Below are 70,199 nucleotides of genomic sequence, written 5' to 3'. Positions count from 1 at the left end.
TATATTATATATATATATATATATATATTTCTCCGCCGAAATCACTTTTAAACCCATTTCCACTTTTTTTCCCTTCTCTTCCTCTTACTTTTTTTTTCACGTTTTTTTTACGTTTTTCTCCTTTTCGCCTCTTTTCTGGGCGTATTATTCTTCTTTTTCTTCTTTTTTTTCGTCTAATGCATACCCCATCAGTGCAGCAATGCTTATTCAATACCGCCAGCAGATGGAGACACTGGGGGATAATTTTCTAAGGATTTATACTGATTTTTCCTGTCTGAATTTGTCGCACAGAAAGTTGCAGGCCAAATATGTGTGACATTTCTGCGACTTTAGCTTCTAGAGCATTTTTACAACATTATACATAGGTGCTGAATACATAAAAAGCGACTGTTCAGCGACAGACAAGTCGCATCGGCTGAAAGTAGGCCAGAATGTCAGTCCATGTTGGAGCAGGTTTAGATACAGTCTAAAGCATAGATCTCAAAGTCTGTGCACAGAATTTAGCAAGGGCCTCGCACCTTCTGATGCATCAGGTAGGTGCACAATAGCATAGCCTAACCCTCTGTACTTTGGTCTATATTGATGCGGGACATAGACAGCCAGCTGATGACCAATCCATTAGTGCAATGGATGGCTGGAAGCATTTGTCTTTGCCTTTGCAATACCACAGAAGCAATGCATGGTCAATGTACAGCAATGACACACCTGTGTGAACAGCCAGGAGACCCCCCCCCCCCCATGTTATGTTACATAGTTACATAGTTAGTACGGTCGAAAAAAGACATATGTCCATCAAGTTCAACCAGGGAATTAAGGGGTAGGGGTGTGGCGCGATATTGGGGAAGGGATGAGATTTTATATTTCTTCATAAGCATTAATCTTATTTTGTCAATTAGGAACATTCAGCACCCACCCGCTATCAAGGCAGCTGCCTATCATGTCATGCCCTACCTGCACAGGTGTGCTGGCTACTCAAATGATCCAATTAAGGAGGCCATTTAGTCAGCAGCAGCAGAAGTCCTGTGCCTGGACGCTCCAACAGCGGCCAGACACAAGCAGAAGCAGCAGAAGCAGCAGCAGCAGCACCACCTTTTGTTTTTTGGCTGCAGCAGCAAGGCCCACAGGGCTGGCTAGCTGGCTAGCCAGCAAGCAGGTAGCAATGAAAGTAGGAATCTTTCTTTTTAACCCTGTAAGGGGGTGGTGCACTGTACCCGAAGATACTGCCATATCGGGTCAATGCATAGGGCGACGGAAGCAAGCTTCGAAATCGGCCCCCGTTCTCAAAAATCCATTTAATATATGGTCCCCAGATAGGGGACGTATCAGATATTAAACTGATAAGAACAGATACTACACTTGATCTTAGCCAAAAGGCCGAGAAGCGATAACCGTGAAAGGGGCGGGCCCAACAAGGTCCCCTTCATGGGCACTATCACTGCTTGCTGTCAGGGAGGCTGCCAGACAATTTTCCATGCACACTCTGGGCTGGGGGGCAGTCAACCACCAGTACACACAGCAGAACCTAAACCCATACCATTATTGCTAAGCAGCAAGACAGGGGCCCATTGCACTCCCACGGGGCCTTTTTAAATGCAATCCATAACCCGGATTTGCCAGGAACCCTTCTTACTCCTCCTACTTGCATGTGACACTGGGCTTAGGATCTGCATAGGAAACACACACACAAGCACACACCTACCTTTGTTGCCTGCAGATGCCTCCTTGGCTGTCCCCAAACGGTATCAAACCAACACCCACGGGAAGCTGTAAGCATAGAGGACATGCCTGCACCCCATTGGACTTACCTGTGTGGGTTAAATCCGGGTTATTTGACAACCTATGGCGGTGATGGTTCTGCTCAGGCAGAGCAGTGCTGATGCTCCTCATAAAGCTGTCGCTGCTGTGAAGGTTCTAGGTGACATCACAAATCCCTATGGTTACATACACAACAAAGCTGGGTTGTTGTTGTTTACACTCTGCAAGGCCTGTGGAAGTCAGTGACATCATAGCACTGTAGTTCTGAGGGTTCTAGATGGATGCAACAATCTCCTGTTGCTTCTATGAAGGCCGTAATAGACGACATCACCAAACAGCTCCATAGTCACATACACAGCAAAGGAGAGATGTTGTTTACACCTAGTGATGTCAGTGGTATTGAGTGACATCACAGCACAGTGCTAAGGCTCCTGGGCCTGGACACAGCAGCGGCTGCAATATCTCAACGGAGAATACGTTTATATATATGTGTGTGTGTGCGCGTATATATATATATATATATATATATATATATATATATATATATATTTCTCCGCCGAAATCACTTTTAAACCCATTTCCACCTTTTTTTCCCTTCTCTTCCTCTTACTTTTTTTTCACGTTTTTTTACGTTTTTCTCCTTTTCGCCTCTTTTCTGGGCGTATTATTCTTCTTTTTCTTCTTTTTTTTCGTCTAATGCATACCCCATCAGTGCAGCAATGCTTATTCAATACCGCCAGCAGATGGAGACACTGGGGGATAATTTTCTAAGGATTTATACTGATTTTTCCTGTCTGAATTTGTCGCACAGAAAGTTGCAGGCCAAATATGTGTGACATTTCTGCGACTTTAGCTTCTAGAGCATTTTTACAACATTATACATAGGTGCTGAATACATAAAAAGCGACTGTTCAGCGACAGACAAGTCGCATCGGCTGAAAGTAGGCCAGAATGTCAGTCCATGTTGGAGCAGGTTTAGATACAGTCTAAAGTATAGATCTCAAAGTCTGTGCACAGAATTTAGCAAGGGCCTCGCACCTTCTGATGCATCAGGTAGGTGCACAATAGCATAGCCTAACCCTCTGTACTTTGGTCTATATTGATGCGGGACATAGACAGCCAGCTGATGACCAATCCATTAGTGCAATGGATGGCTGGAAGCATTTGTCTTTGCCTTTGCAATACCACAGAAGCAATGCATGGTCAATGTACAGCAATGACACACCTGTGTGAACAGCCAGGAGACCCCCCCCCCCCCCATGTTATGTTACATAGTTACATAGTTAGTACGGTCGAAAAAAGACATATGTCCATCAAGTTCAACCAGGGAATTAAGGGGTAGGGGTGTGGCGCGATATTGGGGAAGGGATGAGATTTTATATTTCTTCATAAGCATTAATCTTATTTTGTCAATTAGGAACATTCAGCACCCACCCGCTATCAAGGCAGCTGCCTATCATGTCATGCCCTACCTGCACAGGTGTGCTGGCTACTCAAATGATCCAATTAAGGAGGCCATTTAGTCAGCAGCAGCAGAAGTCCTGTGCCTGGACGCTCCAACAGCGGCCAGACACAAGCAGAAGCAGCAGAAGCAGCAGCAGCAGCACCACCTTTTGTTTTTTGGCTGCAGCAGCAAGGCCCACAGGGCTGGCTAGCTGGCTAGCCAGCAAGCAGGTAGCAATGAAAGTAGGAATCTTTCTTTTTAACCCTGTAAGGGGGTGGTGCACTGTACCCGAAGATACTGCCATATCGGGTCAATGCATAGGGCGACGGAAGCAAGCTTCGAAATCGGCCCCCTTTCTCAAAAATCCATTTAATATATGGTCCCCAGATAGGGGACGTATCAGATATTAAACTGATAAGAACAGATACTACACTTGATCTTAGCCAAAAGGCCGAGAAGCGATAACCGTGAAAGGGGCGGGCCCAACAAGGTCCCCTTCATGGGCACTATCACTGCTTGCTGTCAGGGAGGCTGCCAGACAATTTTCCATGCACACTCTGGGCTGGGGGGCAGTCAACCACCAGTACACACAGCAGAACCTAAACCCATACCATTATTGCTAAGCAGCAAGACAGGGGCCCATTGCACTCCCAAGGGGCCTTTTTAAATGCAATCCATAACCCGGATTTGCCAGGAACCCTTCTTACTCCTCCTACTTGCATGTGACACTGGGCTTAGGATCTGCATAGGAAACACACACACAAGCACACACCTACCTTTGTTGCCTGCAGATGCCTCCTTGGCTGTCCCCAAACGGTATCAAACCAACACCCACGGGAAGCTGTAAGCATAGAGGACATGCCTGCACCCCATTGGACTTACCTGTGTGGGTTAAATCCGGGTTATTTGACAACCTATGGCGGTGATGGTTCTGCTCAGGCAGAGCAGTGCTGATGCTCCTCATAAAGCTGTCGCTGCTGTGAAGGTTCTAGGTGACATCACAAATCCCTATGGTTACATACACAACAAAGCTGGGTTGTTGTTGTTTACACTCTGCAAGGCCTGTGGAAGTCAGTGACATCATAGCACTGTAGTTCTGAGGGTTCTAGATGGATGCAACAATCTCCTGTTGCTTCTATGAAGGCCATAATAGACGACATCACCAAACAGCTCCATAGTCACATACACAGCAAAGGAGAGATGTTGTTTACACCTAGTGATGTCAGTGGTATTGAGTGACATCACAGCACAGTGCTAAGGCTCCTGGGCCTGGACACAGCAGCGGCTGCAATATCTCAACGGAGAATACGTTTATATATATGTGTGTGTGTGCGCGTATATATATATATATATATATATATATATATATATATATATATATATATATTTCTCCGCCGAAATCACTTTTAAACCCATTTCCACCTTTTTTTCCCTTCTCTTCCTCTTACTTTTTTTTCACGTTTTTTTTACGTTTTTCTCCTTTTCGCCTCTTTTCTGGGCGTATTATTCTTCTTTTTCTTCTTTTTTTTCGTCTAATGCATACCCCATCAGTGCAGCAATGCTTATTCAATACCGCCAGCAGATGGAGACACTGGGGGATAATTTTCTAAGGATTTATACTGATTTTTCCTGTCTGAATTTGTCGCACAGAAAGTTGCAGGCCAAATATGTGTGACATTTCTGCGACTTTAGCTTCTAGAGCATTTTTACAACATTATACATAGGTGCTGAATACATAAAAAGCGACTGTTCAGCGACAGACAAGTCGCATCGGCTGAAAGTAGGCCAGAATGTCAGTCCATGTTGGAGCAGGTTTAGATACAGTCTAAAGTATAGATCTCAAAGTCTGTGCACAGAATTTAGCAAGGGCCTCGCACCTTCTGATGCATCAGGTAGGTGCACAATAGCATAGCCTAACCCTCTGTACTTTGGTCTATATTGATGCGGGACATAGACAGCCAGCTGATGACCAATCCATTAGTGCAATGGATGGCTGGAAGCATTTGTCTTTGCCTTTGCAATACCACAGAAGCAATGCATGGTCAATGTACAGCAATGACACACCTGTGTGAACAGCCAGGAGACCCCCCCCCCCATGTTATGTTACATAGTTACATAGTTAGTACGGTCGAAAAAAGACATATGTCCATCAAGTTCAACCAGGGAATTAAGGGGTAGGGGTGTGGCGCGATATTGGGGAAGGGATGAGATTTTATATTTCTTCATAAGCATTAATCTTATTTTGTCAATTAGGAACATTCAGCACCCACCCGCTATCAAGGCAGCTGCCTATCATGTCATGCCCTACCTGCACAGGTGTGCTGGCTACTCAAATGATCCAATTAAGGAGGCCATTTAGTCAGCAGCAGCAGAAGTCCTGTGCCTGGACGCTCCAACAGCGGCCAGACACAAGCAGAAGCAGCAGAAGCAGCAGCAGCAGCACCACCTTTTGTTTTTTGGCTGCAGCAGCAAGGCCCACAGGGCTGGCTAGCTGGCTAGCCAGCAAGCAGGTAGCAATGAAAGTAGGAATCTTTCTTTTTAACCCTGTAAGGGGGTGGTGCACTGTACCCGAAGATACTGCCATATCGGGTCAATGCATAGGGCGACGGAAGCAAGCTTCGAAATCGGCCCCCGTTCTCAAAAATCCATTTAATATATGGTCCCCAGATAGGGGACGTATCAGATATTAAACTGATAAGAACAGATACTACACTTGATCTTAGCCAAAAGGCCGAGAAGCGATAACCGTGAAAGGGGCGGGCCCAACAAGGTCCCCTTCATGGGCACTATCACTGCTTGCTGTCAGGGAGGCTGCCAGACAATTTTCCATGCACACTCTGGGCTGGGGGGCAGTCAACCACCAGTACACACAGCAGAACCTAAACCCATACCATTATTGCTAAGCAGCAAGACAGGGGCCCATTGCACTCCCACGGGGCCTTTTTAAATGCAATCCATAACCCGGATTTGCCAGGAACCCTTCTTACTCCTCCTACTTGCATGTGACACTGGGCTTAGGATCTGCATAGGAAACACACACACAAGCACACACCTACCTTTGTTGCCTGCAGATGCCTCCTTGGCTGTCCCCAAACGGTATCAAACCAACACCCACGGGAAGCTGTAAGCATAGAGGACATGCCTGCACCCCATTGGACTTACCTGTGTGGGTTAAATCCGGGTTATTTGACAACCTATGGCGGTGATGGTTCTGCTCAGGCAGAGCAGTGCTGATGCTCCTCATAAAGCTGTCGCTGCTGTGAAGGTTCTAGGTGACATCACAAATCCCTATGGTTACATACACAACAAAGCTGGGTTGTTGTTGTTTACACTCTGCAAGGCCTGTGGAAGTCAGTGACATCATAGCACTGTAGTTCTGAGGGTTCTAGATGGATGCAACAATCTCCTGTTGCTTCTATGAAGGCCATAATAGACGACATCACCAAACAGCTCCATAGTCACATACACAGCAAAGGAGAGATGTTGTTTACACCTAGTGATGTCAGTGGTATTGAGTGACATCACAGCACAGTGCTAAGGCTCCTGGGCCTGGACACAGCAGCGGCTGCAATATCTCAACGGAGAATACGTTTATATATATGTGTGTGTGTGCGCGTATATATATATATATATATATATATATATATATATCTCCGCCGAAATCACTTTTAAACCCATTTCCACCTTTTTTTCCCTTCTCTTCCTCTTACTTTTTTTTCACGTTTTTTTACGTTTTTCTCCTTTTCGCCTCTTTTCTGGGCGTATTATTCTTCTTTTTCTTCTTTTTTTTCGTCTAATGCATACCCCATCAGTGCAGCAATGCTTATTCAATACCGCCAGCAGATGGAGACACTGGGGGATAATTTTCTAAGGATTTATACTGATTTTTCCTGTCTGAATTTGTCGCACAGAAAGTTGCAGGCCAAATATGTGTGACATTTCTGCGACTTTAGCTTCTAGAGCATTTTTACAACATTATACATAGGTGCTGAATACATAAAAAGCGACTGTTCAGCGACAGACAAGTCGCATCGGCTGAAAGTAGGCCAGAATGTCAGTCCATGTTGGAGCAGGTTTAGATACAGTCTAAAGTATAGATCTCAAAGTCTGTGCACAGAATTTAGCAAGGGCCTCGCACCTTCTGATGCATCAGGTAGGTGCACAATAGCATAGCCTAACCCTCTGTACTTTGGTCTATATTGATGCGGGACATAGACAGCCAGCTGATGACCAATCCATTAGTGCAATGGATGGCTGGAAGCATTTGTCTTTGCCTTTGCAATACCACAGAAGCAATGCATGGTCAATGTACAGCAATGACACACCTGTGTGAACAGCCAGGAGACCCCCCCCCCCCCATGTTATGTTACATAGTTACATAGTTAGTACGGTCGAAAAAAGACATATGTCCATCAAGTTCAACCAGGGAATTAAGGGGTAGGGGTGTGGCGCGATATTGGGGAAGGGATGAGATTTTATATTTCTTCATAAGCATTAATCTTATTTTGTCAATTAGGAACATTCAGCACCCACCCGCTATCAAGGCAGCTGCCTATCATGTCATGCCCTACCTGCACAGGTGTGCTGGCTACTCAAATGATCCAATTAAGGAGGCCATTTAGTCAGCAGCAGCAGAAGTCCTGTGCCTGGACGCTCCAACAGCGGCCAGACACAAGCAGAAGCAGCAGAAGCAGCAGAAGCAGCAGCAGCAGCACCACCTTTTGTTTTTTGGCTGCAGCAGCAAGGCCCACAGGGCTGGCTAGCTGGCTAGCCAGCAAGCAGGTAGCAATGAAAGTAGGAATCTTTCTTTTTAACCCTGTAAGGGGGTGGTGCACTGTACCCGAAGATACTGCCATATCGGGTCAATGCATAGGGCGACGGAAGCAAGCTTCGAAATCGGCCCCCGTTCTCAAAAATCCATTTAATATATGGTCCCCAGATAGGGGACGTATCAGATATTAAACTGATAAGAACAGATACTACACTTGATCTTAGCCAAAAGGCCGAGAAGCGATAACCGTGAAAGGGGCGGGCCCAACAAGGTCCCCTTCATGGGCACTATCACTGCTTGCTGTCAGGGAGGCTGCCAGACAATTTTCCATGCACACTCTGGGCTGGGGGGCAGTCAACCACCAGTACACACAGCAGAACCTAAACCCATACCATTATTGCTAAGCAGCAAGACAGGGGCCCATTGCACTCCCACGGGGCCTTTTTAAATGCAATCCATAACCCGGATTTGCCAGGAACCCTTCTTACTCCTCCTACTTGCATGTGACACTGGGCTTAGGATCTGCATAGGAAACACACACACAAGCACACACCTACCTTTGTTGCCTGCAGATGCCTCCTTGGCTGTCCCCAAACGGTATCAAACCAACACCCACGGGAAGCTGTAAGCATAGAGGACATGCCTGCACCCCATTGGACTTACCTGTGTGGGTTAAATCCGGGTTATTTGACAACCTATGGCGGTGATGGTTCTGCTCAGGCAGAGCAGTGCTGATGCTCCTCATAAAGCTGTCGCTGCTGTGAAGGTTCTAGGTGACATCACAAATCCCTATGGTTACATACACAACAAAGCTGGGTTGTTGTTGTTTACACTCTGCAAGGCCTGTGGAAGTCAGTGACATCATAGCACTGTAGTTCTGAGGGTTCTAGATGGATGCAACAATCTCCTGTTGCTTCTATGAAGGCCATAATAGACGACATCACCAAACAGCTCCATAGTCACATACACAGCAAAGGAGAGATGTTGTTTACACCTAGTGATGTCAGTGGTATTGAGTGACATCACAGCACAGTGCTAAGGCTCCTGGGCCTGGACACAGCAGCGGCTGCAATATCTCAACGGAGAATACGTTTATATATATGTGTGTGTGTGCGCGTATATATATATATATATATATATATATATATATATATATATATTTCTCCGCCGAAATCACTTTTAAACCCATTTCCACCTTTTTTTCCCTTCTCTTCCTCTTACTTTTTTTTCACGTTTTTTTACGTTTTTCTCCTTTTCGCCTCTTTTCTGGGCGTATTATTCTTCTTTTTCTTCTTTTTTTTCGTCTAATGCATACCCCATCAGTGCAGCAATGCTTATTCAATACCGCCAGCAGATGGAGACACTGGGGGATAATTTTCTAAGGATTTATACTGATTTTTCCTGTCTGAATTTGTCGCACAGAAAGTTGCAGGCCAAATATGTGTGACATTTCTGCGACTTTAGCTTCTAGAGCATTTTTACAACATTATACATAGGTGCTGAATACATAAAAAGCGACTGTTCAGCGACAGACAAGTCGCATCGGCTGAAAGTAGGCCAGAATGTCAGTCCATGTTGGAGCAGGTTTAGATACAGTCTAAAGTATAGATCTCAAAGTCTGTGCACAGAATTTAGCAAGGGCCTCGCACCTTCTGATGCATCAGGTAGGTGCACAATAGCATAGCCTAACCCTCTGTACTTTGGTCTATATTGATGCGGGACATAGACAGCCAGCTGATGACCAATCCATTAGTGCAATGGATGGCTGGAAGCATTTGTCTTTGCCTTTGCAATACCACAGAAGCAATGCATGGTCAATGTACAGCAATGACACACCTGTGTGAACAGCCAGGAGACCCCCCCCCCCCCCCATGTTATGTTACATAGTTACATAGTTAGTACGGTCGAAAAAAGACATATGTCCATCAAGTTCAACCAGGGAATTAAGGGGTAGGGGTGTGGCGCGATATTGGGGAAGGGATGAGATTTTATATTTCTTCATAAGCATTAATCTTATTTTGTCAATTAGGAACATTCAGCACCCACCCGCTATCAAGGCAGCTGCCTATCATGTCATGCCCTACCTGCACAGGTGTGCTGGCTACTCAAATGATCCAATTAAGGAGGCCATTTAGTCAGCAGCAGCAGAAGTCCTGTGCCTGGACGCTCCAACAGCGGCCAGACACAAGCAGAAGCAGCAGAAGCAGCAGCAGCAGCACCACCTTTTGTTTTTTGGCTGCAGCAGCAAGGCCCACAGGGCTGGCTAGCTGGCTAGCCAGCAAGCAGGTAGCAATGAAAGTAGGAATCTTTCTTTTTAACCCTGTAAGGGGGTGGTGCACTGTACCCGAAGATACTGCCATATCGGGTCAATGCATAGGGCGACGGAAGCAAGCTTCGAAATCGGCCCCCGTTCTCAAAAATCCATTTAATATATGGTCCCCAGATAGGGGACGTATCAGATATTAAACTGATAAGAACAGATACTACACTTGATCTTAGCCAAAAGGCCGAGAAGCGATAACCGTGAAAGGGGCGGGCCCAACAAGGTCCCCTTCATGGGCACTATCACTGCTTGCTGTCAGGGAGGCTGCCAGACAATTTTCCATGCACACTCTGGGCTGGGGGGCAGTCAACCACCAGTACACACAGCAGAACCTAAACCCATACCATTATTGCTAAGCAGCAAGACAGGGGCCCATTGCACTCCCACGGGGCCTTTTTAAATGCAATCCATAACCCGGATTTACCAGGAACCCTTCTTACTCCTCCTACTTGCATGTGACACTGGGCTTAGGATCTGCATAGGAAACACACACACAAGCACACACCTACCTTTGTTGCCTGCAGATGCCTCCTTGGCTGTCCCCAAACGGTATCAAACCAACACCCACGGGAAGCTGTAAGCATAGAGGACATGCCTGCACCCCATTGGACTTACCTGTGTGGGTTAAATCCGGGTTATTTGACAACCTATGGCGGTGATGGTTCTGCTCAGGCAGAGCAGTGCTGATGCTCCTCATAAAGCTGTCGCTGCTGTGAAGGTTCTAGGTGACATCACAAATCCCTATGGTTACATACACAACAAAGCTGGGTTGTTGTTGTTTACACTCTGCAAGGCCTGTGGAAGTCAGTGACATCATAGCACTGTAGTTCTGAGGGTTCTAGATGGATGCAACAATCTCCTGTTGCTTCTATGAAGGCCATAATAGACGACATCACCAAACAGCTCCATAGTCACATACACAGCAAAGGAGAGATGTTGTTTACACCTAGTGATGTCAGTGGTATTGAGTGACATCACAGCACAGTGCTAAGGCTCCTGGGCCTGGACACAGCAGCGGCTGCAATATCTCAACGGAGAATACGTTTATATATATGTGTGTGTGTGCGCGTATATATATATATATATATATATATATATATATATATATATATTTCTCCGCCGAAATCACTTTTAAACCCATTTCCACCTTTTTTTCCCTTCTCTTCCTCTTACTTTTTTTTCACGTTTTTTTACGTTTTTCTCCTTTTCGCCTCTTTTCTGGGCGTATTATTCTTCTTTTTCTTCTTTTTTTTCGTCTAATGCATACCCCATCAGTGCAGCAATGCTTATTCAATACCGCCAGCAGATGGAGACACTGGGGGATAATTTTCTAAGGATTTATACTGATTTTTCCTGTCTGAATTTGTCGCACAGAAAGTTGCAGGCAAAATATGTGTGACATTTCTGCGACTTTAGCTTCTAGAGCATTTTTACAACATTATACATAGGTGCTGAATACATAAAAAGCGACTGTTCAGCGACAGACAAGTCGCATCGGCTGAAAGTAGGCCAGAATGTCAGTCCATGTTGGAGCAGGTTTAGATACAGTCTAAAGTATAGATCTCAAAGTCTGTGCACAGAATTTAGCAAGGGCCTCGCACCTTCTGATGCATCAGGTAGGTGCACAATAGCATAGCCTAACCCTCTGTACTTTGGTCTATATTGATGCGGGACATAGACAGCCAGCTGATGACCAATCCATTAGTGCAATGGATGGCTGGAAGCATTTGTCTTTGCCTTTGCAATACCACAGAAGCAATGCATGGTCAATGTACAGCAATGACACACCTGTGTGAACAGCCAGGAGACCCCCCCCCCCATGTTATGTTACATAGTTACATAGTTAGTACGGTCGAAAAAAGACATATGTCCATCAAGTTCAACCAGGGAATTAAGGGGTAGGGGTGTGGCGCGATATTGGGGAAGGGATGAGATTTTATATTTCTTCATAAGCATTAATCTTATTTTGTCAATTAGGAACATTCAGCACCCACCCGCTATCAAGGCAGCTGCCTATCATGTCATGCCCTACCTGCACAGGTGTGCTGGCTACTCAAATGATCCAATTAAGGAGGCCATTTAGTCAGCAGCAGCAGAAGTCCTGTGCCTGGACGCTCCAACAGCGGCCAGACACAAGCAGAAGCAGCAGAAGCAGCAGCAGCAGCACCACCTTTTGTTTTTTGGCTGCAGCAGCAAGGCCCACAGGGCTGGCTAGCTGGCTAGCCAGCAAGCAGGTAGCAATGAAAGTAGGAATCTTTCTTTTTAACCCTGTAAGGGGGTGGTGCACTGTACCCGAAGATACTGCCATATCGGGTCAATGCATAGGGCGACGGAAGCAAGCTTCGAAATCGGCCCCCGTTCTCAAAAATCCATTTAATATATGGTCCCCAGATAGGGGACGTATCAGATATTAAACTGATAAGAACAGATTTTTTTTTTTTTTTTTTTTTATCTAAAGCCGAGGAACGTGCTTTCGATTCACCCAAAGTGCAAGAAAAAGTGCAAACGTGTTACACTAAAAAAAACGTGCACAAAGGATGCGGTCTATCGCAAGCCCTTCTCCGATAGGAGAGAGGCCCCCCAACAAACCTTACCCTTCGCCTCCGGACCAAAAGGTACCTGCGAGGTTCCAGGTTCGATGTCCCTTTTCGCCGAAGCTACTAGGAGACCACAAATGCTCCCGGCATCCCCCTTGGCGTTAGCCAAGGTATCTGCCCGCAGAGCCGATTACGGTAGGTACCCTGCGAAGCAGGAGTACCCGGGGTGTTTGCAGGGAGGTGCGGAACCTAATGGCCACACACACCTCCCCTAGACCGCCAGGAGGGACACCCAGAAGGGCTACCGCATCCTGACAAATCCTGTGAACACACAACACGCAAAAAGTGACACAGTGAGACAAAAAATAAATAAATAAGTGAATGTGTGCAGATATACTGCCCGGACATCCGGCCGGATCTATAAAAATTTCTCTGATCCTAGCCAGAAGGCCGGGAATCAAGAGGTGAGTGCCACAAGGTGAAGAGATTATGGTGCCCGTGCTTCAACTCAGTGAGCCTATTCTCCCAGTGAGTTTCGGCACCTCGGGGTCACCACTCCCCGAGGCACAAAAGTACCTCGGCTCTAGACCCTCTCAGCCTCATGGCGAGACCCGGAGGGAACAGGTCACATCGGGGCAGCCGTCGAGCTGATTCCTCAGAACCAGCCCCGGAAAGCCCTGGTACACCTGCATCCTCCATGCAGCACCCATCCCCACCAGCATGAAAACTGATAAGAACAGATACTACACTTGATCTTAGCCAAAAGGCCGAGAAGCGATAACCGTGAAAGGGGCGGGCCCAACAAGGTCCCCTTCATGGGCACTATCACTGCTTGCTGTCAGGGAGGCTGCCAGACAATTTTCCATGCACACTCTGGGCTGGGGGGCAGTCAACCACCAGTACACACAGCAGAACCTAAACCCATACCATTATTGCTAAGCAGCAAGACAGGGGCCCATTGCACTCCCACGGGGCCTTTTTAAATGCAATCCATAACCCGGATTTGCCAGGAACCCTTCTTACTCCTCCTACTTGCATGTGACACTGGGCTTAGGATCTGCATAGGAAACACACACACAAGCACACACCTACCTTTGTTGCCTGCAGATGCCTCCTTGGCTGTCCCCAAACGGTATCAAACCAACACCCACGGGAAGCTGTAAGCATAGAGGACATGCCTGCACCCCATTGGACTTACCTGTGTGGGTTAAATCCGGGTTATTTGACAACCTATGGCGGTGATGGTTCTGCTCAGGCAGAGCAGTGCTGATGCTCCTCATAAAGCTGTCGCTGCTGTGAAGGTTCTAGGTGACATCACAAATCCCTATGGTTACATACACAACAAAGCTGGGTTGTTGTTGTTTACACTCTGCAAGGCCTGTGGAAGTCAGTGACATCATAGCACTGTAGTTCTGAGGGTTCTAGATGGATGCAACAATCTCCTGTTGCTTCTATGAAGGCCATAATAGACGACATCACCAAACAGCTCCATAGTCACATACACAGCAAAGGAGAGATGTTGTTTACACCTAGTGATGTCAGTGGTATTGAGTGACATCACAGCACAGTGCTAAGGCTCCTGGGCCTGGACACAGCAGCGGCTGCAATATCTCAACGAAGAATACGTTTATATATATGTGTGTGTGTGCGCGTATATATATATATATATATATATATATATATATATATATATATATATATTTCTCCGCCGAAATCACTTTTAAACCCATTTCCACCTTTTTTTCCCTTCTCTTCCTCTTACTTTTTTTTCACGTTTTTTTACGTTTTTCTCCTTTTCGCCTCTTTTCTGGGCGTATTATTCTTCTTTTTCTTCTTTTTTTTCGTCTAATGCATACCCCATCAGTGCAGCAATGCTTATTCAATACCGCCGGCAGATGGAGACACTGGGGGATAATTTTCTAAGGATTTATACAGATTTTTCCTGTCTGAATTTGTCGCACAGAAAGTTGCAGGCCAAATATGTGTGACATTTCTGCGACTTTAGCTTCTAGAGCATTTTTACAACATTATACATAGGTGCTGAATACATAAAAAGCGACTGTTCAGCGACAGACAAGTCGCATCGGCTGAAAGTAGGCCAGAATGTCAGTCCATGTTGGAGCAGGTTTAGATACAGTCTAAAGTATAGATCTCAAAGTCTGTGCACAGAATTTAGCAAGGGCCTCGCACCTTCTGATGCATCAGGTAGGTGCACAATAGCATAGCCTAACCCTCTGTACTTTGGTCTATATTGATGCGGGACATAGACAGCCAGCTGATGACCAATCCATTAGTGCAATGGATGGCTGGAAGCATTTGTCTTTGCCTTTGCAATACCACAGAAGCAATGCATGGTCAATGTACAGCAATGACACACCTGTGTGAACAGCCAGGAGACCCCCCCCCCCCATGTTATGTTACATAGTTACATAGTTAGTACGGTCGAAAAAAGACATATGTCCATCAAGTTCAACCAGGGAATTAAGGGGTAGGGGTGTGGCGCGATATTGGGGAAGGGATGAGATTTTATATTTCTTCATAAGCATTAATCTTATTTTGTCAATTAGGAACATTCAGCACCCACCCGCTATCAAGGCAGCTGCCTATCATGTCATGCCCTACCTGCACAGGTGTGCTGGCTACTCAAATGATCCAATTAAGGAGGCCATTTAGTCAGCAGCAGCAGAAGTCCTGTGCCTGGACGCTCCAACAGCGGCCAGACACAAGCAGAAGCAGCAGAAGCAGCAGCAGCAGCACCACCTTTTGTTTTTTGGCTGCAGCAGCAAGGCCCACAGGGCTGGCTAGCTGGCTAGCCAGCAAGCAGGTAGCAATGAAAGTAGGAATCTTTCTTTTTAACCCTGTAAGGGGGTGGTGCACTGTACCCGAAGATACTGCCATATCGGGTCAATGCATAGGGCGACGGAAGCAAGCTTCGAAATCGGCCCCCGTTCTCAAAAATCCATTTAATATATGGTCCCCAGATAGGGGACGTATCAGATATTAAACTGATAAGAACAGATACTACACTTGATCTTAGCCAAAAGGCCGAGAAGCGATAACCGTGAAAGGGGCGGGCCCAACAAGGTCCCCTTCATGGGCACTATCACTGCTTGCTGTCAGGGAGGCTGCCAGACAATTTTCCATGCACACTCTGGGCTGGGGGGCAGTCAACCACCAGTACACACAGCAGAACCTAAACCCATACCATTATTGCTAAGCAGCAAGACAGGGGCCCATTGCACTCCCACGGGGCCTTTTTAAATGCAATCCATAACCCGGATTTGCCAGGAACCCTTCTTACTCCTCCTACTTGCATGTGACACTGGGCTTAGGATCTGCATAGGAAACACACACACAAGCACACACCTACCTTTGTTGCCTGCAGATGCCTCCTTGGCTGTCCCCAAACGGTATCAAACCAACACCCACGGGAAGCTGTAAGCATAGAGGACATGCCTGCACCCCATTGGACTTACCTGTGTGGGTTAAATCCGGGTTATTTGACAACCTATGGCGGTGATGGTTCTGCTCAGGCAGAGCAGTGCTGATGCTCCTCATAAAGCTGTCGCTGCTGTGAAGGTTCTAGGTGACATCACAAATCCCTATGGTTACATACACAACAAAGCTGGGTTGTTGTTGTTTACACTCTGCAAGGCCTGTGGAAGTCAGTGACATCATAGCACTGTAGTTCTGAGGGTTCTAGATGGATGCAACAATCTCCTGTTGCTTCTATGAAGGCCATAATAGACGACATCACCAAACAGCTCCATAGTCACATACACAGCAAAGGAGAGATGTTGTTTACACCTAGTGATGTCAGTGGTATTGAGTGACATCACAGCACAGTGCTAAGGCTCCTGGGCCTGGACACAGCAGCGGCTGCAATATCTCAACGGAGAATACGTTTATATATATGTGTGTGTGTGCGCGTATATATATATATATATATATATATATATATATATATATATATTTCTCCGCCGAAATCACTTTTAAACCCATTTCCACCTTTTTTTCCCTTCTCTTCCTCTTACTTTTTTTTCACGTTTTTTTACGTTTTTCTCCTTTTCGCCTCTTTTCTGGGCGTATTATTCTTCTTTTTCTTCTTTTTTTTCGTCTAATGCATACCCCATCAGTGCAGCAATGCTTATTCAATACCGCCAGCAGATGGAGACACTGGGGGATAATTTTCTAAGGATTTATACTGATTTTTCCTGTCTGAATTTGTCGCACAGAAAGTTGCAGGCCAAATATGTGTGACATTTCTGCGACTTTAGCTTCTAGAGCATTTTTACAACATTATACATAGGTGCTGAATACATAAAAAGCGACTGTTCAGCGACAGACAAGTCGCATCGGCTGAAAGTAGGCCAGAATGTCAGTCCATGTTGGAGCAGGTTTAGATACAGTCTAAAGTATAGATCTCAAAGTCTGTGCACAGAATTTAGCAAGGGCCTCGCACCTTCTGATGCATCAGGTAGGTGCACAATAGCATAGCCTAACCCTCTGTACTTTGGTCTATATTGATGCGGGACATAGACAGCCAGCTGATGACCAATCCATTAGTGCAATGGATGGCTGGAAGCATTTGTCTTTGCCTTTGCAATACCACAGAAGCAATGCATGGTCAATGTACAGCAATGACACACCTGTGTGAACAGCCAGGAGACCCCCCCCCCCCCATGTTATGTTACATAGTTACATAGTTAGTACGGTCGAAAAAAGACATATGTCCATCAAGTTCAACCAGGGAATTAAGGGGTAGGGGTGTGGCGCGATATTGGGGAAGGGATGAGATTTTATATTTCTTCATAAGCATTAATCTTATTTTGTCAATTAGGAACATTCAGCACCCACCCGCTATCAAGGCAGCTGCCTATCATGTCATGCCCTACCTGCACAGGTGTGCTGGCTACTCAAATGATCCAATTAAGGAGGCCATTTAGTCAGCAGCAGCAGAAGTCCTGTGCCTGGACGCTCCAACAGCGGCCAGACACAAGCAGAAGCAGCAGCAGCAGCACCACCTTTTGTTTTTTGGCTGCAGCAGCAAGGCCCACAGGGCTGGCTAGCTGGCTAGCCAGCAAGCAGGTAGCAATGAAAGTAGGAATCTTTCTTTTTAACCCTGTAAGGGGGTGGTGCACTGTACCCGAAGATACTGCCATATCGGGTCAATGCATAGGGCGACGGAAGCAAGCTTCGAAATCGGCCCCCGTTCTCAAAAATCCATTTAATATATGGTCCCCAGATAGGGGACGTATCAGATATTAAACTGATAAGAACAGATACTACACTTGATCTTAGCCAAAAGGCCGAGAAGCGATAACCGTGAAAGGGGCGGGCCCAACAAGGTCCCCTTCATGGGCACTATCACTGCTTGCTGTCAGGGAGGCTGCCAGACAATTTTCCATGCACACTCTGGGCTGGGGGGCAGTCAACCACCAGTACACACAGCAGAACCTAAACCCATACCATTATTGCTAAGCAGCAAGACAGGGGCCCATTGCACTCCCACGGGGCCTTTTTAAATGCAATCCATAACCCGGATTTGCCAGGAACCCTTCTTACTCCTCCTACTTGCATGTGACACTGGGCTTAGGATCTGCATAGGAAACACACACACAAGCACACACCTACCTTTGTTGCCTGCAGATGCCTCCTTGGCTGTCCCCAAACGGTATCAAACCAACACCCACGGGAAGCTGTAAGCATAGAGGACATGCCTGCACCCCATTGGACTTACCTGTGTGGGTTAAATCCGGGTTATTTGACAACCTATGGCGGTGATGGTTCTGCTCAGGCAGAGCAGTGCTGATGCTCCTCATAAAGCTGTCGCTGCTGTGAAGGTTCTAGGTGACATCACAAATCCCTATGGTTACATACACAACAAAGCTGGGTTGTTGTTGTTTACACTCTGCAAGGCCTGTGGAAGTCAGTGACATCATAGCACTGTAGTTCTGAGGGTTCTAGATGGATGCAACAATCTCCTGTTGCTTCTATGAAGGCCATAATAGACGACATCACCAAACAGCTCCATAGTCACATACACAGCAAAGGAGAGATGTTGTTTACACCTAGTGATGTCAGTGGTATTGAGTGACATCACAGCACAGTGCTAAGGCTCCTGGGCCTGGACACAGCAGCGGCTGCAATATCTCAACGGAGAATACGTTTATATATATGTGTGTGTGTGCGCGTATATATATATATATATATATATATATATATATATATATTTCTCCGCCGAAATCACTTTTAAACCCATTTCCACCTTTTTTTCCCTTCTCTTCCTCTTACTTTTTTTTCACGTTTTTTTACGTTTTTCTCCTTTTCGCCTCTTTTCTGGGCGTATTATTCTTCTTTTTCTTCTTTTTTTTCGTCTAATGCATACCCCATCAGTGCAGCAATGCTTATTCAATACCGCCAGCAGATGGAGACACTGGGGGATAATTTTCTAAGGATTTATACTGATTTTTCCTGTCTGAATTTGTCGCACAGAAAGTTGCAGGCCAAATATGTGTGACATTTCTGCGACTTTAGCTTCTAGAGCATTTTTACAACATTATACATAGGTGCTGAATACATAAAAAGCGACTGTTCAGCGACAGACAAGTCGCATCGGCTGAAAGTAGGCCAGAATGTCAGTCCATGTTGGAGCAGGTTTAGATACAGTCTAAAGTATAGATCTCAAAGTCTGTGCACAGAATTTAGCAAGGGCCTCGCACCTTCTGATGCATCAGGTAGGTGCACAATAGCATAGCCTAACCCTCTGTACTTTGGTCTATATTGATGCGGGACATAGACAGCCAGCTGATGACCAATCCATTAGTGCAATGGATGGCTGGAAGCATTTGTCTTTGCCTTTGCAATACCACAGAAGCAATGCATGGTCAATGTACAGCAATGACACACCTGTGTGAACAGCCAGGAGACCCCCCCCCCCATGTTATGTTACATAGTTACATAGTTAGTACGGTCGAAAAAAGACATATGTCCATCAAGTTCAACCAGGGAATTAAGGGGTAGGGGTGTGGCGCGATATTGGGGAAGGGATGAGATTTTATATTTCTTCATAAGCATTAATCTTATTTTGTCAATTAGGAACATTCAGCACCCACCCGCTATCAAGGCAGCTGCCTATCATGTCATGCCCTACCTGCACAGGTGTGCTGGCTACTCAAATGATCCAATTAAGGAGGCCATTTAGTCAGCAGCAGCAGAAGTCCTGTGCCTGGACACTCCAACAGCGGCCAGACACAAGCAGAAGCAGCAGAAGCAGCAGCACCACCTTTTGTTTTTTGGCTGCAGCAGCAAGGCCCACAGGGCTGGCTAGCTGGCTAGCCAGCAAGCAGGTAGCAATGAAAGTAGGAATCTTTCTTTTTAACCCTGTAAGGGGGTGGTGCACTGTACCCGAAGATACTGCCATATCGGGTCAATGCATAGGGCGACGGAAGCAAGCTTCGAAATCGGCCCCCGTTCTCAAAAATCCATTTAATATATGGTCCCCAGATAGGGGACGTATCAGATATTAAACTGATAAGAACAGATTTTTTTTTTTTTTTATCTAAAGCCGAGGAACGTGCTTTCGATTCACCCAAAGTGCAAGAAAAAGTGCAAACGTGTTACACTAAAAAAACGTGCACAAAGGATGCGGTCTATCGCAAGCCCTTCTCCGATAGGAGAGAGGCCCCCCAACAAACCTTACCCTTCGCCTCCGGACCAAAAGGTACCTGCGAGGTTCCAGGTTCGATGTCCCTTTTCGCCGAAGCTACTAGGAGACCACAAATGCTCCCGGCATCCCCCTTGGCGTTAGCCAAGGTATCTGCCCGCAGAGCCGATTACGGTAGGTACCCTGCGAAGCAGGAGTACCCGGGGTGTTTGCAGGGAGGTGCGGAACCTAATGGCCACACACACCTCCCCTAGACCGCCAGGAGGGACACCCAGAAGGGCTACCGCATCCTGACAAATCCTGTGAACACACAACACGCAAAAAGTGACACAGTGAGACAAAAAATAAATAAATAAGTGAATGTGTGCAGATATACTGCCCGGACATCCGGCCGGATCTATAAAAATTTCTCTGATCCTAGCCAGAAGGCCGGGAATCAAGAGGTGAGTGCCACAAGGTGAAGAGATTATGGTGCCCGTGCTTCAACTCAGTGAGCCTATTCTCCCAGTGAGTTTCGGCACCTCGGGGTCACCACTCCCCGAGGCACAAAAGTACCTCGGCTCTAGACCCTCTCAGCCTCATGGCGAGACCCGGAGGGAACAGGTCACATCAGGGCAGCCGTCGAGCTGATTCCTCAGAACCAGCCCCGGAAAGCCCTGGTACACCTGCATCCTCCATGCAGCACCCATCCCCACCAGCATGAAAACTGATAAGAACAGATACTACACTTGATCTTAGCCAAAAGGCCGAGAAGCGATAACCGTGAAAGGGGCGGGCCCAACAAGGTCCCCTTCATGGGCACTATCACTGCTTGCTGTCAGGGAGGCTGCCAGACAATTTTCCATGCACACTCTGGGCTGGGGGGCAGTCAACCACCAGTACACACAGCAGAACCTAAACCCATACCATTATTGCTAAGCAGCAAGACAGGGGCCCATTGCACTCCCACGGGGCCTTTTTAAATGCAATCCATAACCCGGATTTGCCAGGAACCCTTCTTACTCCTCCTACTTGCATGTGACACTGGGCTTAGGATCTGCATAGGAAACACACACACAAGCACACACCTACCTTTGTTGCCTGCAGATGCCTCCTTGGCTGTCCCCAAACGGTATCAAACCAACACCCACGGGAAGCTGTAAGCATAGAGGACATGCCTGCACCCCATTGGACTTACCTGTGTGGGTTAAATCCGGGTTATTTGATAACCTATGGCGGTGATGGTTCTGCTCAGGCAGAGCAGTGCTGATGCTCCTCATAAAGCTGTCGCTGCTGTGAAGGTTCTAGGTGACATCACAAATCCCTATGGTTACATACACAACAAAGCTGGGTTGTTGTTGTTTACACTCTGCAAGGCCTGTGGAAGTCAGTGACATCATAGCACTGTAGTTCTGAGGGTTCTAGATGGATGCAACAATCTCCTGTTGCTCCTATGAAGGCCGTAATAGACGACATCACCAAACAGCTCCATAGTCACATACACAGCAAAGGAGAGATGTTGTTTACACCTAGTGATGTCAGTGGTATTGAGTGACATCACAGCACAGTGCTAAGGCTCCTGGGCCTGGACACAGCAGCGGCTGCAATATCTCAACGGAGAATACGTTTATATATATGTGTGTGTGTGCGCGTATATATATATATATATATATATATATATATATATATATATATATTTCTCCGCCGAAATCACTTTTAAACCCATTTCCACCTTTTTTTCCCTTCTCTTCCTCTTACTTTTTTTTCACGTTTTTTTACGTTTTTCTCCTTTTCGCCTCTTTTCTGGGCGTATTATTCTTCTTTTTCTTCTTTTTTTTCGTCTAATGCATACCCCATCAGTGCAGCAATGCTTATTCAATACCGCCAGCAGATGGAGACACTGGGGGATAATTTTCTAAGGATTTATACTGATTTTTCCTGTCTGAATTTGTCGCACAGAAAGTTGCAGGCCAAATATGTGTGACATTTCTGCGACTTTAGCTTCTAGAGCATTTTTACAACATTATACATAGGTGCTGAATACATAAAAAGCGACTGTTCAGCGACAGACAAGTCGCATCGGCTGAAAGTAGGCCAGAATGTCAGTCCATGTTGGAGCAGGTTTAGATACAGTCTAAAGTATAGATCTCAAAGTCTGTGCACAGAATTTAGCAAGGGCCTCGCACCTTCTGATGCATCAGGTAGGTGCACAATAGCATAGCCTAACCCTCTGTACTTTGGTCTATATTGATGCGGGACATAGACAGCCAGCTGATGACCAATCCATTAGTGCAATGGATGGCTGGAAGCATTTGTCTTTGCCTTTGCAATACCACAGAAGCAATGCATGGTCAATGTACAGCAATGACACACCTGTGTGAACAGCCAGGAGACCCCCCCCCCCCATGTTATGTTACATAGTTACATAGTTAGTACGGTCGAAAAAAGACATATGTCCATCAAGTTCAACCAGGGAATTAAGGGGTAGGGGTGTGGCGCGATATTGGGGAAGGGATGAGATTTTATATTTCTTCATAAGCATTAATCTTATTTTGTCAATTAGGAACATTCAGCACCCACCCGCTATCAAGGCAGCTGCCTATCATGTCATGCCCTACCTGCACAGGTGTGCTGGCTACTCAAATGATCCAATTAAGGAGGCCATTTAGTCAGCAGCAGCAGAAGTCCTGTGCCTGGACGCTCCAACAGCGGCCAGACACAAGCAGAAGCAGCAGCAGCAGCACCACCTTTTGTTTTTTGGCTGCAGCAGCAAGGCCCACAGGGCTGGCTAGCTGGCTAGCCAGCAAGCAGGTAGCAATGAAAGTAGGAATCTTTCTTTTTAACCCTGTAAGGGGGTGGTGCACTGTACCCGAAGATACTGCCATATCGGGTCAATGCATAGGGCGACGGAAGCAAGCTTCGAAATCGGCCCCCGTTCTCAAAAATCCATTTAATATATGGTCCCCAGATAGGGGACGTATCAGATATTAAACTGATAAGAACAGATACTACACTTGATCTTAGCCAAAAGGCCGAGAAGCGATAACCGTGAAAGGGGCGGGCCCAACAAGGTCCCCTTCATGGGCACTATCACTGCTTGCTGTCAGGGAGGCTGCCAGACAATTTTCCATGCACACTCTGGGCTGGGGGGCAGTCAACCACCAGTACACACAGCAGAACCTAAACCCATACCATTATTGCTAAGCAGCAAGACAGGGGCCCATTGCACTCCCACGGGGCCTTTTTAAATGCAATCCATAACCCGGATTTGCCAGGAACCCTTCTTACTCCTCCTACTTGCATGTGACACTGGGCTTAGGATCTGCATAGGAAACACACACACAAGCACACACCTACCTTTGTTGCCTGCAGATGCCTCCTTGGCTGTCCCCAAACGGTATCAAACCAACACCCACGGGAAGCTGTAAGCATAGAGGACATGCCTGCACCCCATTGGACTTACCTGTGTGGGTTAAATCCGGGTTATTTGACAACCTATGGCGGTGATGGTTCTGCTCAGGCAGAGCAGTGCTGATGCTCCTCATAAAGCTGTCGCTGCTGTGAAGGTTCTAGGTGACATCACAAATTCCTATGGTTACATACACAACAAAGCTGGGTTGTTGTTGTTTACACTCTGCAAGGCCTGTGGAAGTCAGTGACATCATAGCACTGTAGTTCTGAGGGTTCTAGATGGATGCAACAATCTCCTGTTGCTTCTATGAAGGCCATAATAGACGACATCACCAAACAGCTCCATAGTCACATACACAGCAAAGGAGAGATGTTGTTTACACCTAGTGATGTCAGTGGTATTGAGTGACATCACAGCACAGTGCTAAGGCTCCTGGGCCTGGACACAGCAGCGGCTGCAATATCTCAACGGAGAATACGTTTATATATATGTGTGTGTGTGCGCGTATATATATATATATATATATATATATATATATATATATATATATATTTCTCCGCCGAAATCACTTTTAAACCCATTTCCACCTTTTTTTCCCTTCTCTTCCTCTTACTTTTTTTTCACGTTTTTTTACGTTTTTCTCCTTTTCGCCTCTTTTCTGGGCGTATTATTCTTCTTTTTCTTCTTTTTTTTCGTCTAATGCATACCCCATCAGTGCAGCAATGCTTATTCAATACCGCCAGCAGATGGAGACACTGGGGGATAATTTTCTAAGGATTTATACTGATTTTTCCTGTCTGAATTTGTCGCACAGAAAGTTGCAGGCCAAATATGTGTGACATTTCTGCGACTTTAGCTTCTAGAGCATTTTTACAACATTATACATAGGTGCTGAATACATAAAAAGCGACTGTTCAGCGACAGACAAGTCGCATCGGCTGAAAGTAGGCCAGAATGTCAGTCCATGTTGGAGCAGGTTTAGATACAGTCTAAAGTATAGATCTCAAAGTCTGTGCACAGAATTTAGCAAGGGCCTCGCACCTTCTGATGCATCAGGTAGGTGCACAATAGCATAGCCTAACCCTCTGTACTTTGGTCTATATTGATGCGGGACATAGACAGCCAGCTGATGACCAATCCATTAGTGCAATGGATGGCTGGAAGCATTTGTCTTTGCCTTTGCAATACCACAGAAGCAATGCATGGTCAATGTACAGCAATGACACACCTGTGTGAACAGCCAGGAGACCCCCCCCCCCCCCGTTATGTTACATAGTTACATAGTTAGTACGGTCGAAAAAAGACATATGTCCATCAAGTTCAACCAGGGAATTAAGGGGTAGGGGTGTGGCGCGATATTGGGGAAGGGATGAGATTTTATATTTCTTCATAAGCATTAATCTTATTTTGTCAATTAGGAACATTCAGCACCCACCCGCTATCAAGGCAGCTGCCTATCATGTCATGCCCTACCTGCACAGGTGTGCTGGCTACTCAAATGATCCAATTAAGGAGGCCATTTAGTCAGCAGCAGCAGAAGTCCTGTGCCTGGACGCTCCAACAGCGGCCAGACACAAGCAGAAGCAGCAGAAGCAGCAGCAGCAGCACCACCTTTTGTTTTTTGGCTGCAGCAGCAAGGCCCACAGGGCTGGCTAGCTGGCTAGCCAGCAAGCAGGTAGCAATGAAAGTAGGAATCTTTCTTTTTAACCCTGTAAGGGGGTGGTGCACTGTACCCGAAGATACTGCCATATCGGGTCAATGCATAGGGCGACGGAAGCAAGCTTCGAAATCGGCCCCCGTTCTCAAAAATCCATTTAATATATGGTCCCCAGATAGGGGACGTATCAGATATTAAACTGATAAGAACAGATTTTTTACTTTTAGATATAATATTCTTAGACTAAAAGACCTTACGCAGTCCAGATTATACTTAGTCTGCTAAAAGCATATTCCACAGATGTAGATTCCAAAGACTTTTAGCCACTTTGTGACCTAATCTTTTTTTATCCAATAAATAGAAAACATACATCTCACTAAGAGCTAGGCGAACACAATCTTTAGAGGTAATAGTGTCTCTTTTAAAAAGAAGAATATTCCTCGTCTTCCATAGTGCAATTTTAATACAATTTATACTAATCCACAAAACCCGAGACTTTTCCACAGATAAAACATTATAAAATCCATATAAAATAACTTCATGATTTAAAAAATTAAGATCAGAAATGAATTTTAGTAAGGGTCCTATCAAATGCCATATCTCTTGGGCGTAAAAACAGTTCCAAAAAAGGTGTAAAACTGTTTCCTCACTAGGACACCCCATTCTCGGGCACTTTGCACTACGACACAATCCTCTTCTGTGTTGGAATTCTCTGGTAGGCAAACATTGATGTGCTATCTGCCAGGCCAGATCTTTTAAGTCATTAGATAAGAATCCCATATTCACCATCCTCCAAACTCTTAGAGATTTCTCAGTGGAATAATTAGATATTAAGCAAATCTGTTCTATCTTCCTGATTTCAGGAACTAATTTTCGTGCATTACTACAAATTTCTTGACTAAAATTAGCAATGCCATAAATACGAATAATCTTTTCTAAAACCACATAGTGCGCTGGGGGAATAAATAAGATTGGGGACGTTAAAGGTAAGGTTATCCACTTTCTTTTTCTAAAAATGTGACCTGCAGCATATTTTAAAAAATAAGACCAATAACAGTTTCTTTGCAAGCCATTAAAACACATAGAAAAAAAGTGAATATATAAAAACCTTTTTAAATCAGGCACATCCTTACCCCCCAATTTCTTTGTCTTCATCATTACATCTCTCCTGAGTTTATCCATTTTAGACCCCCATAAAAAATGAAAGCAAATCTTGTTTAAAAACTTTAAGGTGCGTTCACTCGGTGGGAAAACCAAGCTTAAATATAGCATGATAGGTAGCAACAAAGCTTTCATTATCAGTACTTTTCCTTCTATTGTTAATTTCCTCATTTTCCAAAAACTTATTTTCTTTTGCACTTTCTCTTTGACGATGGACCAGCTTTCCTCTCCATTATTTTCATTGTCAAAGATGACACCCAAGATTTTGATTTTATCATATTGCACATTCACCTCCGTATTGCCCCAATTCCCTATTGCAAAGCAATCACATTTATTTTTATTTAATTTGAAGCCAGAGCCCTCACAAAAAAATTCTGTCTGTCTGATAGCACGTTTCAGGGATGGTTCATCTGGACATAGAATATTAACATCATCCATGTATGCTATCGTCTTTACGCTCTGTCCTCCACTTCCAGGGATTGGCACTCCTCTAATGAGCTTATCTTTTCTCAAAACATTCAACAGAGGTTCTATTGCACATATGAAAAGAATGGGTGATAGGGGGCACCCCTGTTTCACCCCAGACTGTAAACATACCTCTTGGGATAAAAAACCGTTAATTAAAATACGACTAAAACAGTTTTTATATAAAAGTGCAATTTTTCCAACAATAAAATCAGGAAAATTCATTTTCTTTAAAACCAACCATAAAAAATCATGAGAAACACGGTCATAAGCCTTTTGAAAATCCAAGGATAAAATTGCCAATTTCTGATCACATTGTTTCTGATACCATAAAACATCTTTTACAAGGTTTAGATGATCACTTATTTTCCTTCCAGGTACTCCGCATACTTGGTCACTGTGTATAACCTTAGAAATTACCTGCTTGAGCCTATTTGCTAAAATTTTTGCTAAAACCTTATAGTCTGTATTTAGCAGGGTAATAGGCCTCCAATTTTCTAATTTAGAGATGTCTCCTTTTTTAAAAATCAGAGTAACAACACCATCTCTCCAGGACGCAGGTAAAATCTCAGATTTAAAAGCACAGTTAAAAATACCTAAAAGATCATCTTTTAAAATGGACCAAAAACACAGATAAAATTCAACTGGCAACCCATCCGAACCAGGTGTTTTACCATTTAAAAAACTCTTAAAAGTGCTTAAAAGTTCAGGTAAAAAGATTTCATCACAAAGGCTCTCTTGGTCAGTTTTGTCAAGTTTTGAATCCAAGGTATCTAAAACATCATTAGTAAAGGAAATATCAATATCTTTTTTATTAAAAAGCTCCTGATAAAATACTTGTGCTTCTCGCAACATCTCTTCATTAGTTATCTTCCCTTCTATTACAGATATCATTTCTTTCTTTCCCACCACCTTCTTAAAAAAGAATCTCGAACACTTTTCATCATTCTCCAGACATTGCACCTTGCTGTTAAAAATCATTTCTTTTCCTTTTTGACTAATGGCATTTTTTATTTCATTCTTTGTCTGAGCAATAACATCATCCATCTCAAGCCCGGCTTGCTTTAGTTTATAATATGTTTGGATTTTAGTGTTTAACATTTTAAACCATAACTTTTTCTCCTTAGCCTTTTGGATGCCCACACGGATAAAAAACAGTTTAGTCCACTTTTTAACATCCTCCCACCAATCCAAAATATTTTTATATTGGGATTGACGCAATCTCCATTTGTTATAAGCAGCAATAAAATCATTTTTTGTTTTCATGTCCTCTAATAAAGTAGTGTTGAGCTTCCAAACGCCTCTGCCTTTCTCTAGGCCAGGTAAAGTGACATGTGCATGTAATAACTTATGATCAGAGAAAATATTCGATAAAAGAGAAACCTCAACTAGATTAAAACTTTCCGATAAAAAAATAAAATCAATCCTGGATTTGCAGACATTATTTTCCCATGTGTAACCAGGGTCGTCTGGGTATTTTCTCCTCCAGACATCGGTAAAGTTAAAATCCTCAGTCATACTCTTAATCTGTTTCTCTGTTTTATCCACTCTGACATGCACACTTCCACTCTCACGATGATCACCACTCATACAACAATTAAAATCTCCAGCCATTAAAATAGGTGTTGAACCTGGGATAAAAGCCTGAATATCATTAATCAAGTCGGCTCTCTCATTTTTTTCAGGAGAAGCATAGATGTTAAAAAGCTTAATCTCTGAGCCATTGTACTTAATATTAACTAATAGCGCTCTACCAGGTATAATTTCTAAGAAGGACAAAACTTGTACATCTGAACCTCTAAACAAGATCCCAACACCTGAAGATCTGTTCAGATTGTCACCCGACCAGACCGATGGTCCCAAAGTCCAGCTACGACAAAGGTCCTCATAATTTGGACTATGTTCAATTCCACATTCTTGTAAAAAGAACAGAGAACAGTCCAAGGTCTCTAAAAAACTAAACAAAGCAGCCCTTCTCGTAGGGCTCTTTAGACCTCTCACATTAAGAGAGGAGCACTTTAAGGAAGCTATTCGCTACTGGAGTTTGAGTCCGATATGAAACCCACAGGTGACTCCGGGCTTTCGAACTCTTTGATATTTTTTGGATCGGACGCTGATCTTATAGAAGGCCTCCATGCATGTTGACTGTCCTCACATTCGTCTGAGCTTTTTTTGACAGGCCGTTTAATGCCAAGTTGTGGCTCATCTCCAAGTTCCTTCTTCCGCTTGATCTCCTTCACGCCAACCTCCATGGCTTCACTGCTCACTAGTGACCCTCCACCACCAGAACCCTCCACAGAAGGTCTCCCCTCTGTCTCAGGCACAGCAGAAAGGTCCATAAGCTCCGCCACGACATGAGAAGTTACAGCCGGCTTTTCTGAAGGCGCCTCAGACCGCTGGGGTGCTTTCGCAGGTGGTACTTCAGCTTGCACTACACCCACTCTCCCCGCTACACGGTCAGCCCACGATCTAGCTACACTGGAACGGAGACTGCAATCTTTAAAGGCATGGCCTTCTTCACCACAAATGTTGCAGACGATTTTAGCACAGTCCTTAGAAACATGGCCTTCTTGATTGCACCGACCACAGCGAACTGTAGTGTCCGTGCAAACTTCCATAGTATGTCCGAATTTCTTACATTTCCTACAAAAAGTAGGCATCTCGGGATAAAACAAATAGCCCTTATCCCGACCGATAGAAAAGTTGGAGGGTGGATGACACAACCCTCCAATGCCAGTAGCATCCTCCTTCATTTTCACAAAAAACTTATGTTTCCCCGTCCATAGGTCTTCTGAATTCATCACCTTATGGGAATACTTAACAGAACTGCAGTATTTCCCCAAAAAGAGCTCAATATGGGACACAGTCACAAAGGGATTGTGCATACACACAACTAGAGGAATATCGCCTCCAGTATACAACACTGTGACCGTGATCCCATCAAGCTCAGCAAGGTCTTGATTGCTTTTCAGCTTCTCAAAAAGATTCTGGCATGCATAAGCAGAGTCCAGAGTTAGGATGAAGCTGCCCTTCCGAGGATCTCTGAGACAGACGATGTTCTCTTTCTTCACCCCAAGAAGCTTGTAGAGAGTTTCTTTCACAAAATAAGAAAGTTGGACGAGTTCTTGCTTGTCTTCATCAACATCAAAGCGAAAGGAAAAACGAATCCGCGTTTCACCGGATGTAAGGTAACGGATGCGAACACCCATCTTGTCGATCGCCTTTTCGGTTCCTCGTAGCAGCCCCCCTTGGAAAAGGTAGGACAAACTCCCAGGATCCTCCTGACCAGACACTTGATCTAGCCAAAAGGCCGAGAAGCGATAACCGTGAAAGGGGCGGGCCCAACAAGGTCCCCTTCATGGGCACTATCACTGCTTGCTGTCAGGGAGGCTGCCAGACAATTTTCCATGCACACTCTGGGCTGGGGGGCAGTCAACCACCAGTACACACAGCAGAACCTAAACCCATACCATTATTGCTAAGCAGCAAGACAGGGGCCCATTGCACTCCCACGGGGCCTTTTTAAATGCAATCCATAACCCGGATTTGCCAGGAACCCTTCTTACTCCTCCTACTTGCATGTGACACTGGGCTTAGGATCTGCATAGGAAACACACACACAAGCACACACCTACCTTTGTTGCCTGCAGATGCCTCCTTGGCTGTCCCCAAACGGTATCAAACCAACACCCACGGGAAGCTGTAAGCATAGAGGACATGCCTGCACCCCATTGGACTTACCTGTGTGGGTTAAATCCGGGTTATTTGACAACCTATGGCGGTGATGGTTCTGCTCAGGCAGAGCAGTGCTGATGCTCCTCATAAAGCTGTCGCTGCTGTGAAGGTTCTAGGTGACATCACAAATCCCTATGGTTACATACACAACAAAGCTGGGTTGTTGTTGTTTACACTCTGCAAGGCCTGTGGAAGTCAGTGACATCATAGCACTGTAGTTCTGAGGGTTCTAGATGGATGCAACAATCTCCTGTTGCTTCTATGAAGGCCATAATAGACGACATCACCAAACAGCTCCATAGTCACATACACAGCAAAGGAGAGATGTTGTTTACACCTAGTGATGTCAGTGGTATTGAGTGACATCACAGCACAGTGCTAAGGCTCCTGGGCCTGGACACAGCAGCGGCTGCAATATCTCAACGGAGAATACGTTTATATATATGTGTGTGTGTGCGCGTATATATATATATATATATATATATATATATATATATATATATTTCTCCGCCGAAATCACTTTTAAACCCATTTCCACCTTTTTTTCCCTTCTCTTCCTCTTACTTTTTTTTCACGTTTTTTTACGTTTTTCTCCTTTTCGCCTCTTTTCTGGGCGTATTATTCTTCTTTTTCTTCTTTTTTTTCGTCTAATGCATACCCCATCAGTGCAGCAATGCTTATTCAATACCGCCAGCAGATGGAGACACTGGGGGATAATTTTCTAAGGATTTATACTGATTTTTCCTGTCTGAATTTGTCGCACAGAAAGTTGCAGGCCAAATATGTGTGACATTTCTGCGACTTTAGCTTCTAGAGCATTTTTACAACATTATACATAGGTGCTGAATACATAAAAAGCGACTGTTCAGCGACAGACAAGTCGCATCGGCTGAAAGTAGGCCAGAATGTCAGTCCATGTTGGAGCAGGTTTAGATACAGTCTAAAGTATAGATCTCAAAGTCTGTGCACAGAATTTAGCAAGGGCCTCGCACCTTCTGATGCATCAGGTAGGTGCACAATAGCATAGCCTAACCCTCTGTACTTTGGTCTATATTGATGCGGGACATAGACAGCCAGCTGATGACCAATCCATTAGTGCAATGGATGGCTGGAAGCATTTGTCTTTGCCTTTGCAATACCACAGAAGCAATGCATGGTCAATGTACAGCAATGACACACCTGTGTGAACAGCCAGGAGACCCCCCCCCCCATGTTATGTTACATAGTTACATAGTTAGTACGGTCGAAAAAAGACATATGTCCATCAAGTTCAACCAGGGAATTAAGGGGTAGGGGTGTGGCGCGATATTGGGGAAGGGATGAGATTTTATATTTCTTCATAAGCATTAATCTTATTTTGTCAATTAGGAACATTCAGCACCCACCCGCTATCAAGGCAGCTGCCTATCATGTCATGCCCTACCTGCACAGGTGTGCTGGCTACTCAAATGATCCAATTAAGGAGGCCATTTAGTCAGCAGCAGCAGAAGTCCTGTGCCTGGACGCTCCAACAGCGGCCAGACACAAGCAGAAGCAGCAGCAGCAGCACCACCTTTTGTTTTTTGGCTGCAGCAGCAAGGCCCACAGGGCTGGCTAGCTGGCTAGCCAGCAAGCAGGTAGCAATGAAAGTAGGAATCTTTCTTTTTAACCCTGTAAGGGGGTGGTGCACTGTACCCGAAGATACTGCCATATCGGGTCAATGCATAGGGCGACGGAAGCAAGCTTCGAAATCGGCCCCCGTTCTCAAAAATCCATTTAATATATGGTCCCCAGATAGGGGACGTATCAGATATTAAACTGATAAGAACAGATTTTTTTTTTTTAAGTTAGCCCTCAGAACTCACTCAGAGTTCCAAGATCTTATTTGGAACTCAATTTTGTGTTCATCATCAGGTAACATGTTTTTATTTCTTTTCTTAAACACTAATGAAACAAAATAGAACATTTAAAAACAAAATAAGAAACAACATAAAATAGCAAAACCAAACATTACTTTCTAATTAAGCAAAACCAAATTAGAAGGTCATCCCCTTCCTCCATGCAAACACCATTAGAAAGTCTATCAGTCCTCGACTGATATTGCCATTTGCTATATCTTTCTTAACTTGAGACGCTAACCAGCCTGGAATTTTATACGTTTCAACAAAACGGTTCATGTCTGCCTTGAAAGAAAAATAGACTTTATCCCGAGCTTCTTCCTCCCGGTTCTTCAAGCCTATCTTTAGATCCATCATATCTTTGTCAAACGTTTTTCTTTCTGCTTCCGACAAATTTTCCAACAAACCACCAAGCACACCAAAATACTTCACTGGCACATACACTTCCTCCTCTCTCTTCTTCTTCTGCTCTGTAGGTCTTCTAGTTGGAACCTGCTCCACTTCTGGTTCTTTCACTTCAGCTGGTTCCTCTCTGCTTCTTTTTACAGCTTCCTTTTTCTCTGAATTTTTCTCAGACTTTTTCTTAGGACACGAGCCAAGCAGATGGCCCTCCTCACCACACAGATGGCATTTCCGTTTCTTTTGACAATTTTCCACGTCGTGACCCTCCTCTTGACACTTGAAACACCACAAAAACGTGCAATCCTCCTTTCTGTGACCGTACTGTTTACATTTGCGGCAAAAATCTTGCATGCCAGAAAAATACAGATCCCCGTTCACAGAACCAATTTTAAACCGGCCTGGGGGGATCACTAACTTGCCATCTGCCATTTTAAATTTCACATGGAACCTCCACTTGGTGGTCCATAGTCCATATTGATTAAATACCTTGCCTTTAGGCAGAACACTGTCACAGAATCGAGACAAAAAGGTAACGATATCCTCCTCCGAAGTATATGGGCTATACATCCTTATAGTCACCAATCGTTCTCTACGTGGGAAATGTGGAACTATCTCCACCCCTTCCAAAACCGGACATACCTTCTTTTGCTGCAATATGTTCCAAAATGACTCATAGTCCTCTTCAGAAGCCAGCACCACGTCGTAGTATCCACTTCTGGGAAACTCAAGCATGGATAGGATTTGCTCCCTCTTGACTTCCAGCAACTTAAACAGCACTTCTTCCACGACAAAGACAAGGCCTCTTTCCTTCTTCCGGACATCGAGCAGGGAAATACGAACTCCATTCCGAAGTCTCGCAAAAGGCGGCACGCCTTCCGAAGAAAAACCGCAATCTTCCTCCATGTCCATGATGTCCAGACACCTCCCCCACCGAAGTAGGTAGGTGGGGATCGCCTCCCGTTGTCTGGGGACTAAGCCGGCTCCCTGATAGCAGCAGGGGGGTGAAGTCCCTCCGTTAAGAAGGACGATCCCCCCAGGCAAAGGAGCCGGGTACCCCAGACACCCTCTGGCCAGACCAAGTGAGCAGAACTACACTTGATCTTAGCCAAAAGGCCGAGAAGCGATAACCGTGAAAGGGGCGGGCCCAACAAGGTCCCCTTCATGGGCACTATCACTGCTTGCTGTCAGGGAGGCTGCCAGACAATTTTCCATGCACACTCTGGGCTGGGGGGCAGTCAACCACCAGTACACACAGCAGAACCTAAACCCATACCATTATTGCTAAGCAGCAAGACAGGGGCCCATTGCACTCCCACGGGGCCTTTTTAAATGCAATCCATAACCCGGATTTGCCAGGAACCCTTCTTACTCCTCCTACTTGCATGTGACACTGGGCTTAGGATCTGCATAGGAAACACACACACAAGCACACACCTACCTTTGTTGCCTGCAGATGCCTCCTTGGCTGTCCCCAAACGGTATCAAACCAACACCCACGGGAAGCTGTAAGCATAGAGGACATGCCTGCACCCCATTGGACTTACCTGTGTGGGTTAAATCCGGGTTATTTGACAACCTATGGCGGTGATGGTTCTGCTCAGGCAGAGCAGTGCTGATGCTCCTCATAAAGCTGTCGCTGCTGTGAAGGTTCTAGGTGACATCACAAATCCCTATGGTTACATACACAACAAAGCTGGGTTGTTGTTGTTTACACTCTGCAAGGCCTGTGGAAGTCAGTGACATCATAGCACTGTAGTTCTGAGGGTTCTAGATGGATGCAACAATCTCCTGTTGCTTCTATGAAGGCCATAATAGACGACATCACCAAACAGCTCCATAGTCACATACACAGCAAAGGAGAGATGTTGTTTACACCTAGTGATGTCAGTGGTATTGAGTGACATCACAGCACAGTGCTAAGGCTCCTGGGCCTGGACACAGCAGCGGCTGCAATATCTCAACGGAGAATACGTTTATATATATGTGTGTGTGTGCGCGTATATATATATATATATATATATATATATATATATATATATTTCTCCGCCGAAATCACTTTTAAACCCATTTCCACCTTTTTTTCCCTTCTCTTCCTCTTACTTTTTTTTCACGTTTTTTTACGTTTTTCTCCTTTTCGCCTCTTTTCTGGGCGTATTATTCTTCTTTTTCTTCTTTTTTTTCGTCTAATGCATACCCCATCAGTGCAGCAATGCTTATTCAATACCGCCAGCAGATGGAGACACTGGGGGATAATTTTCTAAGGATTTATACTGATTTTTCCTGTCTGAATTTGTCGCACAGAAAGTTGCAGGCCAAATATGTGTGACATTTCTGCGACTTTAGCTTCTAGAGCATTTTTACAACATTATACATAGGTGCTGAATACATAAAAAGCGACTGTTCAGCGACAGACAAGTCGCATCGGCTGAAAGTAGGCCAGAATGTCAGTCCATGTTGGAGCAGGTTTAGATACAGTCTAAAGTATAGATCTCAAAGTCTGTGCACAGAATTTAGCAAGGGCCTCGCACCTTCTGATGCATCAGGTAGGTGCACAATAGCATAGCCTAACCCTCTGTACTTTGGTCTATATTGATGCGGGACATAGACAGCCAGCTGATGACCAATCCATTAGTGCAATGGATGGCTGGAAGCATTTGTCTTTGCCTTTGCAATACCACAGAAGCAATGCATGGTCAATGTACAGCAATGACACACCTGTGTGAACAGCCAGGAGACCCCCCCCCCCATGTTATGTTACATAGTTACATAGTTAGTACGGTCGAAAAAAGACATATGTCCATCAAGTTCAACCAGGGAATTAAGGGGTAGGGGTGTGGCGCGATATTGGGGAAGGGATGAGATTTTATATTTCTTCATAAGCATTAATCTTATTTTGTCAATTAGGAACATTCAGCACCCACCCGCTATCAAGGCAGCTGCCTATCATGTCATGCCCTACCTGCACAGGTGTGCTGGCTACTCAAATGATCCAATTAAGGAGGCCATTTAGTCAGCAGCAGCAGAAGTCCTGTGCCTGGACGCTCCAACAGCGGCCAGACACAAGCAGAAGCAGCAGAAGCAGCAGCAGCAGCACCACCTTTTGTTTTTTGGCTGCAGCAGCAAGGCCCACAGGGCTGGCTAGCTGGCTAGCCAGCAAGCAGGTAGCAATGAAAGTAGGAATCTTTCTTTTTAACCCTGTAAGGGGGTGGTGCACTGTACCCGAAGATACTGCCATATCGGGTCAATGCATAGGGCGACGGAAGCAAGCTTCGAAATCGGCCCCCGTTCTCAAAAATCCATTTAATATATGGTCCCCAGATAGGGGACGTATCAGATATTAAACTGATAAGAACAGATACTACACTTGATCTTAGCCAAAAGGCCGAGAAGCGATAACCGTGAAAGGGGCGGGCCCAACAAGGTCCCCTTCATGGGCACTATCACTGCTTGCTGTCAGGGAGGCTGCCAGACAATTTTCCATGCACACTCTGGGCTGGGGGGCAGTCAACCACCAGTACACACAGCAGAACCTAAACCCATACCATTATTGCTAAGCAGCAAGACAGGGGCCCATTGCACTCCCACGGGGCCTTTTTAAATGCAATCCATAACCCGGATTTGCCAGGAACCCTTCTTACTCCTCCTACTTGCATGTGACACTGGGCTTAGGATCTGCATAGGAAACACACACACAAGCACACACCTACCTTTGTTGCCTGCAGATGCCTCCTTGGCTGTCCCCAAACGGTATCAAACCAACACCCACGGGAAGCTGTAAGCATAGAGGACATGCCTGCACCCCATTGGACTTACCTGTGTGGGTTAAATCCGGGTTATTTGACAACCTATGGCGGTGATGGTTCTGCTCAGGCAGAGCAGTGCTGATGCTCCTCATAAAGCTGTCGCTGCTGTGAAGGTTCTAGGTGACATCACAAATCCCTATGGTTACATACACAACAAAGCTGGGTTGTTGTTGTTTACACTCTGCAAGGCCTGTGGAAGTCAGTGACATCATAGCACTGTAGTTCTGAGGGTTCTAGATGGATGCAACAATCTCCTGTTGCTTCTATGAAGGCCATAATAGACGACATCACCAAACAGCTCCATAGTCACATACACAGCAAAGGAGAGATGTTGTTTACACCTAGTGATGTCAGTGGTATTGAGTGACATCACAGCACAGTGCTAAGGCTCCTGGGCCTGGACACAGCAGCGGCTGCAATATCTCAACGGAGAATACGTTTATATATATGTGTGTGTGTGCGCGTATATATATATATATATATATATATATATATATATATATATATATTTCTCAGCCGAAATCACTTTTAAACCCATTTCCACCTTTTTTTCCCTTCTCTTCCTCTTACTTTTTTTTCACGTTTTTTTACGTTTTTCTCCTTTTCGCCTCTTTTCTGGGCGTATTATTCTTCTTTTTTTTCGTCTAATGCATACCCCATCAGTGCAGCAATGCTTATTCAATACCGCCAGCAGATGGAGACACTGGGGGATAATTTTCTAAGGATTTATACTGATTTTTCCTGTCTGAATTTGTCGCACAGAAAGTTGCAGGCCAAATATGTGTGACATTTCTGCGACTTTAGCTTCTAGAGCATTTTTACAACATTATACATAGGTGCTGAATACATAAAAAGCGACTGTTCAGCGACAGACAAGTCGCATCGGCTGAAAGTAGGCCAGAATGTCAGTCCATGTTGGAGCAGGTTTAGATACAGTCTAAAGTATAGATCTCAAAGTCTGTGCACAGAATTTAGCAAGGGCCTCGCACCTTCTGATGCATCAGGTAGGTGCACAATAGCATAGCCTAACCCTCTGTACTTTGGTCTATATTGATGCGGGACATAGACAGCCAGCTGATGACCAATCCATTAGTGCAATGGATGGCTGGAAGCATTTGTCTTTGCCTTTGCAATACCACAGAAGCAATGCATGGTCAATGTACAGCAATGACACACCTGTGTGAACAGCCAGGAGACCCCCCCCCCCCATGTTATGTTACATAGTTACATAGTTAGTACGGTCGAAAAAAGACATATGTCCATCAAGTTCAACCAGGGAATTAAGGGGTAGGGGTGTGGCGCGATATTGGGGAAGGGATGAGATTTTATATTTCTTCATAAGCATTAATCTTATTTTGTCAATTAGGAACATTCAGCACCCACCCGCTATCAAGGCAGCTGCCTATCATGTCATGCCCTACCTGCACAGGTGTGCTGGCTACTCAAATGATCCAATTAAGGAGGCCATTTAGTCAGCAGCAGCAGAAGTCCTGTGCCTGGACGCTCCAACAGCGGCCAGACACAAGCAGAAGCAGCAGAAGCAGCAGCAGCAGCACCACCTTTTGTTTTTTGGCTGCAGCAGCAAGGCCCACAGGGCTGGCTAGCTGGCTAGCCAGCAAGCAGGTAGCAATGAAAGTAGGAATCTTTCTTTTTAACCCTGTAAGGGGGTGGTGCACTGTACCCGAAGATACTGCCATATCGGGTCAATGCATAGGGCGACGGAAGCAAGCTTCGAAATCGGCCCCCGTTCTCAAAAATCCATTTAATATATGGTCCCCAGATAGGGGACGTATCAGATATTAAACTGATAAGAACAGATACTACACTTGATCTTAGCCAAAAGGCCGAGAAGCGATAACCGTGAAAGGGGCGGGCCCAACAAGGTCCCCTTCATGGGCACTATCACTGCTTGCTGTCAGGGAGGCTGCCAGACAATTTTCCATGCACACTCTGGGCTGGGGGGCAGTCAACCACCAGTACACACAGCAGAACCTAAACCCATACCATTATTGCTAAGCAGCAAGACAGGGGCCCATTGCACTCCCACGGGGCCTTTTTAAATGCAATCCATAACCCGGATTTGCCAGGAACCCTTCTTACTCCTCCTACTTGCATGTGACACTGGGCTTAGGATCTGCATAGGAAACACACACACAAGCACACACCTACCTTTGTTGCCTGCAGATGCCTCCTTGGCTGTCCCCAAACGGTATCAAACCAACACCCACGGGAAGCTGTAAGCATAGAGGACATGCCTGCACCCCATTGGACTTACCTGTGTGGGTTAAATCCGGGTTATTTGACAACCTATGGCGGTGATGGTTCTGCTCAGGCAGAGCAGTGCTGATGCTCCTCATAAAGCTGTCGCTGCTGTGAAGGTTCTAGGTGACATCACAAATCCCTATGGTTACATACACAACAAAGCTGGGTTGTTGTTGTTTACACTCTGCAAGGCCTGTGGAAGTCAGTGACATCATAGCACTGTAGTTCTGAGGGTTCTAGATGGATGCAACAATCTCCTGTTGCTTCTATGAAGGCCATAATAGACGACATCACCAAACAGCTCCATAGTCACATACACAGCAAAGGAGAGATGTTGTTTACACCTAGTGATGTCAGTGGTATTGAGTGACATCACAGCACAGTGCTAAGGCTCCTGGGCCTGGACACAGCAGCGGCTGCAATATCTCAACGGAGAATACGTTTATATATATGTGTGTGTGTGCGCGTATATATATATATATATATATATATATATATATATATATATATATTTCTCCGCCGAAATCACTTTTAAACCCATTTCCACCTTTTTTTCCCTTCTCTTCCTCTTACTTTTTTTTCACGTTTTTTTACGTTTTTCTCCTTTTCGCCTCTTTTCTGGGCGTATTATTCTTCTTTTTCTTCTTTTTTTTCGTCTAATGCATACCCCATCAGTGCAGCAATGCTTATTCAATACCGCCAGCAGATGGAGACACTGGGGGATAATTTTCTAAGGATTTATACTGATTTTTCCTGTCTGAATTTGTCGCACAGAAAGTTGCAGGCCAAATATGTGTGACATTTCTGCGACTTTAGCTTCTAGAGCATTTTTACAACATTATACATAGGTGCTGAATACATAAAAAGCGACTGTTCAGCGACAGACAAGTCGCATCGGCTGAAAGTAGGCCAGAATGTCAGTCCATGTTGGAGCAGGTTTAGATACAGTCTAAAGTATAGATCTCAAAGTCTGTGCACAGAATTTAGCAAGGGCCTCGCACCTTCTGATGCATCAGGTAGGTGCACAATAGCATAGCCTAACCCTCTGTACTTTGGTCTATATTGATGCGGGACATAGACAGCCAGCTGATGACCAATCCATTAGTGCAATGGATGGCTGGAAGCATTTGTCTTTGCCTTTGCAATACCACAGAAGCAATGCATGGTCAATGTACAGCAATGACACACCTGTGTGAACAGCCAGGAGACCCCCCCCCCCATGTTATGTTACATAGTTACATAGTTAGTACGGTCGAAAAAAGACATATGTCCATCAAGTTCAACCAGGGAATTAAGGGGTAGGGGTGTGGCGCGATATTGGGGAAGGGATGAGATTTTATATTTCTTCATAAGCATTAATCTTATTTTGTCAATTAGGAACATTCAGCACCCACCCGCTATCAAGGCAGCTGCCTATCATGTCATGCCCTACCTGCACAGGTGTGCTGGCTACTCAAATGATCCAATTAAGGAGGCCATTTAGTCAGCAGCAGCAGAAGTCCTGTGCCTGGACGCTCCAACAGCGGCCAGACACAAGCAGAAGCAGCAGAAGCAGCAGCAGCAGCACCACCTTTTGTTTTTTGGCTGCAGCAGCAAGGCCCACAGGGCTGGCTAGCTGGCTAGCCAGCAAGCAGGTAGCAATGAAAGTAGGAATCTTTCTTTTTAACCCTGTAAGGGGGTGGTGCACTGTACCCGAAGATACTGCCATATCGGGTCAATGCATAGGGCGACGGAAGCAAGCTTCGAAATCGGCCCCCGTTCTCAAAAATCCATTTAATATATGGTCCCCAGATAGGGGACGTATCAGATATTAAACTGATAAGAACAGATACTACACTTGATCTTAGCCAAAAGGCCGAGAAGCGATAACCGTGAAAGGGGCGGGCCCAACAAGGTCCCCTTCATGGGCACTATCACTGCTTGCTGTCAGGGAGGCTGCCAGACAATTTTCCATGCACACTCTGGGCTGGGGGGCAGTCAACCACCAGTACACACAGCAGAACCTAAACCCATACCATTATTGCTAAGCAGCAAGACAGGGGCCCATTGCACTCCCACGGGGCCTTTTTAAATGCAATCCATAACCCGGATTTGCCAGGAACCCTTCTTACTCCTCCTACTTGCATGTGACACTGGGCTTAGGATCTGCATAGGAAACACACACACAAGCACACACCTACCTTTGTTGCCTGCAGATGCCTCCTTGGCTGTCCCCAAACGGTATCAAACCAACACCCACGGGAAGCTGTAAGCATAGAGGACATGCCTGCACCCCATTGGACTTACCTGTGTGGGTTAAATCCGGGTTATTTGACAACCTATGGCGGTGATGGTTCTGCTCAGGCAGAGCAGTGCTGATGCTCCTCATAAAGCTGTCGCTGCTGTGAAGGTTCTAGGTGACATCACAAATCCCTATGGTTACATACACAACAAAGCTGGGTTGTTGTTGTTTACACTCTGCAAGGCCTGTGGAAGTCAGTGACATCATAGCACTGTAGTTCTGAGGGTTCTAGATGGATGCAACAATCTCCTGTTGCTTCTATGAAGGCCATAATAGACGACATCACCAAACAGCTCCATAGTCACATACACAGCAAAGGAGAGATGTTGTTTACACCTAGTGATGTCAGTGGTATTGAGTGACATCACAGCACAGTGCTAAGGCTCCTGGGCCTGGACACAGCAGCGGCTGCAATATCTCAACGGAGAATACGTTTATATATATGTGTGTGTGTGCGCGTATATATATATATATATATATATATATATATATATATATATATATATATTTCTCAGCCGAAATCACTTTTAAACCCATTTCCACCTTTTTTTCCCTTCTCTTCCTCTTACTTTTTTTTCACGTTTTTTTACGTTTTTCTCCTTTTCGCCTCTTTTCTGGGCGTATTATTCTTCTTTTTCTTCTTTTTTTTCGTCTAATGCATACCCCATCAGTGCAGCAATGCTTATTCAATACCGCCAGCAGATGGAGACACTGGGGGATAATTTTCTAAGGATTTATACTGATTTTTCCTGTCTGAATTTGTCGCACAGAAAGTTGCAGGCCAAATATGTGTGACATTTCTGCGACTTTAGCTTCTAGAGCATTTTTACAACATTATACATAGGTGCTGAATACATAAAAAGCGACTGTTCAGCGACAGACAAGTCGCATCGGCTGAAAGTAGGCCAGAATGTCAGTCCATGTTGGAGCAGGTTTAGATACAGTCTAAAGTATAGATCTCAAAGTCTGTGCACAGAATTTAGCAAGGGCCTCGCACCTTCTGATGCATCAGGTAGGTGCACAATAGCATAGCCTAACCCTCTGTACTTTGGTCTATATTGATGCGGGACATAGACAGCCAGCTGATGACCAATCCATTAGTGCAATGGATGGCTGGAAGCATTTGTCTTTGCCTTTGCAATACCACAGAAGCAATGCATGGTCAATGTACAGCAATGACACACCTGTGTGAACAGCCAGGAGACCCCCCCCCCCCATGTTATGTTACATAGTTACATAGTTAGTACGGTCGAAAAAAGACATATGTCCATCAAGTTCAACCAGGGAATTAAGGGGTAGGGGTGTGGCGCGATATTGGGGAAGGGATGAGATTTTATATTTCTTCATAAGCATTAATCTTATTTTGTCAATTAGGAACATTCAGCACCCACCCGCTATCAAGGCAGCTGCCTATCATGTCATGCCCTACCTGCACAGGTGTGCTGGCTACTCAAATGATCCAATTAAGGAGGCCATTTAGTCAGCAGCAGCAGAAGTCCTGTGCCTGGACGCTCCAACAGCGGCCAGACACAAGCAGAAGCAGCAGAAGCAGCAGCAGCAGCACCACCTTTTGTTTTTTGGCTGCAGCAGCAGCAAGGCCCACAGGGCTGGCTAGCTGGCTAGCCAGCAAGCAGGTAGCAATGAAAGTAGGAATCTTTCTTTTTAACCCTGTAAGGGGGTGGTGCACTGTACCCGAAGATACTGCCATATCGGGTCAATGCATAGGGCGACGGAAGCAAGCTTCGAAATCGGCCCCCGTTCTCAAAAATCCATTTAATATATGGTCCCCAGATAGGGGACGTATCAGATATTAAACTGATAAGAACAGATACTACACTTGATCTTAGCCAAAAGGCCGAGAAGCGATAACCGTGAAAGGGGCGGGCCCAACAAGGTCCCCTTCATGGGCACTATCACTGCTTGCTGTCAGGGAGGCTGCCAGACAATTTTCCATGCACACTCTGGGCTGGGGGGCAGTCAACCACCAGTACACACAGCAGAACCTAAACCCATACCATTATTGCTAAGCAGCAAGACAGGGGCCCATTGCACTCCCACGGGGCCTTTTTAAATGCAATCCATAACCCGGATTTGCCAGGAACCCTTCTTACTCCTCCTACTTGCATGTGACACTGGGCTTAGGATCTGCATAGGAAACACACACACAAGCACACACCTACCTTTGTTGCCTGCAGATGCCTCCTTGGCTGTCCCCAAACGGTATCAAACCAACACCCACGGGAAGCTGTAAGCATAGAGGACATGCCTGCACCCCATTGGACTTACCTGTGTGGGTTAAATCCGGGTTATTTGACAACCTATGGCGGTGATGGTTCTGCTCAGGCAGAGCAGTGCTGATGCTCCTCATAAAGCTGTCGCTGCTGTGAAGGTTCTAGGTGACATCACAAATCCCTATGGTTACATACACAACAAAGCTGGGTTGTTGTTGTTTACACTCTGCAAGGCCTGTGGAAGTCAGTGACATCATAGCACTGTAGTTCTGAGGGTTCTAGATGGATGCAACAATCTCCTGTTGCTTCTATGAAGGCCATAATAGACGACATCACCAAACAGCTCCATAGTCACATACACAGCAAAGGAGAGATGTTGTTTACACCTAGTGATGTCAGTGGTATTGAGTGACATCACAGCACAGTGCTAAGGCTCCTGGGCCTGGACACAGCAGCGGCTGCAATATCTCAACGGAGAATACGTTTATATATATGTGTGTGTGTGCGCGTATATATATATATATATATATATATATATATATATATATATATTTCTCCGCCGAAATCACTTTTAAACCCATTTCCACCTTTTTTTCCCTTCTCTTCCTCTTACTTTTTTTTCACGTTTTTTTACGTTTTTCTCCTTTTCGCCTCTTTTCTGGGCGTATTATTCTTCTTTTTCTTCTTTTTTTTCGTCTAATGCATACCCCATCAGTGCAGCAATGCTTATTCAATACCGCCAGCAGATGGAGACACTGGGGGATAATTTTCTAAGGATTTATACTGATTTTTCCTGTCTGAATTTGTCGCACAGAAAGTTGCAGGCCAAATATGTGTGACATTTCTGCGACTTTAGCTTCTAGAGCATTTTTACAACATTATACATAGGTGCTGAATACATAAAAAGCGACTGTTCAGCGACAGACAAGTCGCATCGGCTGAAAGTAGGCCAGAATGTCAGTCCATGTTGGAGCAGGTTTAGATACAGTCTAAAGTATAGATCTCAAAGTCTGTGCACAGAATTTAGCAAGGGCCTCGCACCTTCTGATGCATCAGGTAGGTGCACAATAGCATAGCCTAACCCTCTGTACTTTGGTCTATATTGATGCGGGACATAGACAGCCAGCTGATGACCAATCCATTAGTGCAATGGATGGCTGGAAGCATTTGTCTTTGCCTTTGCAATACCACAGAAGCAATGCATGGTCAATGTACAGCAATGACACACCTGTGTGAACAGCCAGGAGACCCCCCCCCCCATGTTATGTTACATAGTTACATAGTTAGTACGGTCGAAAAAAGACATATGTCCATCAAGTTCAACCAGGGAATTAAGGGGTAGGGGTGTGGCGCGATATTGGGGAAGGGATGAGATTTTATATTTCTTCATAAGCATTAATCTTATTTTGTCAATTAGGAACATTCAGCACCCACCCGCTATCAAGGCAGCTGCCTATCATGTCATGCCCTACCTGCACAGGTGTGCTGGCTACTCAAATGATCCAATTAAGGAGGCCATTTAGTCAGCAGCAGCAGAAGTCCTGTGCCTGGACGCTCCAACAGCGGCCAGACACAAGCAGAAGCAGCAGAAGCAGCAGCAGCAGCACCACCTTTTGTTTTTTGGCTGCAGCAGCAAGGCCCACAGGGCTGGCTAGCTGGCTAGCCAGCAAGCAGGTAGCAATGAAAGTAGGAATCTTTCTTTTTAACCCTGTAAGGGGGTGGTGCACTGTACCCGAAGATACTGCCATATCGGGTCAATGCATAGGGCGACGGAAGCAAGCTTCGAAATCGGCCCCCGTTCTCAAAAATCCATTTAATATATGGTCCCCAGATAGGGGACGTATCAGATATTAAACTGATAAGAACAGATACTACACTTGATCTTAGCCAAAAGGCCGAGAAGCGATAACCGTGAAAGGGGCGGGCCCAACAAGGTCCCCTTCATGGGCACTATCACTGCTTGCTGTCAGGGAGGCTGCCAGACAATTTTCCATGCACACTCTGGGCTGGGGGGCAGTCAACCACCAGTACACACAGCAGAACCTAAACCCATACCATTATTGCTAAGCAGCAAGACAGGGGCCCATTGCACTCCCACGGGGCCTTTTTAAATGCAATCCATAACCCGGATTTGCCAGGAACCCTTCTTACTCCTCCTACTTGCATGTGACACTGGGCTTAGGATCTGCATAGGAAACACACACACAAGCACACACCTACCTTTGTTGCCTGCAGATGCCTCCTTGGCTGTCCCCAAACGGTATCAAACCAACACCCACGGGAAGCTGTAAGCATAGAGGACATGCCTGCACCCCATTGGACTTACCTGTGTGGGTTAAATCCGGGTTATTTGACAACCTATGGCGGTGATGGTTCTGCTCAGGCAGAGCAGTGCTGATGCTCCTCATAAAGCTGTCGCTGCTGTGAAGGTTCTAGGTGACATCACAAATCCCTATGGTTACATACACAACAAAGCTGGGTTGTTGTTGTTTACACTCTGCAAGGCCTGTGGAAGTCAGTGACATCATAGCACTGTAGTTCTGAGGGTTCTAGATGGATGCAACAATCTCCTGTTGCTTCTATGAAGGCCGTAATAGACGACATCACCAAACAGCTCCATAGTCACATACACAGCAAAGGAGAGATGTTGTTTACACCTAGTGATGTCAGTGGTATTGAGTGACATCACAGCACAGTGCTAAGGCTCCTGGGCCTGGACACAGCAGCGGCTGCAATATCTCAACGGAGAATACGTTTATATATATGTGTGTGTGTGCGCGTATATATATATATATATATATATATATATATATATATATATATATATATATATATTTCTCCGCCGAAATCACTTTTAAACCCATTTCCACCTTTTTTTCCCTTCTCTTCCTCTTACTTTTTTTTCACGTTTTTTTACGTTTTTCTCCTTTTCGCCTCTTTTCTGGGCGTATTATTCTTCTTTTTCTTCTTTTTTTTCGTCTAATGCATACCCCATCAGTGCAGCAATGCTTATTCAATACCGCCAGCAGATGGAGACACTGGGGGATAATTTTCTAAGGATTTATACTGATTTTTCCTGTCTGAATTTGTCGCACAGAAAGTTGCAGGCCAAATATGTGTGACATTTCTGCGACTTTAGCTTCTAGAGCATTTTTACAACATTATACATAGGTGCTGAATACATAAAAAGCGACTGTTCAGCGACAGACAAGTCGCATCGGCTGAAAGTAGGCCAGAATGTCAGTCCATGTTGGAGCAGGTTTAGATACAGTCTAAAGTATAGATCTCAAAGTCTGTGCACAGAATTTAGCAAGGGCCTCGCACCTTCTGATGCATCAGGTAGGTGCACAATAGCATAGCCTAACCCTCTGTACTTTGGTCTATATTGATGCGGGACATAGACAGCCAGCTGATGACCAATCCATTAGTGCAATGGATGGCTGGAAGCATTTGTCTTTGCCTTTGCAATACCACAGAAGCAATGCATGGTCAATGTACAGCAATGGCACACCTGTGTGAACAGCCAGGAGACCCCCCCCCCCATGTTATGTTACATAGTTACATAGTTAGTACGGTCGAAAAAAGACATATGTCCATCAAGTTCAACCAGGGAATTAAGGGGTAGGGGTGTGGCGCGATATTGGGGAAGGGATGAGATTTTATATTTCTTCATAAGCATTAATCTTATTTTGTCAATTAGGAACATTCAGCACCCACCCGCTATCAAGGCAGCTGCCTATCATGTCATGCCCTACCTGCACAGGTGTGCTGGCTACTCAAATGATCCAATTAAGGAGGCCATTTAGTCAGCAGCAGCAGAAGTCCTGTGCCTGGACGCTCCAACAGCGGCCAGACACAAGCAGAAGCAGCAGAAGCAGCAGCAGCAGCACCACCTTTTGTTTTTTGGCTGCAGCAGCAGCAAGGCCCACAGGGCTGGCTAGCTGGCTAGCCAGCAAGCAGGTAGCAATGAAAGTAGGAATCTTTCTTTTTAACCCTGTAAGGGGGTGGTGCACTGTACCCGAAGATACTGCCATATCGGGTCAATGCATAGGGCGACGGAAGCAAGCTTCGAAATCGGCCCCCGTTCTCAAAAATCCATTTAATATATGGTCCCCAGATAGGGGACGTATCAGATATTAAACTGATAAGAACAGATACTACACTTGATCTTAGCCAAAAGGCCGAGAAGCGATAACCGTGAAAGGGGCGGGCCCAACAAGGTCCCCTTCATGGGCACTATCACTGCTTGCTGTCAGGGAGGCTGCCAGACAATTTTCCATGCACACTCTGGGCTGGGGGGCAGTCAACCACCAGTACACACAGCAGAACCTAAACCCATACCATTATTGCTAAGCAGCAAGACAGGGGCCCATTGCACTCCCACGGGGCCTTTTTAAATGCAATCCATAACCCGGATTTGCCAGGAACCCTTCTTACTCCTCCTACTTGCATGTGACACTGGGCTTAGGATCTGCATAGGAAACACACACACAAGCACACACCTACCTTTGTTGCCTGCAGATGCCTCCTTGGCTGTCCCCAAACGGTATCAAACCAACACCCACGGGAAGCTGTAAGCATAGAGGACATGCCTGCACCCCATTGGACTTACCTGTGTGGGTTAAATCCGGGTTATTTGACAACCTATGGCGGTGATGGTTCTGCTCAGGCAGAGCAGTGCTGATGCTCCTCATAAAGCTGTCGCTGCTGTGAAGGTTCTAGGTGACATCACAAATCCCTATGGTTACATACACAACAAAGCTGGGTTGTTGTTGTTTACACTCTGCAAGGCCTGTGGAAGTCAGTGACATCATAGCACTGTAGTTCTGAGGGTTCTAGATGGATGCAACAATCTCCTGTTGCTTCTATGAAGGCCATAATAGACGACATCACCAAACAGCTCCATAGTCACATACACAGCAAAGGAGAGATGTTGTTTACACCTAGTGATGTCAGTGGTATTGAGTGACATCACAGCACAGTGCTAAGGCTCCTGGGCCTGGACACAGCAGCGGCTGCAATATCTCAACGGAGAATACGTTTATATATATGTGTGTGTGTGCGCGTATATATATATATATATATATATATATATATATATATATATATATATTTCTCCGCCGAAATCACTTTTAAACCCATTTCCACCTTTTTTTCCCTTCTCTTCCTCTTACTTTTTTTTCACGTTTTTTTACGTTTTTCTCCTTTTCGCCTCTTTTCTGGGCGTATTATTCTTCTTTTTCTTCTTTTTTTTCGTCTAATGCATACCCCATCAGTGCAGCAATGCTTATTCAATACCGCCAGCAGATGGAGACACTGGGGGATAATTTTCTAAGGATTTATACTGATTTTTCCTGTCTGAATTTGTCGCACAGAAAGTTGCAGGCCAAATATGTGTGACATTTCTGCGACTTTAGCTTCTAGAGCATTTTTACAACATTATACATAGGTGCTGAATACATAAAAAGCGACTGTTCAGCGACAGACAAGTCGCATCGGCTGAAAGTAGGCCAGAATGTCAGTCCATGTTGGAGCAGGTTTAGATACAGTCTAAAGTATAGATCTCAAAGTCTGTGCACAGAATTTAGCAAGGGCCTCGCACCTTCTGATGCATCAGGTAGGTGCACAATAGCATAGCCTAACCCTCTGTACTTTGGTCTATATTGATGCGGGACATAGACAGCCAGCTGATGACCAATCCATTAGTGCAATGGATGGCTGGAAGCATTTGTCTTTGCCTTTGCAATACCACAGAAGCAATGCATGGTCAATGTACAGCAATGCCACACCTGTGTGAACAGCCAGGAGACCCCCCCCCCCCCCCATGTTATGTTACATAGTTACATAGTTAGTACGGTCGAAAAAAGACATATGTCCATCAAGTTCAACCAGGGAATTAAGGGGTAGGGGTGTGGCGCGATATTGGGGAAGGGATGAGATTTTATATTTCTTCATAAGCATTAATCTTATTTTGTCAATTAGGAACATTCAGCACCCACCCGCTATCAAGGCAGCTGCCTATCATGTCATGCCCTACCTGCACAGGTGTGCTGGCTACTCAAATGATCCAATTAAGGAGGCCATTTAGTCAGCAGCAGCAGAAGTCCTGTGCCTGGACGCTCCAACAGCGGCCAGACACAAGCAGAAGCAGCAGCAGCAGCACCACCTTTTGTTTTTTGGCTGCAGCAGCAAGGCCCACAGGGCTGGCTAGCTGGCTAGCCAGCAAGCAGGTAGCAATGAAAGTAGGAATCTTTCTTTTTAACCCTGTAAGGGGGTGGTGCACTGTACCCGAAGATACTGCCATATCGGGTCAATGCATAGGGCGACGGAAGCAAGCTTCGAAATCGGCCCCCGTTCTCAAAAATCCATTTAATATATGGTCCCCAGATAGGGGACGTATCAGATATTAAACTGATAAGAACAGATACTACACTTGATCTTAGCCAAAAGGCCGAGAAGCGATAACCGTGAAAGGGGCGGGCCCAACAAGGTCCCCTTCATGGGCACTATCACTGCTTGCTGTCAGGGAGGCTGCCAGACAATTTTCCATGCACACTCTGGGCTGGGGGGCAGTCAACCACCAGTACACACAGCAGAACCTAAACCCATACCATTATTGCTAAGCAGCAAGACAGGGGCCCATTGCACTCCCACGGGGCCTTTTTAAATGCAATCCATAACCCGGATTTGCCAGGAACCCTTCTTACTCCTCCTACTTGCATGTGACACTGGGCTTAGGATCTGCATAGGAAACACACACACAAGCACACACCTACCTTTGTTGCCTGCAGATGCCTCCTTGGCTGTCCCCAAACGGTATCAAACCAACACCCACGGGAAGCTGTAAGCATAGAGGACATGCCTGCACCCCATTGGACTTACCTGTGTGGGTTAAATCCGGGTTATTTGACAACCTATGGCGGTGATGGTTCTGCTCAGGCAGAGCAGTGCTGATGCTCCTCATAAAGCTGTCGCTGCTGTGAAGGTTCTAGGTGACATCACAAATCCCTATGGTTACATACACAACAAAGCTGGGTTGTTGTTGTTTACACTCTGCAAGGCCTGTGGAAGTCAGTGACATCATAGCACTGTAGTTCTGAGGGTTCTAGATGGATGCAACAATCTCCTGTTGCTTCTATGAAGGCCATAATAGACGACATCACCAAACAGCTCCATAGTCACATACACAGCAAAGGAGAGATGTTGTTTACACCTAGTGATGTCAGTGGTATTGAGTGACATCACAGCACAGTGCTAAGGCTCCTGGGCCTGGACACAGCAGCGGCTGCAATATCTCAACGGAGAATACGTTTATATATATGTGTGTGTGTGCGCGTATATATATATATATATATATATATATATATATATATATATATTTCTCCGCCGAAATCACTTTTAAACCCATTTCCACCTTTTTTTCCCTTCTCTTCCTCTTACTTTTTTTTCACGTTTTTTTACGTTTTTCTCCTTTTCGCCTCTTTTCTGGGCGTATTATTCTTCTTTTTCTTCTTTTTTTTCGTCTAATGCATACCCCATCAGTGCAGCAATGCTTATTCAATACCGCCAGCAGATGGAGACACTGGGGGATGATTTTCTAAGGATTTATACTGATTTTTCCTGTCTGAATTTGTCGCACAGAAAGTTGCAGGCCAAATATGTGTGACATTTCTGCGACTTTAGCTTCTAGAGCATTTTTACAACATTATACATAGGTGCTGAATACATAAAAAGCGACTGTTCAGCGACAGACAAGTCGCATCGGCTGAAAGTAGGCCAGAATGTCAGTCCATGTTGGAGCAGGTTTAGATACAGTCTAAAGTATAGATCTCAAAGTCTGTGCACAGAATTTAGCAAGGGCCTCGCACCTTCTGATGCATCAGGTAGGTGCACAATAGCATAGCCTAACCCTCTGTACTTTGGTCTATATTGATGCGGGACATAGACAGCCAGCTGATGACCAATCCATTAGTGCAATGGATGGCTGGAAGCATTTGTCTTTGCCTTTGCAATACCACAGAAGCAATGCATGGTCAATGTACAGCAATGACACACCTGTGTGAACAGCCAGGAGACCCCCCCCCCCATGTTATGTTACATAGTTACATAGTTAGTACGGTCGAAAAAAGACATATGTCCATCAAGTTCAACCAGGGAATTAAGGGGTAGGGGTGTGGCGCGATATTGGGGAAGGGATGAGATTTTATATTTCTTCATAAGCATTAATCTTATTTTGTCAATTAGGAACATTCAGCACCCACCCGCTATCAAGGCAGCTGCCTATCATGTCATGCCCTACCTGCACAGGTGTGCTGGCTACTCAAATGATCCAATTAAGGAGGCCATTTAGTCAGCAGCAGCAGAAGTCCTGTGCCTGGACGCTCCAACAGCGGCCAGACACAAGCAGAAGCAGCAGAAGCAGCAGCAGCAGCACCACCTTTTGTTTTTTGGCTGCAGCAGCAAGGCCCACAGGGCTGGCTAGCTGGCTAGCCAGCAAGCAGGTAGCAATGAAAGTAGGAATCTTTCTTTTTAACCCTGTAAGGGGGTGGTGCACTGTACCCGAAGATACTGCCATATCGGGTCAATGCATAGGGCGACGGAAGCAAGCTTCGAAATCGGCCCCCGTTCTCAAAAATCCATTTAATATATGGTCCCCAGATAGGGGACGTATCAGATATTAAACTGATAAGAACAGATTTTTTTTTTTAAAGCCGAGGAACGTGCTTTCGATTCACCCAAAGTGCAAGAAAAAGTGCAAACGTGTTACACTAAAAAAACGTGCACAAAGGATGCGGTCTATCGCAAGCCCTTCTCCGATAGGAGAGAGGCCCCCCAACAAACCTTACCCTTCGCCTCCGGACCAAAAGGTACCTGCGAGGTTCCAGGTTCGATGTCCCTTTTCGCCGAAGCTACTAGGGGACCACAAATGCTCCCGGCATCCCCCTTGGCGTTAGCCAAGGTATCTGCCCGCAGAGCCGATTACGGTAGGTACCCTGCCAAAGCAGGAGTACCCGGGGTGTTTGCAGGGAGGTGCGGAACCTAATGGCCACACACACCTCCCCTAGACCGCCAGGAGGGACACCCAGAAGGGCTACCGCATCCTGACAAATCCTGTGAACACACAACACGCAAAAAGTGACACAGTGAGACAAAAAAAGAAATAAATAAGTGAATGTGTGCAGATATACTGCCCGGACATCCGGCCGGATCTATAAAAATTTCTCTGATCCTAGCCAGAAGGCCGGGAATCAAGAGGTGAGTGCCACAAGGTGAAGAGATTATGGTGCCCGTGCTTCAACTCAGTGAGTCTATCCTCCCAGTGAGTTTCGGCACCTCGGGGTCACCACTCCCCGAGGCACAAAAGTACCTCGGCTCAAGACCCTCTCAGCCTCATGGCGAGACCCGGAGGGAACAGGTCACATCGGGGCAGCCGTCGAGCTGATTCCTCAGAACCAGCCCCGGAAAGCCCTGGTACACCTGCATCCTCCATGCAGCACCCATCCCCACCAGCATGAAAACTGATAAGAACAGATACTACACTTGATCTTAGCCAAAAGGCCGAGAAGCGATAACCGTGAAAGGGGCGGGCCCAACAAGGTCCCCTTCATGGGCACTATCACTGCTTGCTGTCAGGGAGGCTGCCAGACAATTTTCCATGCACACTCTGGGCTGGGGGGCAGTCAACCACCAGTACACACAGCAGAACCTAAACCCATACCATTATTGCTAAGCAGCAAGACAGGGGCCCATTGCACTCCCACGGGGCCTTTTTAAATGCAATCCATAACCCGGATTTGCCAGGAACCCTTCTTACTCCTCCTACTTGCATGTGACACTGGGCTTAGGATCTGCATAGGAAACACACACACAAGCACACACCTACCTTTGTTGCCTGCAGATGCCTCCTTGGCTGTCCCCAAACGGTATCAAACCAACACCCACGGGAAGCTGTAAGCATAGAGGACATGCCTGCACCCCATTGGACTTACCTGTGTGGGTTAAATCCGGGTTATTTGACAACCTATGGCGGTGATGGTTCTGCTCAGGCAGAGCAGTGCTGATGCTCCTCATAAAGCTGTCGCTGCTGTGAAGGTTCTAGGTGACATCACAAATCCCTATGGTTACATACACAACAAAGCTGGGTTGTTGTTGTTTACACTCTGCAAGGCCTGTGGAAGTCAGTGACATCATAGCACTGTAGTTCTGAGGGTTCTAGATGGATGCAACAATCTCCTGTTGCTTCTATGAAGGCCATAATAGACGACATCACCAAACAGCTCCATAGTCACATACACAGCAAAGGAGAGATGTTGTTTACACCTAGTGATGTCAGTGGTATTGAGTGACATCACAGCACAGTGCTAAGGCTCCTGGGCCTGGACACAGCAGCGGCTGCAATATCTCAACGGAGAATACGTTTATATATATGTGTGTGTGTGCGCGTATATATATATATATATATATATATATATATATATATATATATATATTTCTCCGCCGAAATCACTTTTAAACCCATTTCCACCTTTTTTTCCCTTCTCTTCCTCTTACTTTTTTTTCACGTTTTTTTACGTTTTTCTCCTTTTCGCCTCTTTTCTGGGCGTATTATTCTTCTTTTTCTTCTTTTTTTTCGTCTAATGCATACCCCATCAGTGCAGCAATGCTTATTCAATACCGCCAGCAGATGGAGACACTGGGGGATGATTTTCTAAGGATTTATACTGATTTTTCCTGTCTGAATTTGTCGCACAGAAAGTTGCAGGCCAAATATGTGTGACATTTCTGCGACTTTAGCTTCTAGAGCATTTTTACAACATTATACATAGGTGCTGAATACATAAAAAGCGACTGTTCAGCGACAGACAAGTCGCATCGGCTGAAAGTAGGCCAGAATGTCAGTCCATGTTGGAGCAGGTTTAGATACAGTCTAAAGTATAGATCTCAAAGTCTGTGCACAGAATTTAGCAAGGGCCTCGCACCTTCTGATGCATCAGGTAGGTGCACAATAGCATAGCCTAACCCTCTGTACTTTGGTCTATATTGATGCGGGACATAGACAGCCAGCTGATGACCAATCCATTAGTGCAATGGATGGCTGGAAGCATTTGTCTTTGCCTTTGCAATACCACAGAAGCAATGCATGGTCAATGTACAGCAATGACACACCTGTGTGAACAGCCAGGAGACCCCCCCCCCCATGTTATGTTACATAGTTACATAGTTAGTACGGTCGAAAAAAGACATATGTCCATCAAGTTCAACCAGGGAATTAAGGGGTAGGGGTGTGGCGCGATATTGGGGAAGGGATGAGATTTTATATTTCTTCATAAGCATTAATCTTATTTTGTCAATTAGGAACATTCAGCACCCACCCGCTATCAAGGCAGCTGCCTATCATGTCATGCCCTACCTGCACAGGTGTGCTGGCTACTCAAATGATCCAATTAAGGAGGCCATTTAGTCAGCAGCAGCAGAAGTCCTGTGCCTGGACGCTCCAACAGCGGCCAGACACAAGCAGAAGCAGCAGAAGCAGCAGCAGCAGCACCACCTTTTGTTTTTTGGCTGCAGCAGCAAGGCCCACAGGGCTGGCTAGCTGGCTAGCCAGCAAGCAGGTAGCAATGAAAGTAGGAATCTTTCTTTTTAACCCTGTAAGGGGGTGGTGCACTGTACCCGAAGATACTGCCATATCGGGTCAATGCATAGGGCGACGGAAGCAAGCTTCGAAATCGGCCCCCGTTCTCAAAAATCCATTTAATATATGGTCCCCAGATAGGGGACGTATCAGATATTAAACTGATAAGAACAGATACTACACTTGATCTTAGCCAAAAGGCCGAGAAGCGATAACCGTGAAAGGGGCGGGCCCAACAAGGTCCCCTTCATGGGCACTATCACTGCTTGCTGTCAGGGAGGCTGCCAGACAATTTTCCATGCACACTCTGGGCTGGGGGGCAGTCAACCACCAGTACACACAGCAGAACCTAAACCCATACCATTATTGCTAAGCAGCAAGACAGGGGCCCATTGCACTCCCACGGGGCCTTTTTAAATGCAATCCATAACCCGGATTTGCCAGGAACCCTTCTTACTCCTCCTACTTGCATGTGACACTGGGCTTAGGATCTGCATAGGAAACACACACACAAGCACACACCTACCTTTGTTGCCTGCAGATGCCTCCTTGGCTGTCCCCAAACGGTATCAAACCAACACCCACGGGAAGCTGTAAGCATAGAGGACATGCCTGCACCCCATTGGACTTACCTGTGTGGGTTAAATCCGGGTTATTTGACAACCTATGGCGGTGATGGTTCTGCTCAGGCAGAGCAGTGCTGATGCTCCTCATAAAGCTGTCGCTGCTGTGAAGGTTCTAGGTGACATCACAAATCCCTATGGTTACATACACAACAAAGCTGGGTTGTTGTTGTTTACACTCTGCAAGGCCTGTGGAAGTCAGTGACATCATAGCACTGTAGTTCTGAGGGTTCTAGATGGATGCAACAATCTCCTGTTGCTTCTATGAAGGCCATAATAGACGACATCACCAAACAGCTCCATAGTCACATACACAGCAAAGGAGAGATGTTGTTTACACCTAGTGATGTCAGTGGTATTGAGTGACATCACAGCACAGTGCTAAGGCTCCTGGGCCTGGACACAGCAGCGGCTGCAATATCTCAACGGAGAATACGTTTATATATATGTGTGTGTGTGCGCGTATATATATATATATATATATATATATATATATATATATTTCTCCGCCGAAATCACTTTTAAACCCATTTCCACCTTTTTTTCCCTTCTCTTCCTCTTACTTTTTTTTCACGTTTTTTTACGTTTTTCTCCTTTTCGCCTCTTTTCTGGGCGTATTATTCTTCTTTTTCTTCTTTTTTTTCGTCTAATGCATACCCCATCAGTGCAGCAATGCTTATTCAATACCGCCAGCAGATGGAGACACTGGGGGATAATTTTCTAAGGATTTATACTGATTTTTCCTGTCTGAATTTGTCGCACAGAAAGTTGCAGGCCAAATATGTGTGACATTTCTGCGACTTTAGCTTCTAGAGCATTTTTACAACATTATACATAGGTGCTGAATACATAAAAAGCGACTGTTCAGCGACAGACAAGTCGCATCGGCTGAAAGTAGGCCAGAATGTCAGTCCATGTTGGAGCAGGTTTAGATACAGTCTAAAGTATAGATCTCAAAGTCTGTGCACAGAATTTAGCAAGGGCCTCGCACCTTCTGATGCATCAGGTAGGTGCACAATAGCATAGCCTAACCCTCTGTACTTTGGTCTATATTGATGCGGGACATAGACAGCCAGCTGATGACCAATCCATTAGTGCAATGGATGGCTGGAAGCATTTGTCTTTGCCTTTGCAATACCACAGAAGCAATGCATGGTCAATGTACAGCAATGACACACCTGTGTGAACAGCCAGGAGACCCCCCCCCCCCATGTTATGTTACATAGTTACATAGTTAGTACGGTCGAAAAAAGACATATGTCCATCAAGTTCAACCAGGGAATTAAGGGGTAGGGGTGTGGCGCGATATAGGGGAAGGGATGAGATTTTATATTTCTTCATAAGCATTAATCTTATTTTGTCAATTAGGAACATTCAGCACCCACCCGCTATCAAGGCAGCTGCCTATCATGTCATGCCCTACCTGCACAGGTGTGCTGGCTACTCAAATGATCCAATTAAGGAGGCCATTTAGTCAGCAGCAGCAGAAGTCCTGTGCCTGGACGCTCCAACAGCGGCCAGACACAAGCAGAAGCAGCAGAAGCAGCAGCAGCAGCACCACCTTTTGTTTTTTGGCTGCAGCAGCAAGGCCCACAGGGCTGGCTAGCTGGCTAGCCAGCAAGCAGGTAGCAATGAAAGTAGGAATCTTTCTTTTTAATCCTGTAAGGGGGTGGTGCACTGTACCCGAAGATACTGCCATATCGGGTCAATGCATAGGGCGACGGAAGCAAGCTTCGAAATCGGCCCCCGTTCTCAAAAATCCATTTAATATATGGTCCCCAGATAGGGGACGTATCAGATATTAAACTGATAAGAACAGATACTACACTTGATCTTAGCCAAAAGGCCGAGAAGCGATAACCGTGAAAGGGGCGGGCCCAACAAGGTCCCCTTCATGGGCACTATCACTGCTTGCTGTCAGGGAGGCTGCCAGACAATTTTCCATGCACACTCTGGGCTGGGGGGCAGTCAACCACCAGTACACACAGCAGAACCTAAACCCATACCATTATTGCTAAGCAGCAAGACAGGGGCCCATTGCACTCCCACGGGGCCTTTTTAAATGCAATCCATAACCCGGATTTGCCAGGAACCCTTCTTACTCCTCCTACTTGCATGTGACACTGGGCTTAGGATCTGCATAGGAAACACACACACAAGCACACACCTACCTTTGTTGCCTGCAGATGCCTCCTTGGCTGTCCCCAAACGGTATCAAACCAACACCCACGGGAAGCTGTAAGCATAGAGGACATGCCTGCACCCCATTGGACTTACCTGTGTGGGTTAAATCCGGGTTATTTGACAACCTATGGCGGTGATGGTTCTGCTCAGGCAGAGCAGTGCTGATGCTCCTCATAAAGCTGTCGCTGCTGTGAAGGTTCTAGGTGACATCACAAATCCCTATGGTTACATACACAACAAAGCTGGGTTGTTGTTGTTTACACTCTGCAAGGCCTGTGGTAGTCAGTGACATCATAGCACTGTAGTTCTGAGGGTTCTAGATGGATGCAACAATCTCCTGTTGCTTCTATGAAGGCCATAATAGACGACATCACCAAACAGCTCCATAGTCACATACACAGCAAAGGAGAGATGTTGTTTACACCTAGTGATGTCAGTGGTATTGAGTGACATCACAGCACAGTGCTAAGGCTCCTGGGCCTGGACACAGCAGCGGCTGCAATATCTCAACGGAGAATACGTTTATATATATGTGTGTGTGTGCGCGTATATATATATATATATATATATATATATATATATATATATATATATATATATATTTCTCCGCCGAAATCACTTTTAAACCCATTTCCACCTTTTTTTCCCTTCTCTTCCTCTTACTTTTTTTTCACGTTTTTTTACGTTTTTCTCCTTTTCGCCTCTTTTCTGGGCGTATTATTCTTCTTTTTCTTCTTTTTTTTCGTCTAATGCATACCCCATCAGTGCAGCAATGCTTATTCAATACCGCCAGCAGATGGAGACACTGGGGGATAATTTTCTAAGGATTTATACTGATTTTTCCTGTCTGAATTTGTCGCACAGAAAGTTGCAGGCAAAATATGTGTGACATTTCTGCGAGTTTAGCTTCTAGAGCATTTTTACAACATTATACATAGGTGCTGAATACATAAAAAGCGACTGTTCAGCGACAGACAAGTCGCATCGGCTGAAAGTAGGCCAGAATGTCAGTCCATGTTGGAGCAGGTTTAGATACAGTCTAAAGTATAGATCTCAAAGTCTGTGCACAGAATTTAGCAAGGGCCTCGCACCTTCTGATGCATCAGGTAGGTGCACAATAGCATAGCCTAACCCTCTGTACTTTGGTCTATATTGATGCGGGACATAGACAGCCAGCTGATGACCAATCCATTAGTGCAATGGATGGCTGGAAGCATTTGTCTTTGCCTTTGCAATACCACAGAAGCAATGCATGGTCAATGTACAGCAATGACACACCTGTGTGAACAGCCAGGAGACCCCCCCCCCCCATGTTATGTTACATAGTTACATAGTTAGTACGGTCGAAAAAAGACATATGTCCATCAAGTTCAACCAGGGAATTAAGGGGTAGGGGTGTGGCGCGATATTGGGGAAGGGATGAGATTTTATATTTCTTCATAAGCATTAATCTTATTTTGTAAATTAGGAACATTCAGCACCCACCCGCTATCAAGGCAGCTGCCTATCATGTCATGCCCTACCTGCACAGGTGTGCTGGCTACTCAAATGATCCAATTAAGGAGGCCATTTAGTCAGCAGCAGCAGAAGTCCTGTGCCTGGACGCTCCAACAGCGGCCAGACACAAGCAGAAGCAGCAGAAGCAGCAGCAGCAGCACCACCTTTTGTTTTTTGGCTGCAGCAGCAAGGCCCACAGGGCTGGCTAGCTGGCTAGCCAGCAAGCAGGTAGCAATGAAAGTAGGAATCTTTCTTTTTAACCCTGTAAGGGGGTGGTGCACTGTACCCAAAGATACTGCCATATCGGGTCAATGCATAGGGCGACGGAAGCAAGCTTCGAAATCGGCCCCCGTTCTCAAAAATCCATTTAATATATGGTCCCCAGATAGGGGACGTATCAGATATTAAACTGATAAGAACAGATACTACACTTGATCTTAGCCAAAAGGCCGAGAAGCGATAACCGTGAAAGGGGCGGGCCCAACAAGGTCCCCTTCATGGGCACTATCACTGCTTGCTGTCAGGGAGGCTGCCAGACAATTTTCCATGCACACTCTGGGCTGGGGGGCAGTCAACCACCAGTACACACAGCAGAACCTAAACCCATACCATTATTGCTAAGCAGCAAGACAGGGGCCCATTGCACTCCCACGGGGCCTTTTTAAATGCAATCCATAACCCGGATTTGCCAGGAACCCTTCTTACTCCTCCTACTTGCATGTGACACTGGGCTTAGGATCTGCATAGGAAACACACACACAAGCACACACCTACCTTTGTTGCCTGCAGATGCCTCCTTGGCTGTCCCCAAACGGTATCAAACCAACACCCACGGGAAGCTGTAAGAATAGAGGACATGCCTGCACCCCATTGGACTTACCTGTGTGGGTTAAATCCGGGTTATTTGACAACCTATGGCGGTGATGGTTCTGCTCAGGCAGAGCAGTGCTGATGCTCCTCATAAAGCTGTCGCTGCTGTGAAGGTTCTAGGTGACATCACAAATCCCTATGGTTACATACACAACAAAGCTGGGTTGTTGTTGTTTACACTCTGCAAGGCCTGTGGAAGTCAGTGACATCATAGCACTGTAGTTCTGAGGGTTCTAGATGGATGCAACAATCTCCTGTTGCTTCTATGAAGGCCATAATAGACGACATCACCAAACAGCTCCATAGTCACATACACAGCAAAGGAGAGATGTTGTTTACACCTAGTGATGTCAGTGGTATTGAGTGACATCACAGCACAGTGCTAAGGCTCCTGGGCCTGGACACAGCAGCGGCTGCAATATCTCAACGGAGAATACGTTTATATATATGTGTGTGTGTGCGCGTATATATATATATATATATATATATATATATATATATATATTTCTCCGCCGAAATCACTTTTAAACCCATTTCCACCTTTTTTTCCCTTCTCTTCCTCTTACTTTTTTTTCACGTTTTTTTACGTTTTTCTCCTTTTCGCCTCTTTTCTGGGCGTATTATTCTTCTTTTTCTTCTTTTTTTTCGTCTAATGCATACCCCATCAGTGCAGCAATGCTTATTCAATACCGCCAGCAGATGGAGACACTGGGGGATAATTTTCTAAGGATTTATACTGATTTTTCCTGTCTGAATTTGTCGCACAGAAAGTTGCAGGCCAAATATGTGTGACATTTCTGCGACTTTAGCTTCTAGAGCATTTTTACAACATTATACATAGGTGCTGAATACATAAAAAGCGACTGTTCAGCGACAGACAAGTCGCATCGGCTGAAAGTAGGCCAGAATGTCAGTCCATGTTGGAGCAGGTTTAGATACAGTCTAAAGTATAGATCTCAAAGTCTGTGCACAGAATTTAGCAAGGGCCTCGCACCTTCTGATGCATCAGGTAGGTGCACAATAGCATAGCCTAACCCTCTGTACTTTGGTCTATATTGATGCGGGACATAGACAGCCAGCTGATGACCAATCCATTAGTGCAATGGATGGCTGGAAGCATTTGTCTTTGCCTTTGCAATACCACAGAAGCAATGCATGGTCAATATACAGCAATGACACACCTGTGTGAACAGCCAGGAGACCCCCCCCCCCATGTTATGTTACATAGTTACATAGTTAGTACGGTCGAAAAAAGACATATGTCCATCAAGTTCAACCAGGGAATTAAGGGGTAGGGGTGTGGCGCGATATTGGGGAAGGGATGAGATTTTATATTTCTTCATAAGCATTAATCTTATTTTGTCAATTAGGAACATTCAGCACCCACCCGCTATCAAGGCAGCTGCCTATCATGTCATGCCCTACCTGCACAGGTGTGCTGGCTACTCAAATGATCCAATTAAGGAGGCCATTTAGTCAGCAGCAGCAGAAGTCCTGTGCCTGGACGCTCCAACAGCGGCCAGACACAAGCAGAAGCAGCAGAAGCAGCAGCAGCAGCACCACCTTTTGTTTTTTGGCTGCAGCAGCAAGGCCCACAGGGCTGGCTAGCTGGCTAGCCAGCAAGCAGGTAGCAATGAAAGTAGGAATCTTTCTTTTTAACCCTGTAAGGGGGTGGTGCACTGTACCCGAAGATACTGCCATATCGGGTCAATGCATAGGGCGACGGAAGCAAGCTTCGAAATCGGCCCCCGTTCTCAAAAATCCATTTAATATATGGTCCCCAGATAGGGGACGTATCAGATATTAAACTGATAAGAACAGATACTACACTTGATCTTAGCCAAAAGGCCGAGAAGCGATAACCGTGAAAGGGGCGGGCCCAACAAGGTCCCCTTCATGGGCACTATCACTGCTTGCTGTCAGGGAGGCTGCCAGACAATTTTCCATGCACACTCTGGGCTGGGGGGCAGTCAACCACCAGTACACACAGCAGAACCTAAACCCATACCATTATTGCTAAGCAGCAAGACAGGGGCCCATTGCACTCCCACGGGGCCTTTTTAAATGCAATCCATAACCCGGATTTGCCAGGAACCCTTCTTACTCCTCCTACTTGCATGTGACACTGGGCTTAGGATCTGCATAGGAAACACACACACAAGCACACACCTACCTTTGTTGCCTGCAGATGCCTCCTTGGCTGTCCCCAAACGGTATCAAACCAACACCCACGGGAAGCTGTAAGCATAGAGGACATGCCTGCACCCCATTTGACTTACCTGTGTGGGTTAAATCCGGGTTATTTGACAACCTATGGCGGTGATGGTTCTGCTCAGGCAGAGCAGTGCTGATGCTCCTCATAAAGCTGTCGCTGCTGTGAAGGTTCTAGGTGACATCACAAATCCCTATGGTTACATACACAACAAAGCTGGGTTGTTGTTGTTTACACTCTGCAAGGCCTGTGGAAGTCAGTGACATCATAGCACTGTAGTTCTGAGGGTTCTAGATGGATGCAACAATCTCCTGTTGCTTCTATGAAGGCCATAATAGACGACATCACCAAACAGCTCCATAGTCACATACACAGCAAAGGAGAGATGTTGTTTACACCTAGTGATGTCAGTGGTATTGAGTGACATCACAGCACAGTGCTAAGGCTCCTGGGCCTGGACACAGCAGCGGCTGCAATATCTCAACGGAGAATACGTTTATATATATGTGTGTGTGTGCGCGTATATATATATATATATATATATATATATATATATTTCTCCGCCGAAATCACTTTTAAACCCATTTCCACCTTTTTTTTCCCTTCTCTTCCTCTTACTTTTTTTTCACGTTTTTTTACGTTTTTCTCCTTTTCGCCTCTTTTCTGGGCGTATTATTCTTCTTTTTCTTCTTTTTTTTCGTCTAATGCATACCCCATCAGTGCAGCAATGCTTATTCAATACCGCCAACAGATGGAGACACTGGGGGATAATTTTCTAAGGATTTATACTGATTTTTCCTGTCTGAATTTGTCGCACAGAAAGTTGCAGGCCAAATATGTGTGACATTTCTGCGACTTTAGCTTCTAGAGCATTTTTACAACATTATACATAGGTGCTGAATACATAAAAAGCGACTGTTCAGCGACAGACAAGTCGCATCGGCTGAAAGTAGGCCAGAATGTCAGTCCATGTTGGAGCAGGTTTAGATACAGTCTAAAGTATAGATCTCAAAGTCTGTGCACAGAATTTAGCAAGGGCCTCGCATCTTCTGATGCATCAGGTAGGTGCACAATAGCATAGCCTAACCCTCTGTACTTTGGTCTATATTGATGCGGGACATAGACAGCCAGCTGATGACCAATCCATTAGTGCAATGGATGGCTGGAAGCATTTGTCTTTGCCTTTGCAATACCACAGAAGCAATGCATGGTCAATGTACAGCAATGACACACCTGTGTGAACAGCCAGGAGACCCCCCCCCCCATGTTATGTTACATAGTTACATAGTTAGTACGGTCGAAAAAAGACATATGTCCATCAAGTTCAACCAGGGAATTAAGGGGTAGGGGTGTGGCGCGATATTGGGGAAGGGATGAGATTTTATATTTCTTCATAAGCATTAATCTTATTTTGTCAATTAGGAACATTCAGCACCCACCCGCTATCAAGGCAGCTGCCTATCATGTCATGCCCTACCTGCACAGGTGTGCTGGCTACTCAAATGATCCAATTAAGGAGGCCATTTAGTCAGCAGCAGCAGAAGTCCTGTGCCTGGACGCTCCAACAGCGGCCAGACACAAGCAGAAGCAGCAGAAGCAGCAGCAGCAGCACCACCTTTTGTTTTTTGGCTGCAGCAGCAAGGCCCACAGGGCTGGCTAGCTGGCTAGCCAGCAAGCAGGTAGCAATGAAAGTAGGAATCTTTCTTTTTAACCCTGTAAGGGGGTGGTGCACTGTACCCGAAGATACTGCCATATCGGGTCAATGCATAGGGCGACGGAAGCAAGCTTCGAAATCGGCCCCCGTTCTCAAAAATCCATTTAATATATGGTCCCCAGATAGGGGACGTATCAGATATTAAACTGATAAGAACAGATACTACACTTGATCTTAGCCAAAAGGCCGAGAAGCGATAACCGTGAAAGGGGCGGGCCCAACAAGGTCCCCTTCATGGGCACTATCACTGCTTGCTGTCAGGGAGGCTGCCAGACAATTTTCCATGCACACTCTGGGCTGGGGGGCAGTCAACCACCAGTACACACAGCAGAACCTAAACCCATACCATTATTGCTAAGCAGCAAGACAGGGGCCCATTGCACTCCCACGGGGCCTTTTTAAATGCAATCCATAACCCGGATTTGCCCGGAACCCTTCTTACTCCTCCTACTTGCATGTGACACTGGGCTTAGGATCTGCATAGGAAACACACACACAAGCACACACCTACCTTTGTTGCCTGCAGATGCCTCCTTGGCTGTCCCCAAACGGTATCAAACCAACACCCACGGGAAGCTGTAAGCATAGAGGACATGCCTGCACCCCATTGGACTTACCTGTGTGGGTTAAATCCGGGTTATTTGACAACCTATGGCGGTGATGGTTCTGCTCAGGCAGAGCAGTGCTGATGCTCCTCATAAAGCTGTCGCTGCTGTGAAGGTTCTAGGTGACATCACAAATCCCTATGGTTACATACACAACAAAGCTGGGTTGTTGTTGTTTACACTCTGCAAGGCCTGTGGAAGTCAGTGACATCATAGCACTGTAGTTCTGAGGGTTCTAGATGGATGCAACAATCTCCTGTTGCTTCTATGAAGGCCATAATAGACGACATCACCAAACAGCTCCATAGTCACATACACAGCAAAGGAGAGATGTTGTTTACACCTAGTGATGTCAGTGGTATTGAGTGACATCACAGCACAGTGCTAAGGCTCCTGGGCCTGGACACAGCAGCGGCTGCAATATCTCAACGGAGAATACGTTTATATATATGTGTGTGTGTGCGCGTATATATATATATATATATATATATATATATATATATATTTCTCCGCCGAAATCACTTTTAAACCCATTTCCACCTTTTTTTCCCTTCTCTTTCTCTTACTTTTTTTTCACGTTTTTTTACGTTTTTCTCCTTTTCGCCTCTTTTCTGGGCGTATTATTCTTCTTTTTCTTCTTTTTTTTCGTCTAATGCATACCCCATCAGTGCAGCAATGCTTATTCAATACCGCCAGCAGATGGAGACACTGGGGGATAATTTTCTAAGGATTTATACTGATTTTTCCTGTCTGAATTTGTCGCACAGAAAGTTGCAGGCCAAATATGTGTGACATTTCTGCGACTTTAGCTTCTAGAGCATTTTTACAACATTATACATAGGTGCTGAATACATAAAAAGCGACTGTTCAGCGACAGACAAGTCGCATCGGCTGAAAGTAGGCCAGAATGTCAGTCCATGTTGGAGCAGGTTTAGATACAGTCTAAAGTATAGATCTCAAAGTCTGTGCACAGAATTTAGCAAGGGCCTCGCACCTTCTGATGCATCAGGTAGGTGCACAATAGCATAGCCTAACCCTCTGTACTTTGGTCTATATTGATGCGGGACATAGACAGCCAGCTGATGACCAATCCATTAGTGCAATGGATGGCTGGAAGCATTTGTCTTTGCCTTTGCAATACCACAGAAGCAATGCATGGTCAATGTACAGCAATGACACACCTGTGTGAACAGCCAGGAGACCCCCCCCCCCCCCCCCCCCCATGTTATGTTACATAGTTACATAGTTAGTACGGTCGAAAAAAGACATATGTCCATCAAGTTCAACCAGGGAATTAAGGGGTAGGGGTGTGGCGCGATATTGGGGAAGGGATGAGATTTTATATTTCTTCATAAGCATTAATCTTATTTTGTCAATTAGGAACATTCAGCACCCACCCGCTATCAAGGCAGCTGCCTATCATGTCATGCCCTACCTGCACAGGTGTGCTGGCTACTCAAATGATCCAATTAAGGAGGCCATTTAGTCAGCAGCAGCAGAAGTCCTGTGCCTGGACGCTCCAACAGCGGCCAGACACAAGCAGAAGCAGCAGAAGCAGCAGCAGCAGCACCACCTTTTGTTTTTTGGCTGCAGCAGCAAGGCCCACAGGGCTGGCTAGCTGGCTAGCCAGCAAGCAGGTAGCAATGAAAGTAGGAATCTTTCTTTTTAACCCTGTAAGGGGGTGGTGCACTGTACCCGAAGATACTGCCATATCGGGTCAATGCATAGGGCGACGGAAGCAAGCTTCGAAATCGGCCCCCGTTCTCAAAAATCCATTTAATATATGGTCCCCAGATAGGGGACGTATCAGATATTAAACTGATAAGAACAGATACTACACTTGATCTTAGCCAAAAGGCCGAGAAGCGATAACCGTGAAAGGGGCGGGCCCAACAAGGTCCCCTTCATGGGCACTATCACTGCTTGCTGTCAGGGAGGCTGCCAGACAATTTTCCATGCACACTCTGGGCTGGGGGGCAGTCAACCACCAGTACACACAGCAGAACCTAAACCCATACCATTATTGCTAAGCAGCAAGACAGGGGCCCATTGCACTCCCACGGGGCCTTTTTAAATGCAATCCATAACCCGGATTTGCCAGGAACCCTTCTTACTCCTCCTACTTGCATGTGACACTGGGCTTAGGATCTGCATAGGAAACACACACACAAGCACACACCTACCTTTGTTGCCTGCAGATGCCTCCTTGGCTGTCCCCAAACGGTATCAAACCAACACCCACGGGAAGCTGTAAGCATAGAGGACATGCCTGCACCCCATTGGACTTACCTGTGTGGGTTAAATCCGGGTTATTTGACAACCTATGGCGGTGATGGTTCTGCTCAGGCAGAGCAGTGCTGATGCTCCTCATAAAGCTGTCGCTGCTGTGAAGGTTCTAGGTGACATCACAAATCCCTATGGTTACATACACAACAAAGCTGGGTTGTTGTTGTTTACACTCTGCAAGGCCTGTGGAAGTCAGTGACATCATAGCACTGTAGTTCTGAGGGTTCTAGATGGATGCAACAATCTCCTGTTGCTTCTATGAAGGCCATAATAGACGACATCACCAAACAGCTCCATAGTCACATACACAGCAAAGGAGAGATGTTGTTTACACCTAGTGATGTCAGTGGTATTGAGTGACATCACAGCACAGTGCTAAGGCTCCTGGGCCTGGACACAGCAGCGGCTGCAATATCTCAACGGAGAATACGTTTATATATATGTGTGTGTGTGCGCGTATATATATATATATATATATATATATATATATATATATATATACATTTCTCCGCCGAAATCACTTTTAAACCCATTTCCACCTTTTTTTCCCTTCTCTTCCTCTTACTTTTTTTTCACGTTTTTTTACGTTTTTCTCCTTTTCGCCTCTTTTCTGGGCGTATTATTCTTCTTTTTCTTCTTTTTTTTCGTCTAATGCATACCCCATCAGTGCAGCAATGCTTATTCAATACCGCCAGCAGATGGAGACACTGGGGGATAATTTTCTAAGGATTTATACTGATTTTTCCTGTCTGAATTTGTCGCACAGAAAGTTGCAGGCCAAATATGTGTGACATTTCTGCGACTTTAGCTTCTAGAGCATTTTTACAACATTATACATAGGTGCTGAATACATAAAAAGCGACTGTTCAGCGACAGACAAGTCGCATCGGCTGAAAGTAGGCCAGAATGTCAGTCCATGTTGGAGCAGGTTTAGATACAGTCTAAAGTATAGATCTCAAAGTCTGTGCACAGAATTTAGCAAGGGCCTCGCACCTTCTGATGCATCAGGTAGGTGCACAATAGCATAGCCTAACCCTCTGTACTTTGGTCTATATTGATGCGGGACATAGACAGCCAGCTGATGACCAATCCATTAGTGCAATGGATGGCTGGAAGCATTTGTCTTTGCCTTTGCAATACCACAGAAGCAATGCATGGTCAATGTACAGCAATGACACACCTGTGTGAACAGCCAGGAGACCCCCCCCCCCATGTTATGTTACATAGTTACATAGTTAGTACGGTCGAAAAAAGACATATGTCCATCAAGTTCAACCAGGGAATTAAGGGGTAGGGGTGTGGCGCGATATTGGGGAAGGGATGAGATTTTATATTTCTTCATAAGCATTAATCTTATTTTGTCAATTAGGAACGTTCAGCACCCACCCGCTATCAAGGCAGCTGCCTATCATGTCATGCCCTACCTGCACAGGTGTGCTGGCTACTCAAATGATCCAATTAAGGAGGCCATTTAGTCAGCAGCAGCAGAAGTCCTGTGCCTGGACGCTCCAACAGCGGCCAGACACAAGCAGAAGCAGCAGAAGCAGCAGCAGCAGCACCACCTTTTGTTTTTTGGCTGCAGCAGCAAGGCCCACAGGGCTGGCTAGCTGGCTAGCCAGCAAGCAGGTAGCAATGAAAGTAGGAATCTTTCTTTTTAACCCTGTAAGGGGGTGGTGCACTGTACCCGAAGATACTGCCATATCGGGTCAATGCATAGGGCGACGGAAGCAAGCTTCGAAATCGGCCCCCGTTCTCAAAAATCCATTTAATATATGGTCCCCAGATAGGAGACGTATCAGATATTAAACTGATAAGAACAGATACTACACTTGATCTTAGCCAAAAGGCCGAGAAGCGATAACCGTGAAAGGGGCGGGCCCAACAAGGTCCCCTTCATGGGCACTATCACTGCTTGCTGTCAGGGAGGCTGCCAGACAATTTTCCATGCACACTCTGGGCTGGGGGGCAGTCAACCACCAGTACACACAGCAGAACCTAAACCCATACCATTATTGCTAAGCAGCAAGACAGGGGCCCATTGCACTCCCACGGGGCCTTTTTAAATGCAATCCATAACCCGGATTTGCCCGGAACCCTTCTTACTCCTCCTACTTGCATGTGACACTGGGCTTAGGATCTGCATAGGAAACACACACACAAGCACACACCTACCTTTGTTGCCTGCAGATGCCTCCTTGGCTGTCCCCAAACGGTATCAAACCAACACCCACGGGAAGCTGTAAGCATAGAGGACATGCCTGCACCCCATTGGACTTACCTGTGTGGGTTAAATCCGGGTTATTTGACAACCTATGGCGGTGATGGTTCTGCTCAGGCAGAGCAGTGCTGATGCTCCTCATAAAGCTGTCGCTGCTGTGAAGGTTCTAGGTGACATCACAAATCCCTATGGTTACATACACAACAAAGCTGGGTTGTTGTTGTTTACACTCTGCAAGGCCTGTGGAAGTCAGTGACATCATAGCACTGTAGTTCTGAGGGTTCTAGATGGATGCAACAATCTCCTGTTGCTTCTATGAAGGCCATAATAGACGACATCACCAAACAGCTCCATAGTCACATACACAGCAAAGGAGAGATGTTGTTTACACCTAGTGATGTCAGTGGTATTGAGTGACATCACAGCACAGTGCTAAGGCTCCTGGGCCTGGACACAGCAGCGGCTGCAATATCTCAACGGAGAATACGTTTATATATATGTGTGTGTGTGCGCGTATATATATATATATATATATATATATATATATATATATTTCTCCGCCGAAATCACTTTTAAACCCATTTCCACCTTTTTTTC

General features: G+C 45.6%; 23 non-coding genes and 7 pseudogenes across 23 annotated transcripts; all 30 read right to left on the bottom strand.

Annotated features, from left to right (window-relative positions):
- Positions 1–1,195: 1,195 nt before the first annotated feature.
- Positions 1,196–1,386, bottom strand: LOC130312126 (U2 spliceosomal RNA). Its single transcript, XR_008860319.1, has one exon. It is a non-coding gene; the product is annotated as a U2 spliceosomal RNA (small nuclear RNA).
- Positions 1,387–3,471: 2,085 nt separating this feature from the next.
- On the bottom strand, positions 3,472–3,662 carry LOC130312109 (U2 spliceosomal RNA). The gene has a single exon (XR_008860303.1). It is a non-coding gene; the product is annotated as a U2 spliceosomal RNA (small nuclear RNA).
- Positions 3,663–5,751: 2,089 nt separating this feature from the next.
- Positions 5,752–5,942, bottom strand: LOC130312125 (U2 spliceosomal RNA). The gene has a single exon (XR_008860318.1). It is a non-coding gene; the product is annotated as a U2 spliceosomal RNA (small nuclear RNA).
- Positions 5,943–8,023: 2,081 nt separating this feature from the next.
- LOC130312124 (U2 spliceosomal RNA) lies at positions 8,024–8,214 on the bottom strand. The gene has a single exon (XR_008860317.1). It is a non-coding gene; the product is annotated as a U2 spliceosomal RNA (small nuclear RNA).
- Positions 8,215–10,298: 2,084 nt separating this feature from the next.
- Positions 10,299–10,489, bottom strand: LOC130312122 (U2 spliceosomal RNA). The gene has a single exon (XR_008860316.1). It is a non-coding gene; the product is annotated as a U2 spliceosomal RNA (small nuclear RNA).
- Positions 10,490–12,569: 2,080 nt separating this feature from the next.
- Positions 12,570–12,756, bottom strand: LOC130312136 (U2 spliceosomal RNA). Its single transcript, XR_008860325.1, has one exon. It is a non-coding gene; the product is annotated as a U2 spliceosomal RNA (small nuclear RNA).
- Positions 12,757–13,449: 693 nt separating this feature from the next.
- On the bottom strand, positions 13,450–13,609 carry LOC130312140 (U2 spliceosomal RNA; annotated as a pseudogene).
- A 2,087-nt stretch (positions 13,610–15,696) lies between these two features.
- LOC130312121 (U2 spliceosomal RNA) lies at positions 15,697–15,887 on the bottom strand. The gene has a single exon (XR_008860315.1). It is a non-coding gene; the product is annotated as a U2 spliceosomal RNA (small nuclear RNA).
- Positions 15,888–17,960: 2,073 nt separating this feature from the next.
- LOC130312119 (U2 spliceosomal RNA) lies at positions 17,961–18,151 on the bottom strand. Its single transcript, XR_008860313.1, has one exon. It is a non-coding gene; the product is annotated as a U2 spliceosomal RNA (small nuclear RNA).
- A 2,070-nt stretch (positions 18,152–20,221) lies between these two features.
- On the bottom strand, positions 20,222–20,402 carry LOC130312134 (U2 spliceosomal RNA; annotated as a pseudogene).
- Positions 20,403–21,094: 692 nt separating this feature from the next.
- LOC130312137 (U2 spliceosomal RNA) lies at positions 21,095–21,254 on the bottom strand (annotated as a pseudogene).
- A 2,074-nt stretch (positions 21,255–23,328) lies between these two features.
- On the bottom strand, positions 23,329–23,519 carry LOC130312118 (U2 spliceosomal RNA). Its single transcript, XR_008860312.1, has one exon. It is a non-coding gene; the product is annotated as a U2 spliceosomal RNA (small nuclear RNA).
- A 2,085-nt stretch (positions 23,520–25,604) lies between these two features.
- Positions 25,605–25,780, bottom strand: LOC130312131 (U2 spliceosomal RNA; annotated as a pseudogene).
- Positions 25,781–32,563: 6,783 nt separating this feature from the next.
- LOC130312133 (U2 spliceosomal RNA) lies at positions 32,564–32,735 on the bottom strand (annotated as a pseudogene).
- A 3,652-nt stretch (positions 32,736–36,387) lies between these two features.
- LOC130312117 (U2 spliceosomal RNA) lies at positions 36,388–36,578 on the bottom strand. Its single transcript, XR_008860311.1, has one exon. It is a non-coding gene; the product is annotated as a U2 spliceosomal RNA (small nuclear RNA).
- Positions 36,579–38,652: 2,074 nt separating this feature from the next.
- LOC130312116 (U2 spliceosomal RNA) lies at positions 38,653–38,843 on the bottom strand. The gene has a single exon (XR_008860310.1). It is a non-coding gene; the product is annotated as a U2 spliceosomal RNA (small nuclear RNA).
- A 2,082-nt stretch (positions 38,844–40,925) lies between these two features.
- Positions 40,926–41,116, bottom strand: LOC130312115 (U2 spliceosomal RNA). Its single transcript, XR_008860309.1, has one exon. It is a non-coding gene; the product is annotated as a U2 spliceosomal RNA (small nuclear RNA).
- Positions 41,117–43,206: 2,090 nt separating this feature from the next.
- Positions 43,207–43,397, bottom strand: LOC130312114 (U2 spliceosomal RNA). Its single transcript, XR_008860308.1, has one exon. It is a non-coding gene; the product is annotated as a U2 spliceosomal RNA (small nuclear RNA).
- Positions 43,398–45,477: 2,080 nt separating this feature from the next.
- On the bottom strand, positions 45,478–45,668 carry LOC130312113 (U2 spliceosomal RNA). Its single transcript, XR_008860307.1, has one exon. It is a non-coding gene; the product is annotated as a U2 spliceosomal RNA (small nuclear RNA).
- A 2,095-nt stretch (positions 45,669–47,763) lies between these two features.
- LOC130312112 (U2 spliceosomal RNA) lies at positions 47,764–47,954 on the bottom strand. The gene has a single exon (XR_008860306.1). It is a non-coding gene; the product is annotated as a U2 spliceosomal RNA (small nuclear RNA).
- Positions 47,955–50,033: 2,079 nt separating this feature from the next.
- On the bottom strand, positions 50,034–50,224 carry LOC130312111 (U2 spliceosomal RNA). The gene has a single exon (XR_008860305.1). It is a non-coding gene; the product is annotated as a U2 spliceosomal RNA (small nuclear RNA).
- A 2,080-nt stretch (positions 50,225–52,304) lies between these two features.
- Positions 52,305–52,477, bottom strand: LOC130312135 (U2 spliceosomal RNA; annotated as a pseudogene).
- Positions 52,478–53,171: 694 nt separating this feature from the next.
- On the bottom strand, positions 53,172–53,331 carry LOC130312138 (U2 spliceosomal RNA; annotated as a pseudogene).
- A 2,084-nt stretch (positions 53,332–55,415) lies between these two features.
- On the bottom strand, positions 55,416–55,606 carry LOC130312110 (U2 spliceosomal RNA). The gene has a single exon (XR_008860304.1). It is a non-coding gene; the product is annotated as a U2 spliceosomal RNA (small nuclear RNA).
- Positions 55,607–57,683: 2,077 nt separating this feature from the next.
- On the bottom strand, positions 57,684–57,874 carry LOC130312142 (U2 spliceosomal RNA). Its single transcript, XR_008860327.1, has one exon. It is a non-coding gene; the product is annotated as a U2 spliceosomal RNA (small nuclear RNA).
- Positions 57,875–59,967: 2,093 nt separating this feature from the next.
- Positions 59,968–60,158, bottom strand: LOC130312129 (U2 spliceosomal RNA). The gene has a single exon (XR_008860322.1). It is a non-coding gene; the product is annotated as a U2 spliceosomal RNA (small nuclear RNA).
- A 2,078-nt stretch (positions 60,159–62,236) lies between these two features.
- LOC130312141 (U2 spliceosomal RNA) lies at positions 62,237–62,427 on the bottom strand. Its single transcript, XR_008860326.1, has one exon. It is a non-coding gene; the product is annotated as a U2 spliceosomal RNA (small nuclear RNA).
- A 2,073-nt stretch (positions 62,428–64,500) lies between these two features.
- Positions 64,501–64,691, bottom strand: LOC130312132 (U2 spliceosomal RNA). Its single transcript, XR_008860324.1, has one exon. It is a non-coding gene; the product is annotated as a U2 spliceosomal RNA (small nuclear RNA).
- Positions 64,692–66,777: 2,086 nt separating this feature from the next.
- Positions 66,778–66,968, bottom strand: LOC130312120 (U2 spliceosomal RNA). The gene has a single exon (XR_008860314.1). It is a non-coding gene; the product is annotated as a U2 spliceosomal RNA (small nuclear RNA).
- A 2,084-nt stretch (positions 66,969–69,052) lies between these two features.
- Positions 69,053–69,243, bottom strand: LOC130312130 (U2 spliceosomal RNA). Its single transcript, XR_008860323.1, has one exon. It is a non-coding gene; the product is annotated as a U2 spliceosomal RNA (small nuclear RNA).
- Positions 69,244–70,199: the final 956 nt, after the last annotated feature.

The sequence above is a fragment of the Hyla sarda genome, unplaced genomic scaffold (assembly GCF_029499605.1).
Source record: "Hyla sarda isolate aHylSar1 unplaced genomic scaffold, aHylSar1.hap1 scaffold_1703, whole genome shotgun sequence".
In the NCBI taxonomy this organism is placed as follows: domain Eukaryota; kingdom Metazoa; phylum Chordata; class Amphibia; order Anura; family Hylidae; genus Hyla; species Hyla sarda.
This window is presented reverse-complemented; position numbering and strand designations above follow the sequence as displayed.